The sequence below is a fragment of the Bos indicus x Bos taurus genome, chromosome 15, assembly GCF_003369695.1.
Source record: "Bos indicus x Bos taurus breed Angus x Brahman F1 hybrid chromosome 15, Bos_hybrid_MaternalHap_v2.0, whole genome shotgun sequence".
Taxonomy (NCBI): domain Eukaryota; kingdom Metazoa; phylum Chordata; class Mammalia; order Artiodactyla; family Bovidae; genus Bos; species Bos indicus x Bos taurus.
Window position 1 is genome coordinate 36,881,953 of NC_040090.1, and position 72,089 is coordinate 36,954,041.

At 38.1% G+C, this 72,089-nt stretch overlaps 3 protein-coding genes and 1 pseudogene across 3 annotated transcripts; all 4 read left to right on the top strand.

Annotated features, from left to right (window-relative positions):
* Positions 1 to 7,450: 7,450 nt before the first annotated feature.
* On the top strand, positions 7,451 to 8,410 carry LOC113905008 (olfactory receptor 56A3-like). The gene has a single exon (XM_027562051.1). The coding sequence runs from the start codon at positions 7,451 to 7,453 to the stop codon at positions 8,408 to 8,410; it is 960 nt and encodes a 319-aa protein (XP_027417852.1).
* Positions 8,411 to 24,309: 15,899 nt separating this feature from the next.
* On the top strand, positions 24,310 to 25,257 carry LOC113904825 (olfactory receptor 56A3-like). Its single transcript, XM_027561915.1, has one exon. The coding sequence runs from the start codon at positions 24,310 to 24,312 to the stop codon at positions 25,255 to 25,257; it is 948 nt and encodes a 315-aa protein (XP_027417716.1).
* Positions 25,258 to 47,582: 22,325 nt separating this feature from the next.
* Positions 47,583 to 48,530, top strand: LOC113904826 (olfactory receptor 56A3-like). The gene has a single exon (XM_027561916.1). The coding sequence runs from the start codon at positions 47,583 to 47,585 to the stop codon at positions 48,528 to 48,530; it is 948 nt and encodes a 315-aa protein (XP_027417717.1).
* Positions 48,531 to 70,498: 21,968 nt separating this feature from the next.
* On the top strand, positions 70,499 to 71,439 carry LOC113904827 (annotated as a pseudogene).
* The last annotated feature ends 650 nt before the right edge of the window (positions 71,440 to 72,089 follow it).

A 72,089-nucleotide genomic window follows, 5' to 3' on the forward strand; every position in this document is an offset into this window, starting at 1 on the left:
GAAAAAAATGCAAGTCACATTAAAATTATTCAATAAATGTTGGTAGAAAGACTCATTCTTTTTGCTAACTCTCTTTTACCCCTCCTTAACAAAGAATAAAACTGAGCCTCTTAGTATCTTTCTGATGTTATATAGCAAGTAAGACTCTCCAGTGGAAAGGGTCTAAAAAGGAACAGCTTGCCAATTATACAAGGCATTTCTTTAAAGGGAAACCCTCTGTTAGCTTTTTAACTCACTGGTCCTTAGCAAGATTGGCTTGACATCTTGCAATTTCCAGATGTCAGATAATGATATCCAAAAACTCTCAAAAAACACTAAATTAACCTTGCTTTTATGAGTGTCAATGATAAATGTTTTTAAAATCACATAAACTGCAATTTATGTAAGGAAGAGCCTTAAGTGAAGGACATGATGATTACAAAATAGTTTTGGAAATGCAAGTGGTCATTTGTTTTCCTGGAACTGACTTTAACTCTCAATAACTGGAGAGTTATTGGCATGAAAAGTGCTCTCACTCCTAACAATCCAAAGGATAAAAAGGAGCCTATGTCACTTAAATATTATTAAATTAAGTAAATCTTGGTTATCAATCAAATGAAAAATTTGGACTGATTTGGGAATGTCCAACTTTAAAAGCTACCTGTATGACTTGTAAAAATTGACTGGAAGAGGTGGTGCATGAAAGGGTAAAGTCCAAGAGATAGGTGGTAGTTCAAAAGTGATGACCCTGCCTTATAGTTAGAAACACATATAACTTCTGGTGAAACCACTGTTTATTAAGATGCTATGAGCAAATAAAACTACAAAAAAGAAAATAAGCACAAAGCAGCAAGTGTAAGTGAAAGTGCTCCAAATGGTAGGCACAAATCTGAGATCAAACTGCTTCTGATATAGACAATTCTGTGGAAGAGGTGCCAAGGTGAGAGGCAGTGGTTATTTCAAGTTTTATGTTGACTAATGGCTTTCCAATACAAAAGATACTAGGGAGCCAAATTTTATAGTATTAGTAATAACAATGACAGTGTAATAACAGTCAAGTGCTCCTAACATGCTCACATTTATTCCTCACAACAAGTATGCAAATTAGGAATATATAACAGATGATTTAAGGGACTTCTCACATGAAAGAGCTGGAAGCTGAATTTTCTTCTATCTAACCTTCAGCCCAGGACCCTTGGTCACAGGACCAGGAGCTAATTAGAAAAATTCAGTAACAGAAGATGAACCACCCTTTTGAACAGCCACACACTAATTGCAGTATATTGCTAAGTAATCAATTAGATAAAGAAATTATCTTTTTTACATTAAAAGTGTCACAAGAGTAGGGCTTCTTGAAAACTCCACTCAAGTAGAACTATTTTTCACACACATGAAAAGATTAGGGAATGGATCTGAGTGTTTTACAGTCAGTAGAAACTGTCAACATAGAAATGCACAGGATTACATTTAAGCACAAGACATATTTTTATTGAAAGTCAATTCAGTTGCTAAATTGTGTCCGACTCTTTACGACCCTATGGACTGCAGCATTCAAGGCTTCGTTGTCCTTCACCAACTCCCGGAACTTGCTCAAACTCATGTCCATAGAGTCAGTGATGCCATCCAACCATCTCATCCTCTGTCATCCCCTTCTCCTACCACCTTCAATCTTGCCCAGCATCAGGGTCTTTTCAAATGAGACAGTTCTTCACATCAGGTGGCCAAAGTATTGGAGTTTCAGCTTCAGCATCAGTCCTGAATATTCAGGACTTATTTCCTTTAGGATTGACTAGTTTGATCTTCTTGCAGTCCAAGGGATGCTCAAGAGTCTTCTCCAACACCACAGTCTAAAAGCATCAATTCTTCAGTGCTCAGCTTTCCTTATAGTCCAACTCTCACATCCATACATGACTACTGGAAAAACCATAGCTTTGAATAGATGGACCTTTGTCGGCAAAGTAATCTCTCTGCTTTTTAATATGCTGTCTAGGTTGGTCATAGCTTTTCTTCCAAAGAGCAAGCATCTTTTAATTTCATGGCTGCAATCACCATCTACAGTGATTTTGGAACCCAAAAAAATAAAGTCTCTCACTGTTTCCAATGTTTCCCCACTTATTTGCCATGAAGTGATGGGACCAGATGCCATGATCTTAGTTTTCTGAATGTTGAGTTTTAAGCCAGCTTTTTCACTCTCCTCTTTCACTTTCATCAAGAGGCTCTTTAGTTCTTCCTCACTTTCTGCCATAAGAGTGGTGTCATCTACATATATGAGGTTATTGATATTTCTCTTGGCAATCTTGATTCCAGCTTGTGCTTCATCCAGCCTGGCATTTTGCATGACGTACTCTGCATATAAGTTAAATAAGCCGGGTGACAATATACAGCCTTGATGTACACCTTTCCCGATTCAGAACCAGTTCATTTTTCCATTTTTGCTTATAACTGTTGCTTCCTGATCTGCATATGGATTTCCCAGGAGGTAAATAAGGTGGTCTGGAATTCTCTTCTCTTTAAGAATTTTCCGTAATTTGTTTTGATCCATACAGTCAATAGCTTTGGCATAGTCAATAAAGCAGAAGTAGATGTTTTTCTGGAATTCTCTTGCATTTTTGATGATCCAGCAGATGTTGGCAACTTGATCTCTGGTTCCTCTGTTTTTTCTAAAGCCAACTTGAACATCTGGAAGTTCACAGTTCACTTACTGTTGAAGCCTGGCTTGGAGAATTGAGATATTACTTTGCTAGCATGTGAGATGAGTGCAATTGTGCGATAGTTTGAACATTCTTTGAAATTTCCCTTCTTTGGGATTGGAATGAAAACTGACCTTTTCCAGTTCTGTGGCCACTGCTGAGTTTTCCATATTTGCTGCATATTGAGTGCAGCACTTTCACAGCATCATCTTATAGGATTTGAAATAGAGAAATTGGAATTCCATCACTTCCACTAGCTTTGTTCATAGTGATGCTTCCGAAGGTCCACTTGACTTCACATTCCCGGATGTCTGGCCCTCGGTGAGTGATCACACCATCATGGTTATCTGTGTTGTGAAGATCTTTTTTGTATAGTTTTTCTGTGTATTCTTGCCACCTCTTCTTAATATCTTCTGCTTCTGTTAGGTCCATACCAATTCTTGTCCTTTATTGTGCCCATCTTTGCATGAAATGTTCCCTTAGTATCTCTAATTTTCTTGAAGAGATCTCTAGTCTATTGTTTTCCAATTTCTTTGCACTGATCACTGCGGAAGGCTTTCTTTTCTCTCCTTGCTCTTCTTTGGAACTCTGCATTCACATGGGTGCATCTTTCCTTTTCTCCTTTGCCTTTCACTTCTCTTCTTTTCTCAGGTATTTGTGAGGTCTCCTCAGACAACCATTTTGCCTTTTTGCATTTCTTTTTCTTGGGGATGGTCTTGATCACTGACTCCTGTACAATGTCACAAACCTCCATCCATAGTTCAGGCACTCTGTCTATCAGATCTAATCCTTTGAATCTATTTGTCACTTCTACTGCATAATCATAAGGGATTTGATTTAGGTCACAGTTGAATGTTCTTTGTTTTTCCCTACTTTCTTCAATATAAGTCTGAATTTTTCAATAAGGAGTTCATGATCTGCACTACAGACAGCTCCCCATCTTGTTTTTGCTGACTGTATAGACAGAAGATATCTCCATCTTTGGCTGCAAAGAATATAATCAATCTGATTTGGGTATTGACCATCTGGTTATGTCCATGTGTGAGTCTTCTCTTGTATTGTTGGAATATACATTTCTGAAAAATAAAAAAGAAAAAGACTTTTTTGATAAAAATATATTTCTGATAAAAAAGATATTTTTATCAATACATTTCTGAAAAATCAGAACTTGATACTCATTGATATCAAAGCTATTTGCCTTGACCCTTTTAGCCCTAGAGTTTTGTGTTCTAAAATTAATCATGCTTTATTTCCTAAGTATCCCATTTTATCCATTTAACTGATCCAGGAAAATTAACTCTGAGACTCTTGCTATGCTTTGGGGGCATTATTGACTCTGCTTAGGGAAAACAGATCTTAAAGAACTGAGAGTAAATCTTTCTCCCAGTGGGATAAGAAGATGCTGGGCTCTTGATTCTCTGAAAGGCCAACAAGACAGTCTTTCCCTGGGGAAGTAGAAACTCAAGTATAAACTCTCCTTTCTGAAAGCCAGAGTGTAGAAGAGCCAGACAGAGACAGAACTCCCTGGCAGAGATCACTGTCTCCATCCAGAAAGTCTGCTCCAGCAGAAAATGAAGTCACCACTGTGATGGTGGACCCCTCGCTAAAGCAGGGACTGCACTGGTAATAAAACTGGGTTTGCAGTTGGAAGACCTGTAGGTTTTAGGAAAGGTGTTTGAGGACAGGACTTGAAGGGACACGAGAAAGAGAAGTGGCATGGAGCCAGATGAAGATGATGACGCCAAAGCTGAGCCCAGAGTCTGTGTGTGCTGGGGAGAGGTTTGGTCCTTGTGGGAGTTCATGGATTTGCACCAGAGTATCATGTTGGAGAGAGCTTGACAATCCTTGGTTGAACTCTTCTGAGAACATGAGGGAGAATGCAGATTTGAAAGGGGAAAAACATTTCCTATCACACTCCCTTAATTATCATTACTTAGGAATCTTCACTAGTTTGCCTTTTACTCCCTTTCTCATTTCATAAAACTACCTGATCCACTTTCTGTTCTCTCCTTTATTTCTCTGACTCCTTTCGTCTTCTTTCTTCGCTATCCAATCTATTTTGCTGTAATTTCAGAATTTTCTTTTTGCATCTTCTCTCTACCATCTATATTTTTGGGCACATATGCTTCTGTTCTCCCCCACTTCTTCTACTCTCTCTCTCTTCAATTCATTTGGACTAGAGTCACTTCAGCATGCACAGCTTTCTCCAGACCCACATAGATCCCCAGGGGAAGCAAGCTTAGAGTACCATTTCCACTCAATGCTCTTCTCACTCTCATCATTATGATTTATTACTCCTTATCCCTCTTTCTTGCTTTACTCACGTTCCTTTGAAAAAATGTGACAACAGACTCAATACTTTTTTAATATTAATGAAAATTCCTATATCTTCTATTTATTTTAATTTAGTACCCAAAAATAACTGATAAAAGTCTCTGCACAGGTGTGGCTCTGTAGACCAAGAACAATAATCTTACAGGACAAATCATTAAGAAGGTTTCCCTGGTGTAATGGCCTAAGAGATCACAGTTGCTGCTCCAAGGAACCCATCTACAGGCTTGTTGGAACAACAAAATGAGCAGTGAAGTCTATTAACCTATGCAGTGTAACCTAACAATTGGGGGAAAACAGGGATGAATGATATGAATACAGAGAGTTAAGGAGGAGAGGCATGAGGGCACAGTAGAGAAGAGATACTCTTCAAAATAGAGGCTAAGAAGCTTCGAGTTAATGTGCAACACGGAAGATGGACTTCTAGTTCTAGTGGTCTGACACTCATGGATTCTTCTGATTAAAATAGTCATACCCACCATTATGATCATCTTTTCATCTCTGGTGTTGGAAGTTAGACCATGTTATCTATGTGTCTACATTTAGTTATATCTTGATATATCTAGGTGTATTTTATTTTTTTTAATCCCATTTGATTTAGTGGACCTCTTGGTTCTGGTTATTGATATATTTCATCATTTCTGAAAGGCTCAAAGCTCTATCCCTTTCTTTTCTTCAATCTGGAACTTGGATTTTATTTGTTAGACCTTCTTACTCTATCCTCAATTCCTCTTACACTTTCTTCAGCATTTTTAAACCCATGGACTGTAGCCCACCAGGTTCCTCTGTCCATTGGATTTTCTAGGGAAGAATCCTGGAGTGGGTTGCCATTTCCTTCTTCAGGGGATCTTCCAGACCCAGGAATCGAACCTGGGTCTCCTGTATTGCAGGCAGATTCCTGCATTGCTGGCGGATCCTTTACTGACTGAGCTACAAGGGAAGCCCCATCTTTTAGTTCACTAATTATGTTTCAAATTGTGGCTTATATGCTATTAAGCTTATCTCTTAAATTTTTTAATTATTGTATTTTTATTTCTAGGAGGTATAACTGGTATTATTTTAAACATTATCTTTGCTTATATTTTCAAGTCTATCTCTCATTTCTTTTTTTAAAGAGCCATTGGAAAAAATGTTTCAATATTAATATCAAATAATGACTATCTCAAGATTTTGTAGGTTGAATTCTATGATCTATTGTTTTCTGGGGTTTTACTCCTAATCTTTTTTCTTTTCAATAATTTTTTTACTGCAAACAATTTCTTCAGAAGTCTATATTGAAATTCTTTGAGGCCTGAGATAAAAATTTGTTCCTCAAAAAGGATTTTGATTTGATCCTGTTGTTTTCTGATGCCACCGCCCATAACCCAGAATAACTTTAAATATCTTTTGAGCCAAAGAGCTGGTGTGAACTCAGGATGCAAAGTCACATAGGACCAGCTTGTACATCAAAATTTACGAGAAGATTTTTCCCAAGTAATGAGATTTGAAGTAGTTTATTTCCTTAGAAGTTCCCAGTGCAGATGTGGAATGGAGATGAAGGTGGGGACTTATTTCTAGTGCACAACACCATTCAGTAGTGCTGTAAAGTCCTACCATATAGAAGATCACATAATAAATAGATTCTCACCCTGCTTGAACCTGGATTTTATCTTCTGTCCCTGAGCTCTATTATGTAAGAAAGCTGGTGCTGATGTTCATGAAATGCCACCAGTGTCCTCAGGTTGAAAGCCAACATTGATGTTTCGTTTCAATGTCTGAATTTCACTTGGTCCTTAATCTGATAAATCTTTCTTTTCTGTCTGTTCAAGGATCCATTAAAGGCATTTAAATACACATACAAACACAAGTATTTATGGGTATAGGTATAAGTAAGAATATCGGTGTGGGTATGGATGATGGGTATTGATAGAGATTTGACTTAGACATAATATTAAAAATGTTTTTATTAATTTTCATCAGGGAGTTTCTCTATGTACCCAGTCTATCATACCTCTGCATACTCTCAATTTTTACTCCCTTAAAAACTTGATTGTGGATGCCATCTACACTTTAGAATGCATTTATACACAATTTAAACTTTAAACTATAATGTTTTCTCAGCCTTTGATTTTATCTGATACTTAACTAATTTCTGATCCATTAAACATCAACGGAGGAAACAGACTTGTGTGAGTGCCCTCCAACATTCACATAAGAGAAAATGGAAGATGATACATAGATGAAAGAACCATAGGAAACATTTATTTATATATTCAATGAAAATTTATTAGCCACTTCTGTGTGTCAAAAATGTTCTAGACACAAGGAATGGGAGTGAAAGAGGTGGCTTGTGTCTATATCTTCAAGGATCTTATAAGTTAAATCCACACTCGTGAGAGTCTGTGGTAGAATTAACACCTTCTCTCTTCTTCAGCTACCTAAAGACATCTTCCTCCCTGAAGTCACTGCCAATGCTGCCTTATAGCAACAGCTCCCTCTCTACTGAAGCCTCTGAGTTCCTCCTGAACTGTTTTGTCAGGTCCCCCAGCTGGCAGCACTGGCTGTCCCTGCCCCTTAGCCTCCTCTTCCTCCTGGCCATGGGGGCCAACACCACCCTCCTGATCACCATCCAGCTGGAGGCCTCTCTGCATGAGCCCATGTACTACCTGCTCAGCCTGCTCTCCCTGCTGGACATGGTGCTCTGCCTCACTGTCATCCCCAAGGTCCTGGCCATCTTCTGGTTTGATCTCAGGACCATCAGCTTTTCTGCCTGCTTCCTCCAAATGTTCATCATGAATAACTTCCTGTCCATGGAATCATGCACGTTCTTAGTCATGGCCTATGACCGCTATGTGGCCATCTGCAAGCCTCTGCACTACCCATCTATCATCACAAACCAATTTGTGTCAAGAGCTCTTGTCTTCATCTTGGCCCGAAACACATTTCTTACTGCACCTATTCCCATCCTCTCTGCACGGCTCCATTATTGTGGAAGAAATATAATTGAGAACTGTATCTGCGCCAACCTCTCCGTGTCCAAGCTCTCTTGTGGTAACATCACCCTTAACAAAATCTACCAATTATTTTTAGCCTGGACTCTGCTGGGCTCTGACCTCATCCTCATCTTCCTCTCCTATATCTTCATCCTCCGAGCTGTCCTTAGACTCAATACAAGAGAGACAGCTGCTAAAGCTCTGAGCACCTGTGGCTCTCACTTTATCCTTATCCTCTTCTTCAGCACCATCCTGCTGGTTTTTGTTTTTACCCATTTGGCCAAGAAAAAGGTTTCACCTGATATTCCTGTCTTACTTAATGTCCTCCACCATGTCATTCCTGCAGCTCTCAACCCCATTGTCTATGGTGTTCGAACTCAGGAAATTAAGCAGGGGATTTGGAAATTATTGAGGAAGGGTAGTGACAGCAGAAAGTAATTATATTCTTGCTGCTCTCCACGAAGAATACTCAAAATCACAATTGAAAAGCAAGGACTGAGATGTAGAAATAAAGTTCTAATCTTCTTCCTGTTCTTGCCTAGTGATATGAACTGTGCAGTTTCCTCTTACTCAGAGGCACATCCTAGTTCTTATCATTCCATGGTATCCTGGCAGAGACAAAGAATAAAGATGTATAATCTCTCATCATGCTAGCCAGACCTGGGGTCATGAATTTGACCCCTAATTTGACCTAATTGTCTGCTTCTAATTATCTCCCAAGTAGAACTAGTGGAGATGAAAAAAATCTATGCTCACTTAAAAATGTGTGGCTAAAGCAAAAAAGCTCTTAAAGACTGTGCTTTGACTTTGGAAGAGTAAATATAAGATTAAAAAGCAACTGCTTAAAAGTGTTTAAAATAGCTGTTACATTTTAACATTTTTCTTTAGGCATTCAAAAATATTTATAAAAGTTATTTTATATTCAACATAGTATTAGAAAATGGAAAACTAACTAAATAAATCTCGGCCTGTTGTTCAAAAGCACGTGACCTACTGAAAAAGACAAAAACATGTAAAATTAGTTGTACTGTAGTGTCACAAGAGTTTGATTTAAACACATGAATAAGGCACTTTGGTAGCCCAGAAGAGAGAGACATTTATTTCTCTAGGTGGAATTCATTTACCTCCCTGATGTCCTCTTTTAATCCACACCATCTAAATTGCCTCCCAGGCACTTTCTCAAAAACATAAACTACATCCTGCCTTTGGGACTTCTTACTTTTTGTTGCTCTGTCCACATAGGTCTTTCCCTTGAGTCCATTCAGTTTCCTTGACCATGATATTTAAAATAGTATCCACTAAGAAAAAAAAACAAACGTGCCAAGTCTGGTGTCATCTGATCCTTAATGTTTGTTCTTGATTCACCTTGTCACTCTGATATGGCCACAGTGGCTATTGTATTTTTTTTTTAACTTTACAATATTGTATTGGTTTTGCCATACATCAACATGAATCTGCCACGGGGGTACACGTGTTCCTCATCCTGAACCCCCCTCCCACCTCCCTCCCCATACCATCCCTCTGAGTCATCCCAGTGCACCAGCCCCAAGCTTCCTATATCATGCATCGAACCTGGACTGGCGATTTGTTTCATATATGATATTATACATGTTTCAATGTCATTCTCCCAAATCATCCCACCCTCTCCCTCTCCCACAGAGTCCAAAAAACAGTTTTATACATGTTTCTCTTTTGCTGTCTTGCATATAGAGTTATCGTTATCATCTTTCTAAATTCCATATATATACGTTAGTATACTGTATTGGTATTTTTCTTTCTGACTTACTTCACTCTGTATAATAGGCTTCAGTTTTATCCACCTCATTAGAACTGATTCACATGTATACCTGTGGTGGATTCATTTTTATATTTGGCAAAACTAATACAATTATGTAAAGTTTAAAAATAAAATAAAATTAAACAACAACAACAAAAAAAATAAAAGAAAAGAAAACGAGGTTAAATATATATATATATATATGTCAAGATGAAGAAACACTTATTTGGAAAGAAATAACATTAGTAAAAATGAGTTACTATAATCATGTGCTGGTTATATGTAAATTATAAATGGCGTCTGATTTCTTTTTTTAACCAAAGTTATTAAAATGTCCAAATCTGAAAAAAAAAAAAAGAACTGATTCAAATGTATTCTTTTTAATGGCTGAGTAATACTCCATTGTGTATATGTACCACAGCTTTCTTATCCATTCATCTGCTGATGGACATCTAGGTTGCTTCCATGTCTTGGCTATTATAAACAGTGCTGCGATGAACATTGGGGTACTCATGTCTCTCTCAGTTCTGGTTTCCTGGGTTTCTGGTATGCCCAGAAGTGGGATTGCTGTGTCATAAGGCAGTTCTATTTCCAGTTTTTTTAAGGAATCTCCACACTATTCTCCATAATGGCTGTACTAGTTTGCATTCCCACCAACAGTGTAAGAGGGTTCCCTTTTCTCCACACTCTCTCCAGCATTTATTGTTTGTAGACTTTTGGATCGCAGCCATTCTGACTGGCATGAAATGGTACCTCATTGTGGTTTTGATTTGTATTTCTCTGATAATGAATGACGTTGACCATCTTTTCATGTGTTTGTTAGCCATCTCTATGTCTTCTTTGGAGAAATGTCTGTTTAGTTCTTTGGCCCATGTTTTGATTGGGTCATTTATTTTTCTGGAATTGAGTTGAAAGAGTTGCTTGTATATTTTTGAGATAAGTCCTTTGTCAGTTGCTTCATTTGCTATTATTTTCTCCCATTCTGAAGGCTGCCTTTTCACCTTGCTTATAGTTTCCTTTGTTGTGCAGAAGCTTTTAAGTTTAATTAGGTCCCATTTGTTTATTTTTGCTTTTATTTCCAATATTCTGGGAGGTGGGTCATAGAGGATCCTGCTGTGATGTATGTCGGAGAGTGTTTTGCCTATGTTCTCCTCTAGGAGTTTTATAGTTTCTGGTCTTACATTGAGATCTTTAATCCATTTTGAGTTTATTTTTGTGTATGGTGTTAGAAAGTGGTCTAGTTTCATTCTTTTACAAGTGGTTGACCAGTTTTCCCAGCATCACTTGTTAAAGAGATTGTCTTTTCTCCATTGTATATTCTTGCCTCCTTTGTCAAAGATAAGGTGTCCATAGGTGCATGGATTTATCTCTGGGCTTTCTGTTTTGTTCCATTGATCTATATTTCTGTCTTTGTGCCAGTACCATACTGTCTTGATAACTGTGGCTTTGTAGGAAGTCAGGTTGATTCCTCCAGTTCCATTCTTCTTTCTCAAGATTGCTTTGGCTATTCAAGATTTTTTGTATTTCCATACAAATTGTGAAATTATTTGTTCTAGCTCTGTGAAGAATACCGTTGGTAGCTTGATAGGGATTGCATTGAATCTATAGATTGCTTTGGGTAGCATACTCATTTTCACTATATTGATTCTTCCGATACATGAACATGGTATATTTCTCCATCTATTAGTGTCCTCTTTGATTTCTTTCACCAGTGTTAATGTACTGGAGACTTTTGGAAGTTTTAAAATAAAGGCATACCAAAATGCCCCATTCGAATCAGTAGAAAAGCATCAGAAAAAACTAAATCAGGAGACATTTAGCAAAATAACTGATTTTCAAAAGTATCAAGATCATGAAAGATAAGGAAAGAGTGAAGAAGTTTTTATAGATGGAAGAGATAAAGCAGAAACAACAACTAAATGCAATGTGATACTGGAAATAAGATCCTGGAAAAGAAAAAGGACAGTGGGGAAACTATTGAAGTTAGAATAACATGTGGAGTTTAGTTAATAGTATTGTACTGGAGTGAATTTCTTGGTTTTAATAAGTGTACTACAGTTATATAAAACAGTATATTAGGGAAAATTGGATGAGGGGTAAAAGGGAACACTCATACTATTTCTGCAATTTTCTATAAGCCAAAAATTAGTTTAAATTAAAATATTAAAACAAAAAAAAATAAAATAGTATCCAACAATATTCCCCCCAAACACAAACAATTTTCTAATCCCTTGTCTGTTTAGCATTTATCACTAAACATTTATCACTATTCTGCATAGCATTTATCACTATCTAGTGACCACAAATTTTGCCAATTTATTTGTTTTTTAAGTCTACATTCACTAGTTTATTTCTTTAAAAAAGTTTATTTAATTAATCTCAAAAATATACAAGCAACTCCTGCAGCTCAATTCCAGAAAAACAAATGACCCACTCAAAAAATGGGCCAAAGAACTAAACAGACATTTCTCCAAAGAAGACATAGAGATGGCTAACAAACACATGAAAAGATGATCAACGTCACTCATTAGCAGAGAAATGCAAATCAAAACCACAATGAGGTGCCATTTCATGCCAGTCAGAATGGCTGTGATCCAAAAGTCTACAAGCAATAAATGCTGGAGAGGGTGTGGAGAAAAGGGAACCCTCTTACACGGTTGGTGGGAATGCAAACTAGTACAGCCACTATGGAGAACAGTGTGGAGATTCCTTAAAATACTGGAAATAGAACTGCCTTATGACACAGCCATCCCACTGCTGGGCATACACACCCAGGAAACCAGAATTGAAAGAGACACATGTACCTCAATGTTCATCGCAGCACTGTTTATAATAGCCAAGACATGGAAGCAACCTAGATGTCCATCAGCAGACGAATGGATAAGAAAGCTGTGGTACATATACACAATGGAATATTGCCCAGCCATTAAAAAGAATGCATTTGAATCAGACTGAAGCCCATTATACAGAGTGAAGTAAGTCAGAAAGAAAAATACCAATACAGTATACTAATGCATATATATGGAATTTAGAAAGATGGTAACAATAACCCTATATGCGAGACAACAAAAGAGACACAGATGGTATAGAACAGTCTTTTGGACTCTGGGGGAGAAGGCATGGGTGGGATGATTTGAGAAACTCGCATTGAAACATGTATATTATCATATGTGAAACAGACAGCCAGTCCAGGTTCAATGCATAAGACAAGGTGCTCAGGGCCAGTGCACTGGGATGAACCTGAGGGATGGGATGGGGAGGGAGGTGGCAAGAGGGTTCAGGATGGGGAACATATGTACACCCATGGCGGATTCATGTCAGTGTATGGAAAACCCACTACAATATTGTAAATTAATTAGCCTCCAATTAAAATAGATAAATTTTTTTAAAGTTTCTTTAGTCAGAAGAAAATGATGTCAAATGTAAACATGGATCTACACAAGTGAACAAAGAGCATCAAAATTTGTTACTACATGTGTAAATAGATTAGATTTTTTATTATATAAATGTATGTTTAAATAATTGTGATTTTAAACAAAAACAATAACAATAGAGTTTTGTAAAATATATACAAGTAATACTGCAAATAAGAAAGGGAGAAATGAAAGCATATTATTGTAAGGTTCTTCTGTTATATTCAAAATGATATACTATCACCTGAAGGCAGACTGCCATTAGTTAGAAATGGGTAGGATAATCTCTAAACTAACCTCCAAAATTAAATTGCTTTAACTCACTTGAACACAAAAAGGATAGAATAAACTTTTTTTGAATATTCAGTCGGGAAGAAGGAGCAGAGAACAAATTCAAAATGATAGATTTAAACCCAACCAAACAAAAAAGTCCAACCATAGCCGTAGTCACATTAATTATAAATAAGTAGACCAAACACCCAATTAAACTTCAGAGTTTATCAGATTGGGTTACAAAAAGGAAGACCCAATTAAATGCTGCTTACATGAAATACACTTCAAATGTAAACACAAGTTGGCTAAAAGTAAAGAAATGGAAATATATTCTATACCAACCCTAATGAAAATAAAAATTGAATGGTTATATTAATACCCAGAAAATATAGTTCCAAAGCCAAAAACAATAGAATACACATCATTTCAAGTGTACACTGAACATTTATAACAGTTAACCTTATTCTAGGCCATAAAATGACTCCCATATAGTTAAAATAATTCAGGCTGTACAAGGTGTGTTCTCTGATCACAATGAAATTAAGTTAATACCAATAACAAAGCAATATCTGAAAAAATAACAAAATGTATGAAAACTAAACAATACACTCTTAATTCATGAGAAGAAATCAAAGTGGGAAAAAAGAGATGATTTTTTTCTTTTTTTTTTTAATTTTATTTTATTTTTAAACATTACAGATTGTGTTAGTTTTGCCAAATATCAAAATGAATCCGCCACAGGTATACATGTGTTCCCCATCCTGAACCCTCCTCCCTCCTCCCTCCCCATACCATCCCTCTGGGTCGTCCCAGTGCACTAGCCCAAATGGAGTATTACTCAGACATTAAAAAGAATACATTTGAATCAGTTCTAATGAGGTGGATGAAACTGGAACCTATTATACAGAGTGAAGTAAGCCAGAAAGAAAAACACCGATACAGTATACTAACGCATATATATGGAATTTAGAAAGATGCTAACGATAACCCTGTGTACGAGACAGCAAAAGAGACACTGATGTATAGAACAGTCTTATGGACTCTGTTGCAGAGGTAGAGGGTGGGAAGATTTGGAGAATGGCATTGAAACATGTATAATATCATGTATGAAACGAGTTGCCAGTCCAGGTTCGATGCACGAAAAGAGATGATTTTTAACCAAAAAATTTAAAATACAACATATCAAAATCTTTGAAATGCCACTAAAGTCATACTTGGAGAGATATACATCATGCTATACATAGCACTAAATGTGTACTTTAGAAATACAAAGTTTCTAAATGTAAGACTGCATACCATAGAATTCCCAGGGGAAAACATAATCAGAACACTCTGACATACATCACAACAATAGTTTTTTGGATTGTCTCCTAAAGTAAAAGAAATAAAAGCAAAGATAAACAAATATGCTTTTGCACAGCAAAAGAAATCATCAATAAAATTAAACAACTCCCTGAATGGGAGAAAATATTTGAAATGATATGATAAAAAAGTAATTAATATCTAATATATATAAACAACTCATAAAACTCAACATCAAAAAAAAACCTGAATTTTAAAAATGGGCAGAAGAACTGAATAGACAATTTTCCAAAGAGGAAATGCAAATGGTCAACAAGAACATGAAAAGATGCTTCATACAGCTATCATAGGGGAAATGCAAATCATAAACCACAGTGATTAAATATCACTTCACACCTCCGAAAATGACTATCATCAAAAAGAACACAAATTACCAATGCTGGCAAAGATGTGGAGGAAAGGAATCTATGTACCCTGTTGGAGGGAATGTAAATGTGTGAAGTCACGGTGGAGAACGGTATGGAGGTGTCTGAAACACTAAAACAAACAGAACTACTGTGTGATCCAGCAATTCCACCCCCAGGTATATGTCTGAAAAAAAAAAAGGAAAACACTAATTCAAGAAGATACATGCACCCCAATGTTCACAGTAGCATTATTCACAATAGCTAAGATATGGAGGAGAAGGCAATGTCACCCCACTCCAGTACTCTTGCCTGGAAAATCCCATGGATGGAGGACCCTGGTAGGCTGCAGTCTGTGGGGTTGCTAAGAGTCAGACACGACTGAGAGATTTCACTTTAACTTTTCACTTTCGTGCATTGGAGAAGGAAATGGCAACCCACTCCAGTGTTCTTGCCTGGAGAATCCCAGGGACGGGGGAGGCTGGTGGGCTGCCGTCTCTGGGGTCGCACAGAGTCGGACACGACTGAAGCGACTTAGCAGTAGCAGCAAAATATGGAAGCAATCCAAGTGTCCATCAACAGAAAATGAATAAAGAAGATGATGGACACTCAAGTGTCCTTCAACAGATAAATGCATAAAGAAGATGTGTGTGTGTGTGTGTGTGTGTGCTGTGCTATGCTAAGTCATTTTAGTCATGTCCAACTTTTTGTGACCCCATTGACAGTAGCCCACAGGCTCCTGTGTCCATGGGATTCTCCAGGAAGAATACTGGAGTACACTGCCATGCGCTCCTCCAGGGTTCTTCCTGACCCAGGAATCAAGCCAAGGTCTTTTGCAGCTCCTGCGTTGCCAGCAGAATCTTTACTACTAGTGCAACCTGGAAAGATATACATGTGTGTGCGTGTGTGTGTGTGTATGTGTGTGTGATATACATACATATATATATATATATATATATATATATTGCTGTTGCCCAAAAATACTGGAGTGTCTGGAGTGGGTAGCCTATGCCTTCTCTTGGGGATCTTCCCAACCCAGGAATCAAACAGTGGTCTCCTGCATTGCAGATACTTTACCAGCTGAGCTACCAAGGAAGTCCTATATCTATCTATCTATCTATATACACACATATATATATGTAGTTGTTGTTCACTCACTAAATCATATCTGACTCCTTGCAACCCCATGGACTGCAGCACACCAGGCCTCCCTGTCCTTGACTATATCACTGTCTATATCTATATGTACCCTGGCATACTACTCAGCTATAAAAAAGAATGAAAATTTCCAATTTGAAGCAACATGAGTGCATTTGGAGGATATCATGTTTAGTGAGATAAGTTAGAGAAAGAAAAATGCTGTATGATATCACTTCTATATGGAATGTAAAAAGTATAGCAAACTATTGAATATCACAAAGAAACAGACTCACTGATATAGAGAACTAACTACTGGTTGCCAGTGGGGAGGATCAAGATAAGAGTAGGGGATTAAAAGGTACAATCTACTATATATAAAATAAATAAGCTACAAGGATGTATTGTACAACACATAAAATATAGTCGTTATTTTATAATAACTATATAATATAAAAATTAAAAATTCTGAGTCACTATATTGTACACCCATGGGAAATGCGCTGTACATCATTGATACCTTAATTAAATAAAGATATATATACAAATGTAATATTATTCACTATTAAAAAAGTATGAAATTTTATCATTTGCAACAACATGCATGGACTTAGAGGGTATTATGCTTGGTGAAATGAGTCAGAGAAAGAAGAAAAACACTGTATAATATCATTTATATATGAAAACTAAAAAATAAAAGGAACTGGTGATTATAACAAAAAGGAAACAGACCAACCAACATAGAGAACAAACTAGTGGTTACCAGTGAGGAGAGGGAAAGGAGGAGGGGAAATATGGAAGAGAATTAAGAGATACAAACTTCTATGTACAAAACAAATAAGCTACAAGGACATATTTTACAGCACAGTTAATATACCCAATATTTTATTATAACTATAAATGGACTATAACTTCTGAAATTTGTGAATCATTTACTGTATAACTGAAACTTACATAGAATTGTAAATCAACTATACTTGGAAAGAACAAAAATTTTAAAATAATATGTCTGTATGTCATAAATGAAAAAACATTCCTACCTACACATTCTTTCTAGATCCATAAAGAGAGGTGTACAGGATGTAGATAGTAGCAGGATATTTGGTAAGTTAATTGCTCATCATGTGAGTGTTGTTTATTTACATCAAAAAGGATAATGAGTACAATGGAAATTGAACCACAGTGAAAAATAATGAAGTCAACTCACACAGAGCAGCAGATGCTTTAAATTTTATATTGGAGCGTAGTTGATTGGCAATGTTCTGTTAGTTTCATGTGTACAGCAAAGTGATTCAGTTATCTGAATTCAGTTATCATATACATGTATCTATTCTTTTTCAAATTCCTTCCTATTTAGATTATTACAGAACTGAGAAGGAAATGTTACTGTCATATTAACCCTCTGAAAAACACAAGGTATTTTCTCAGTAATATGTTCTTCAAATTTGTCTTGCAATTTTATAAATAACATGATAAACATCATCATAAGGTAACATCTATCCATTTAGAAGCATAATTTTGGATGTCCTTATCTATTAAGCATGTGCAGGATTCCCATGAGAACTTCTGAGTGAGTTTATAGGGTCAATGGAATACATCAAATATGAATATGCAAATACATATAAACAGATAGGGATGTAGGTAAGACCTATATGCAGGAGACAGACTAACTGCCAACAGAGCACATGCCAATGTGGGGCTAGATTCCCAGAGGTCTTTTCTCCAACAGAGAAAGCAAATAATTTCTTCTACCATCTCCCGACTTTCCTGTCTCAGAATGACCTTAAGTCCCAAAGGGAGCAGCTATGGAGGAGTTCCCAGAGGGCAGAATCTCTGAGGGCCCAAGAGGTATACCTACCTCAGGTATTTGGGAACTATACAAGGCTCCGATATCAAATGGAGTCAGACCCCATGCTTACATCTTCAGTGAGTCTGCATGAAGAAAGATATACCAGCATTAACCAGAAGATAGGAAAGACCTATCTCTTCACTGGAGGTCTGTGCTCCTTTCCATTCCTGGGATGGTACTGCTGAAGTAATCTGAAAACAGGTAGTAGACACTGCTTCCTGTGTCAGGAGAGTAGGGGCAGGTGAAAGCTCTGCTCTGAGACCTTGTTCTCTCTTTTGCCCTTCTCTTCTTTGATTTTTTTTTTTTTTTTTTTTTTTGCTTGGTGATGATAGGGATGCAGAGGAGGTGAAGTTTGTCCATGGGACACTAACGGGTGGTAGGGAGCTTGAAAGTGCATCATCTGGACCACACTTATGAAAATTGGGAGTATGGACACTGGGCACAAAGTATTCATGCAAAAGTACTGGAATAATGGGATAGGAATTAAATTTATTCTGTATAACTTAAGATGGTGAAAACAGAAATCACAATTGAGAGTCAGGGGGGTATCAGAAAGTAGCTCCTCAGATGTCAGTTCAATCTAAATAATATCTAAAATTACAGCTGCCAAAACAAGAAAACAATGCCCAAAGATCTAAGAGGTATCTGCCGCTGGATATCGACAATAATGTCTGTAACTACATTTCAGAGACACATCTTACAGGTCTGTCTGAGTTCTGTGTAGTTACATGAATGTTAACAACCTTAACACTTCATCAAACAGGGCTCCAATAGTGTTATCTGTGGCCTCTCCTACAGCTTGGGGAAAAGTTTGGGTGGCTTCATATCCACTTTAGACTTGGACATTCTACTTTCCCTGCTTCTTTCTACCCCTGGCTGGAACCAGTAACCATTAGCTCCAGGTTCTCAGCTCTAGTGCTCTTATTGGTAAGTTCTAATGGCAAACTCTCAAAGAGAATAAGAGCAGAAATTAATGCTTCTTTATATTTAAGGCTGAGTGGGTTTTTCAATGTTTCTTGAATGACATATGCATTGAAGAACGCATAAGAACAAATACTCCAGAGAAAATAAAGGTCAGAGACTGGAAAAAAGAGACAAATTAATCTTACTTCTTTATTAGAAATTTTATCCTACTTCTAGAAATAATAATTCCAAATCTCTTGAGGAAAAAAAATAAATCATGCATCTTTCTTCAGGTTCCCCATGGACACTCATGTCTGAATCACCAGTTGTTGCAGTTAGCTGTACCCTCTTAAGGCTATTTCAACATTTTTTCTGCTTCCATGCATGGATTTCTTGATTCTTTAAGGGAGCACTTTGAAATCTCTACCTAAAAAAAAACTTCCTAAAGATAGTGAGATTTGGGGCTGTGACTTGTAAAACTTAAATGTAAAACTGTTTCAGAGGAAGAAAGGAGAAAGGATCAGTTAACAAAATCTGAAAGATGGAGGTGGTATTTAGAGGAGACATTTGGAACTGGGCAGCCTGGAGTTCTACATTGTGTTGTACAAGCAGAGTTAACAGGAGCTCAGTCATTGTGACAGTGGTATGCTTGTTAGATTTTTCTTTTTGCCTCAAACTTATAAGTGAATGAGTGTATTCTAAGAGAAAGAGGCAGAGAAAGGCAGAGTTGATTGAATGTAGCGCCCAGAACATGTAGAAGGTCCTTTGGTTACAACTCAACATGTACAGATATGATAGTTGGACCATAAAGAAGGCTGAGGGCCAAAGAATTGATGCTTTTGAACTGTGTTGCTGGAGAAGACTCTTGAGAGTCCCTTAGACAAGAAAGTGATCAGACCAGTCAATACTAAAGGAAATCAACTCTGAATATTCATTGAGAAAACTGATGCTGAAACTGAAGCTCCAATACTTTGGCCACCTGATGCAAAGAGCTAATTCATTGGAAACGACTCTGATCCTGGGAAGGATTGAGAGCAGGAGGAGGAGGGGGCAACAGAGGATGAGATGGTTTGATGGCATCATTGACTCAATGAACATGAGTTTGAGCAAATTCTGAGAGATAGTGAAGGACAGGAAAGCCTAGCATGTAACAGTCCATGGTGTCACAAAGAGTTGGACACGACTGAGCTATTAAACAACAACAACACTGGAAGTTATGTTTATAAGGACGTTCCTCTTAAGGACATCCTATACTTCCAGTATCTCTCTTTCCCTGTGGGCAACTCCATCAGGCAAAGCCTTGAACTGCCAGACAAGATGAACTAAGTAGAAGTGAAGAGAGTGTAGTTATGAAATTTTTTTCAAAAAAGAGAATATGGCTATGGAAATTGTTTTAGAATCTTTATTGAATCCTTAGGCATTTTCCACTTAGAGGACAAACTCAGGAAACCAATAACAAGAGTCACAGTATGATACTAATTAAGAACGAAATGGGACTCCATGAGCAGTGGGAAGCAGGAGTCAGAGTTGCAACTGAAAGGAAAAAGAAGATGCCAGACAGCTGGGAAAGTGCCCTTAAGATTAGGGAGAGAGACTGAAAATATGAAAATAATATAGCCAATAAGATATGCATTTCTACCTCACTGTAGTGACACAGGACACAGCTGTATGCATATATTCGACAGCTTTGGATCTAACTTTTGTTTCATCTATATCTAAACCCTAGCAGTTAAGCTGCAGAAAAGACACCTAATACTGCTGAAAACTTTGTCCTTTGAAAAGGTAAATTACTAAGATAGTCAACTTGACACACTTACTTCAGAGTATGGCTACTATTATATGACATATGTGTACACTTCATCCCCAAATTGTTAACATCACTCCTAATGTATTCTGTTAATAGCAAGAGAAAAAAAATTGGAAGATCATTTAATTTCTTCTATGTATCAGGGGGGAAGGCCATGCCTGGCAAACTCCGAGTGGACAGGACCATTTTTAAGGGGAAGCAGAGGACCAGGAAGAGCGAAGAGAGGAGTCCTGGGAAGGGACACCCCTCCGCCCTCCTCTGGAAACCAGCCCTGGTCACTAACAGGGACTCTGGGAGGAGCCAGCTTAGTAGGATTGGAATTGCATTTGGAGACTAGAATTCATAACTGGAAACAAAAACACTATCTGAACCACTACAGAAGCAAAGGTAGGTTTCTAATAGTATGAAAGTACTTTTCATTTCTGGCTTCACAGTGTGATTAAAATGCCCTTTCCCTTGCCACCCTGCCCCCACTCCAAATGTCCTTCCCCTGTATCGCTTCTGTTTTCAGAACTATTAATTGTATCATGAGTGAAGTTTGCTTATATTTCCATAACGTTGATAAGGCCTGTACATTATCATAGAATCCCTTATTAGGGCCAGAGGGAATCTAGAAAGTATTTGAATCTAAAGCATTAGATTAGGATTAGACAGGAATAGGACTAGCCTAATACTGTGAAGATGGTTATGATTTTGAGAATCAGTCCCCTCCTTTGTAATGTGGTGATAATAAAACATATCTACAGGAGGGTAAAGAATTAAATGAGATGAATTCCTAAATATTTGAGCACAGTTCCCAGCAAGTGGTAAGAGTTCAACAGCTAAACAATATGTACTATTATATTATGTTAGTGAACCAACCTAGTGAGAAAAAAGAGGGAATTTCATAAACTTCTGATAAAAACTTTCTAAACCCACATGATAACACTATATGAGACTGTGCAAACAGATTTAAATGCAATGCTCTGAAGGTCTCCAGAAAGTCCTGACTTGCACATTGTTCCAAGTTACAGACTTCTTTTGACTCTCTGGTTCGATTCCTGGGTCAGGAAGATCTGCTGGAGAAGGGATGGGCTATCCACTTCAGTATTCTTGGGCTTCCCTTGTGGCTCAGCTGGTAAAGAATCTGCCTGCAATGTGGGAGACCTGGGTTCAATCCCTGGGCTGGGAAGATATCCTGAAGAAGGGAAAGGCTACGCACTCCAATATCCTGGCCTGGAGAATACCATGGACTATACAGTCCATGGGCTCACAAAGAGTTGGACATGACAGAGCGACTTTCACTTTCACAATTCAAGGAGAGGAGAAGCTTAAAATCATTTATCTGTAATGTAAATGAAGGTACACATCACTTTACTCAATTCTTTCTCCAACCTAGTCCCCATGCCCATTAGTCTGCCCTTTCCTACTCTCTCCTGATAGTTTGCACAAGACCCTGTCTTTGCTTATAGCACTTATTATCTGTTGTCCCCAGAATGGCTTTAGTTTTCCCTGCTTCAGAGTAGGGATGGTTTCTAATTCAATTCTGTGACCTTAGTATCACACTAGTTACCCTAGTATTTCCATGCCAAGGAGAAACTAAATGATGAGACAACAATGGCAACTTTGAACTAGCCTGGAGGGAAGAGGGAATGTATATCTGGATTATTGTATCAAAAAAAGGGAAATCAGAGATGGAAAGAATCTAAAGGTGAATCTCGCCATCCTCACACTAATGCAATCAGAAGAATCAAGTTTCATCCTGTTTACTATTAAGTATCAGTCCAGCAGAACTGGGTGGAATTGCTCATTCTCCCTTTAACGTTGTTTCTTCCAGGAGTTAGGAATCCACCTAATATGAAGACCTAAGAAATAGAGTGAACAAAAGGCAATTTTAGGAACAATCCATAGGTACCAAATTAAAATGACTTTTTACAAAAATGTAAATTCACTAACGTTATTTTCAGTGTATAATTTTTTTTTAATAAATACATCTGAAAGTTCAGATTACGGTGGCTGGAGGTCTACAGTCATTTATCTGAGTCCCTAGTTTGTCCCCTGCTACTTATTTGAATGTGTTGTTCCAGTTAAATTGTAGATATTATAGTCTATGTGAAAAGCAAAAAAGGGAATGTTAGTTTCTCAGTCATGTCTGAATCTTTGAGATCCCTGGACTGTAGCCCAGGAGCCCAAGGCTCCTTTTCCATGGAATTCTCCAGGCAAGAATACTGGAATGGGTAGACAGTCCCTTCACCAGAGGACCTTCCGGACCCAGGAATCAAACCTGGGTCTCCCTTATTGCAGCAGATTCTTTATTTTTTGAGCTACCTGGGAAACCCATAGTATATGTAATCATTTTAAAGTAATGAAGAAGAAATATGAATGCAAATTTAAATACTTGTTATAAAGTAGCTTTCTAAGTAATTTTCCCCTTCTCTTTAGTTTCTGTAAAAATTTAGCAATTCTATTAAAAATAGAGAGCAAAGGGGTTTCCCTGGTAGCTTAGTGGTAAAGAATCTGCCTGCCAATGCAGGAGACGTGGGCTTGATCCTGATTCAGGAAGATCCTACATGCCATGGAACAACTGAGCCTGTGTGCCACAACTACTCAGTTTGTGCTCTAGAGCTCAGGAACCACAACTACTGAGACCACATGCCACTACTACTGAAGCTGACGTTCCCTAGAGCCCGTGCTCCACGATAAGAGAAGCCACCACAATGAGAAACCCATGCCCCGCAACGAGAGTAGTCCCTGCTGGCTGCAACTAGAGAAAAGCCCATGCAGCAACAAGAACCAGCACAGCCAAAAAGAAATAAAGAAAATAGTTTTTAGAAGAATGAAGTAAGTCAGAAAGTGAAAAATCAATATCATATATTAATTCATACACATGGAATATGGGAAAACGGTACAGATGAACCATTTCCAGGACGGGAATAGAGACAAAATGTAGAGAACAGACTTTGAAATAAGAGTGGTGTGGGGGAGAGGAATTGGTAATTTGGGACTGACATACCCTAACATGTGTGAAATAGATAGCTAGTGGGAACCCACAATATCGCACAGGGATCTCAGCACAGTGCTCTGTAATGATTTGGAAGAGTGGTATGGGTGGGTAGAGTCGAAGGAGGGCTCAAAATGGAGGGCATATATGTTTACATAGGGATGATTAATTCTCTTGTACAGTAGAAACTAACACAATAGTGTGAAACAACTATACCCCAATAAAAATTAAAAATTAAACACTGAACAAATCAAACATTTACAAAGAAATCATATCATCTCATTCTTCTGTATTGTTTAAAGTAATGTGACTCTTCCCAGCAGGGCACAAAAGATGCACATGTAAATTCACTAGGCTTGGATAAATTGCCAGGATCCACAAGTCCCTTAAATAAAGCAATTTCTTCTGTCGCAATATATCTTGAATTAGTAACTAATTTTACCCTAAAATTATAGCTCACCAAAAGGAAGCTGCAGAACTATATGACAAAATATGACAGCACACCAAAATGGCAGCATCTCCACTGAGTTTTCAGACTTCCTTCTGAACTGTTTTGTCAGGTCCCCCAGCTGGCAGCACTGGCTGTCCCTGCCCCTTAGCTTCCTCTTGCTCCTGGCCCTTGGTGCCAACATCACCCTCCTGATCACCATCTGGCTGGAGACCTCTCTGCATAAGCCCATGTACTACCTGCTCAGCCTGCTCTCCTCACTGGACACAGTGGTCTGTCTCACTGTCATCCCCAAGGTCCTGGCCATCTTTTGGTTTGACCTCAGGTCCATCAGCTTCTTTGCCTGCTTCTTTCAGATGTTCATCATGAATAGTTTCTTTGCCATGGAGTCCTGCACATTCATGGTCATGGCCTACGACCGCTATGTGGCCATCTGCCATCCATTGAGGTACCCATCCATCATCACTAACCAATTTATAACCAAGGCAGCCATTTTCATTTTGTCCAGAAGTGTCTTTTTGACACTGCCCATCCCCATTCTCTCAGGACGTCTGCATTACTGTGGGAGAAACGTCATTGAAAACTGCATCTGTGCCAATATGTCTGTCTCCAGGCTCTCCTGTAATGATATTACCATCAATCGTCTCTACCAATTTGCTGGAGGCTGGACTCTGCTGGGATCTGACCTCCTCCTCATCTTCCTCTCCTACACCTTCATACTGAGGGCTGTGCTGAGACTCAAGGCACAGGGAGCTGTGGCCAAGGCCCTAAGCACATGTGGCTCCCACTTCATCCTGATCCTCTTCTTCAGCACCATCCTTCTGGTTTTTGTCTTCACGCTTGTGGTAGAAAAGAAAATGTCCTCTGACGTGCCTGTCTTGCTCAATGTCCTCCACCATGTCATCCCCGCAGCCCTCAACCCCATTGTCTATGGGGTGCGAACCCAGGAGATCAAGCAAGTAATCCAGAAGTTACTGAAGAAAGGATGGTGACAAGAACAACTGGATCTCTTCTTTCCTAAAATCGGATGGTATTTGAATGGATTACTCAATCAATAATTGAATCAATGAGTGGACTGAAGTTCAACATTGATGAATTTTAATCTCAAACTGTGTAAACTGTTTTTGTGTTCCCTTTAATAAAGCTTCAGTTTTATTTAGAGTTCCTCTTTCTCTCACACTTCAAAAGGAATTTCCTTTAAAAAGTTAAAAAGAAAAAAAAAAGGAATCCCCTTGACCCATTTGTCTCCTTTTCCCATACTTCTTATCCTATTTTGTCCAAAATACTAAGATTCCTTATGCAAGTTTTAAAGTGAGAGATTTATGTTCCTGAACAGACAACTGTTAATATATCATACACTTCTTATCTTGGGGATGCAACTGTGTCTATTTGGTGGGCTGTGTTGTGTAATTTGTAATGTGTTCTTATTCTTATTTCCACCGAAGGGAGTATATTGGAGACTAAGATAGTGGTAGTAGTGTCAGTCACACAGTCGTGTCTGACTCTTTGTGACACTATGGACTGTAGCCCACCAGCCTCCTCTGTCCATGGGATTCTCCAGGCAAGAATCTCTTAGAGTGGGTTGCCATTCCCTTCTTTAGGGGAATCCTCCCACCCACAGATTGAAACTGCTTCTCCTGAATTTCAGGCAGATACTTTACTAGCTGAGCCACCAGGGAAGCCCAAAGATTACAGGAATTGAAACTTCAATTCTGAATGCTGGAAAGTTGCTAATATTCTGTAATTGTCTTTTTCTCTAAACTTTCAATGATATCACAGGCATTATCTAACTCACTGTCTCTCTGCCTCTCTTTTCTTCTTTTCACTTCTTTTCTCTATCCATGTGCATTAGAAAAAGGCAGGTTTTTTCCCTGAATGCTCATGTGTGTAACAAGTATCATAAAGCTTTAGTAGATTTAAGGGACTATCAAATGTATGACCCAAAGTGTCTGTGCATTGGACACATATCTTTTGGATCCAGGGTTCCATGGTGAATGATATGCAAACACATGGTATGCTAATGAGTTAAAGAATTTAAGCAACATAATATACGATTCAGTAACAATCCTCAAATATACAATAGACTATATGAACGTTATTTCTTGTTAATTTTAGTTTCTAAGTACACTTGGGTTCTGCAGATTCCATTAGCTATTAAAGTACAAAAGTAAATAGAATGCTCGAATTGCTTTCAGGCTTCCCTGGTGGCTCAGTCAGTAAAGAAACTGCCTGCAAAGAAGGAGATGTAGGTTCAATCTCTGGGTCAGGAAGATTGCCTGGAGAAGGAAATGGCAACCCACCCCAGTATTCTTGCCTGGGAAATCCCATGGACAGAGGAGCCTGGCAGGCTGCAGTCCTTGGGGTTGCAAGAGTTGGACACAACTGAGCCACTAAACCACTGCCACCACTGCTTTCAGGAGCCCAAAGTTGGTTTAGAAAGTGTGTGTGTTAGTCATCCAGTCATGTCCAACTCTTTGCAACCCCATGGACTGAAGGCCACCAGGCTCCTCTGCCCATGGGATTCTCCAGGCAAGAATACTGGAGTGGGTTGCTATGGTCTTTTCCAAAAGTTGGATTAAGAAGAATATAAATAATGAGAGGGTAACAGGCAGGAAGGCTGGGGTCCCCAAGTGGAGGAAATAGACTGCAAATGTCAGACTTTTTTCCCTCTCTCTTAAGAGGCAGGAGGAAACAAACTACAAAAGTCACATTTTTTTTTCTTCTCTATACAAAATAAAAAGGAGGTTTCTTTTAAAACTCTGTCTTACCATGACATCTGGTTCTGCCTGAACTGAACTTTTCTCAAACCTTGAGTTAACCAATGTGTTTTTCTTATGTAAATGTTTTTCTTAAACTATTTTAATGAACTGTGTATTTACTTTAGAATCTGCCTTTCTTCAAGTCGGTTCCACCTAAGACTGAGGACTGATAATGGCTCAACAAACCAGTATGTTTTACTCATGGAAATGTTCTCTTAAGCTGTGTTAAAGAAACTTGTATTTGCTTGGAAACCTGCCTTTCTTCAAGATTCATGTCAATTGTTTTACGGCCTGGGATGACTCACCTTATGCCAATGCTACCCCAAAATGCATGTTGTGGGTGAGGGGCCTAGTGAAACTCTCGCATTTTGAGACATTCCCTTTCTCTAATTAGCAGCTTGCTAATAGGTGTATAACTTCTTGCTATAAACTAGTAAGGGGGCACTCTTTCTGCCCCCTTCTGATGTCTATGTCAGAAGCTTTCTCTATCTCTTTTTTTTTTTTTTTTTTAATAATTTAATACATTTTATTTTTTTTTCTAATTTTATTTTATTTTTAAACTTAACATAATTGTATTAGTTTTGCCAAATATCAAAATGAATCTATCTCTTTTATACTTTAATAAAAGTCTACTACACAAAAGCTCTAAACAATCAAGCCTCGTCATGGCCCCAGGTGGAATTTCTCTCCTCCAGAGGCCAAGAATCCTGGTTCTTGTTCATGGCTCATCAACCTTTCAATGATAATTTCAAAAATATATTATTCTCATATGAAGAAGTTGAAGAATTAAATAATGTGTCTCTACGGGCACTAAGATGCTGAGAAACATAGGAAAGCACCAGATGGAGTTAGAAGGTATGAGTTGCAAGCCTTGCACAACCACACACACATACAAATTAGTTTCCTGGAAACAAGTGAGTTGGTGTTATTGTTTCATGTTCCTCTGTTACCTGAAAATAGTGAACAATTTGTGTAGAAGATCCCTTCTACACGTAAGATCTGTGCCTCAGTGACAACATACAAGTGTGTTATTTTCACTGTGAAAGGAAAAATCTACCAAAAGTTCAGTACTATTCTCAACATCTGGTTCTTTCAGTCTTTACTGAAAGCATCTGGAACACATCTCTTGCCTTACTTAAGCTTTCATCCTGCAAAGATCTATCCATTTCTTTTTCTTCTTCCACTCACGGTGAAAAAGAATAAATATATTACTATTTAATTTCTCTATTCCTGTATAACACTATGAACTACTATTTGAAAAATAAGCATGTACTCACATAAAGAGAAATAAGTAAAAGTGTATATTAATATTTTATTGAGAAAATGCACTTCTCAAAAGTAAAAAGCAATCTATTCAGATTGCTTGGTTCACACCATAAATAACGGTTTTCTTTATTACTTGAAGAGTCTCCCAAAAAGCTTATTCACTTAAAGATTTCAATATAAAAAAATTGTCTTGGCTTAAAACTGCATAAAATTGTATAACTGGATACCAATGTAAAGGTCTTAAAAATATAGGTATAAGAGCCATCTTTCATAAATATAATGTAAGTTTTTATCTTTTATGAATGAAACTGTTATAAACAAGCAGGTCAAGAGTTTGTGTGAATATATGTTGTAAATTTTCCTTGGTAAATGTTAGAAGTAGATTGCAAGATTGTAGAGTATGGGTATGCTTAAATTTCTAGCAGAATATCACGGTTTGAACAGTGCTTACCCTATTTTACTTTCCTTCCAGCAGTAAGAATTCCAGTTCTTTCTTCCTCCACATCCATGCCAACACTTGGTGTCATCTTTTTAAATGTCAGCCATTCTTATAGCTGTGCAGTGGCATCTCATTATAATTTTAATTTGCATTGCTTCAATTGGCCATTTAAATGGCTCTTTTTGAAAAAAAATTATTCATTCTTTTATTTTTGTAACTGAGTTACTTATTTTATAGTTAAGTGATAGCATTATATATTCTAGAAAACAGTACTTTGCAGAAATATGCATCATGAAAACTTCTCACAATCTGCGTCTTGCTTGCATTCTCATTTTTCCATTTTCATTTTTTAAAGAGAAGTTATTTTACATTTTGATGAAATAGAACATCATTATTAAGTCCTTTGAGGCATACTCATTTTGTCCTAATTAAGAAATACTGACCTGTCTTAAGCTTATAAATATTTTTTCCAACAACTTCTAATAACTTTTAATTTTTGATTTTAAGTATAAGTCTATAGTCTAAGGTTTGTTTGTGGTATTGGATAATCACTAGAGGTTGTTGTTATTGTTGTTTTGCAAGTAGAAATACAGTTGGAAGTTTCCAGCAGCATTTGCTGAAAACACTATCATTTCTCCCATTGAATTACTTTGGGTCCTTAGTCAAAATGCAACATTTGTTCATGTATAGGTCTATTTTTGGACCCTCTATTCTTTTCCATGACACCAGTCCATTACACATTATACTTACTTACACAGAAAACACAATGTCTTGATTACTTTATCACATTTTATGTAATGAAATGAGATAATGTGAGTGCTCCAAAGTTGTTCCTTCTTAAAATTGCCTTTATATCCCTTTCATTTTCATATAAATTTTAGAAGCAGTTTGTCAATTTCTCCAGAAAAGATTGCTGGGATTTTAATTAGGATGACATTGAATCTACAGATCAGTTCAATGAGAATTAATGTCCTGAAAGGCTTCCCTGGTGGATCTGCCTGCTAATGCGAGAGACATGGTTCTATCCCTGGATTGGGAAGATCCCCTGGAGAAGGAAATGGCAACCCACTCTAGTATTCTTGCCTGTACTCTAGTATTCTTGCCTGGAGAATCCCATGGACACAGGACCCTGGAAGGCCACAGTCCATGGGATTACAAGTGTCAGACATGACTTAGCTGCTAAACTACCACCACCAACATCCTGATAATATTACCCCTTCTGCTGCTGCTGCTAAGTTGCTTCAGTCACGTCCGACTCTGTGCAACCCCATAGACGGCAGCCCATCAGGCTCCCCCGTCCCTGGGATTTTCCAGGCAAGAACACTGGAGTGGGTTGCCATTTCCTTCTCCAATGCATGAAAGGGAAAAGTGAAAGTCAAGTCGCTCAGTCGTGTCCAAGCTTAGCGACCTCATGGACTGCAGCCTACCAGGCTCCTCCGTCCATTGGATTTTCCAGGCAAGAGTACTGGAGCGGGGTGCCATTGCCTTCTCCAATTACCCCTTCAAACATGTGTAAATAGCACATATTTACATTTTTTACATTTTCTTAATTTATCTCAACAATACTTCTCATTCCCATGTATAGATCTTTCACATATTTTTAAAAAGTATTTCTACATACTTTAATACTATTTTCAACATTTTCCAGTTCATTTTCCAATGGCTTATTTCTAATATATGAAAATATTTATTTTTATCTGTTGATCTTATATTCTGAGATATTGACAAATTAGTTTGTGCAGTTTTAAAAATTGAATTTGTAAGACTTTCCACATACTTGATATGGTTTTCTTTAAATAAAGACAATTTTGCTCCTTTATTCTTCCCAAACTGTGTTTTTTTATTCCTTTAATTTATTGCACTGCTTAGGAAATCCAGTACAATGTTAACTGAAAATGCTGAGTGAGAGTGGACATCCTTATCTTTTTTCTTACGCTGAGAAAAACATCATTAAGTACTATCTCATCTCTTCAGCATCAATTTGAAAAAGTTTCCTTCTTATCCTTTTTTCTTTAGTATTATTATGAATGATACCAAATTTTGTTAAATATTTTTCTGACTTGATTGAGATAGTTATATATTTTTCAGTCTATATTGTTGATATAAATAACAAGGTCAATTTATATTTTATTATTAAGTCAACCTACAACAGATGAATGGATAAAGAACATGTGGTGTATATATCTGTGTGTGTGTGTGCGTGTGTGTGTATGTATATATATATATATGTGTGTGTGTGTGTGTGTATATTTATATATGGCAACAACACTGGATGAACTTGTAGGGCATTATGCTTGGAGAAATAAGTCAGACTGAGCAAGATAAATATTGTGGCTATCAAGTCTATGTGAAATCTCAAAAATAAAACAAGCTAGTAAATATAACAAACAAACTCATTTATAGATAACAAACTATAAATAGAGTAAAACTTTTATTTTAAAAATTGATAATTCCTATGTGAATCACCTAAAACCTAAAACAACCATAAAAAAATTTTAAATAAGTTTTTAAGCCATAACTAAAAAAAAATTCTTGCTCTATTTTTTCTAGACCCTCAAAGAAATGTGTGGAAGTGCAAGTCACTCAGTCCTGTCCAACTCTTTGCGACCCCCTGGACTATACAGTCCATGGAATTCACTACACCAAAATTCTAGAATGGGTAGCCTTTCCCTTCTCCAGGGGATTTTCCCAAACCCAGGGATCAAACCCAGGTCTCCCACAATGCAGGCAGATTCTTTACCAGCTGAGCCACAAGGGAAGCCTTGAAGAAAAGAAATGTGTGCAAGGATATAAACAGTAGTAGTATTTGTGTGTGTGTGTTCAGGCACTATTTTGTGTCCAACTCTGCAACCCCATGGACTGTAGCCCACCAGGCTCCTCTATTCATGGGGTTTTCAGGGCAAGAATATCAGAGCTGTTTTCCATATCCTTCTCCTGGGGATCTCCTGAACAAGGGATCGAATCCATATGTCCCATCTGAGTCTCTTGCATTGACAGGCAGATTCTTTTACTACTTGGTAACAATTATTACCAAAAAAGCTGAAGTTGAACCATTCTATGAAGACCTACAACACCTTCTAGAACTAACACCAGAGAAATATGTTCTTTTCATTATAGGGGACTAGAATTCAAAAATAGGAAGTCAAGAGATGCCTGGAATAACAGGCAAGTTTGACCTTTGAGTACAAAATGTAGCAGGGCAAAGGCTAACAGAGTTTTGCCAAGAGAATGCGCTGGTCATAGCAAACACCCTCTTCCAACAACACAAGAGAAGACTCTACACATGGACATCACCAGACGGTCAATATTGATATCAGATTGTTTATATTCTTTGCAACTGAAGATGGAGAAGTTCTATATAGTCAGCAAAAGCAAAACCAGGAGCTGACTGTGGCACAGATCATTAACTTTTTATTGAAAATTTCAGACGTAAATTGAAGAAAGTAGGAAAAATCATTAGACCATTCAGGTACGATCTGAATCAAATACCTTATGATTATACAGTGGAAGTGACAAATAGATTCAAGGATTAGATCTGATAGACAGAATGCCTGAAGAACTATGAATGGAGGTTCATGACATTGTACAGGAGGCAGTAATCAAGACCATCCCCAAGAAAAAGAAATGCAAAAAGACAAAATGATTGCCTGAGGAGACATTACAAATAACAGAGAAAAGAAGAGACGCTAAAGGCAAAGGAGGAAAGGAAATATATACCCATCTGAATACAGAGTTCCAAAGAATAGCAAGGAGAGATAAGAAAGCCTTCCTCAGTGATCAATGCAAAGAAATAGAGGAAAACAATAGAATGGGAAAAACTAGAGATCTCTACAAGAAAATTAGAGATACCAAGAGAGTATTTCATGCAAATATGGGCCCAATAAAGGACAGAAATGGTGTGGACCAACAGAAGCAGAAGATATTAGGAAGAGCTGGCAAAAATACCCAGAAGAACTATACAAAAAAGATCTTCATGACAGATAACCATGATGGTGTGATCATTCACCTAGAGCCAGACATCCTGGAGTGCAAAGTTCTGTGGGCCTTAGGAAGCATTACTACGAACAAAGCTAGTGGAGGTGATGGAATTCCAACTGACCTATTTCATATCTTAAAAGATATTGCTGCTAAAGTGGTACACTCAATATGCCAGCAAATTTGGAAAACTCGGCAGTGGCCACAGGACTGGGAAAGGTCAGTTTTCATTCCAATCCCAAAGAAAGACAATGCCAAAGAATGCTCAAACTACCACACAATTGCACCATTTCACACGCTAAAAAGTAATGCTCGAAATGCTCCAAGCTAGGCTTCAAAAGTACATGAACCAAGAACTTCCAGATGTTCAAGCTGGGTTTAGAAAAGGCAGAAAACCAGAGATTAAATTGCCAACATCCATTGGTTCATAGAAAAATCTAAGGAATTCCAGAAAAACATCTACTTCTGCTTCATTGACTACACTAAATCCTTTGACTGTGTGGATATCAACAAACTGGAAAATTCTTCAAGAGGTGGGATTACCAGACCACCTTACCTACCTCCTGAGAAATCTGCATGCAGGTCAAGAAGCAACAGTTAGAACCAAACATGGAACAATGGACGGGTTCCAAATTGGGAAAGGAGTACATCAAGGCTGTACATTGTCACCCTGCTTGTTTAACTTACGTGCAGAGTACATCATGCGAAATGCCAGGCTGGATGAAGCACAAGCTGAAATCAAGATTGCTAGGAGAAATATCAATAACCTCAGATACGCAGATGACACCATCCTTATGGCAGAAAGTGAAGAGGAACTAAAGAGCCTCTTGATGAAAGTGAAAGAGGAGAGTTAAAAAGCTGGCTTAAAACAACATTCACAAAACTAAGATCATGGCATCTGGTCCCATTACTTCATGGCAAATAGATGGGGAAGCAATGGAAACCATGAGAGACTTTATTTTGGGGGACTCCAAAATCACTGCAGATGGTGATTGCAGCCATGAAATTAAAAGACACTTGCTCCTTGAAAGAAAAGTTATGACCAACCTAGACAGCATATTAAAAAGCAGAGACATTACTTTGCTGACAAAGGTCCATCTAGTCAAAGCTATGATTTTTCCAGTAATCATGTATGGATGTGAGAGTTGGACTATAAAGAAAGCTGAGTGCTGAATAATTGATGCTTTTGAACTGTGGTGTTGGAGAAGACTCTTGTGAGTCCTTTGGACTGCAAGGAGATCAAACTAGTCCAACCTAAAGGAAATCGTTCCTGAATATTCATTGGAAAGACTGATGCTGAAACTGAATCTCCAATACTTTGGCCACCTAATGTGAAGAACTGACTCATTTGAAAAGACCTTGATGCTGGGAAAGACTGAAAGCAGAAGGAGAAGGGGACAACAGTGGATGAGATGGTTGGATGGCATCACCAACTCGATGGCCATAAGTTTGAGTAAGCTCCAGGAGTTGGTGATGGACAGGGAAGCCTGGCATGTTGCAGTCCAAGGGGTTGCAAAGTGTCAAACATGACGAAGCAACTGATTTGAATAATTATTACAGATCACATGGGTGTGAGCCAAAGGGGGTAATGGGGCACAATGGAAACTGAGCCCCACTCAAAAAATAATGAAGTCAACTCACCCAAAGCAAGATTTAGTGTGAGGAAAATTAAAACTAACATCATATTTATAACACAATGACTTTCATGAAAATTCAATATCCAACTGTCTTCCTTACACAAATATATAGCTAAATAAGCATACTGGAAATTAATTAGTAGCACATATTTTAAATGCTAGAGATTTCACTTTTTGGAAGGGAAGAGAACTAGGAAGAATGTTGAGATATGAAAAAAAAAGTGAAATAAAAATGAAACAAAAGAAGGACCTGAAGAAAAATGGATGTTGCTTGTATAACTTGAAAAGTATGAATAAGTGATATGAGGTTAAAAATGAATAAAAAATAAAGGAACAAATCATCTTTCCTACCATATAAACCCATTTTAAAAAATTTGAAGCAGGGAGGAGCCAAGATGGCGGAGGAGTAGGACGGGGAGAACACTTTCTCCCCCACAAATTCATCAAAAGAGCATTTAAACGTCGAGTAAATTCCACAAAACAACTTCTGAATGCCGGCAGAGGACATCAGGCACCCAGAAAAGCAACCCAACTCTTCGAAAGGAGGTAGGAAAAAATATTAAAAACAAAAAAAAAAGAGACAAAAGAGGGAGGGACGGAGTTCCGTCCCGGGAAGGGAATCTTAAAAAGAGAGAAGTTTCCAAACATCAGGAAACCTTCTCACTGCCGAATCTGTGCCGAGCATTGGAAGCACAGAGGGCAACATAACAGGGAGAAAATATAAATCAACAATTTAAAACTCGCAGATTGCGAGCCCTACGGTAACTCCCCCAGCAGAGAAGCAGCGCAGACGCCTGCATCCGCCATTAGCGAATCGGGGCTGGGCAGGGAGGCGCGGCGCGGGCTGCATCGCTGAGAGTATCGCTGGCCTGAATACCCTGAGCGCTATCTGAGCGAAATAATTTGGGCTAGCAAACCAGACTGTGGGATACCTACCACGCGAAAAGCCAGCCCTAACCTAAGACCGCCAGGCCCGCGCACGGAACAAAGGACTGAACAGAGATAGCCGGCTGCAGATCTTCCCCCTCCGGAGACAGGCAGCCAGAGCCGGAAGGGGGCAATCGCAGCCCCAGAGAGACATTATCTATAAAATTGTAAGCAGGCTTCTTTGCTAACTAAAACTTCTTGGGGGTCTGGATGGTCAACATCTGCCTGAGAAGGTGCGCCGGTTTTACATCCAGATAACCGAGTGGCGGGGAGGCGATAAGTCGCAGCATTGGCGCTCGCCTGGGAAGAGCAAATTGGCGCTCGGACCTGGGAAGAGTACAAAACGCAGGCCCAAATGAGTCTGCGCCTCTGAGGACTACCCGAGTGCCTGAACCTGAGCGGCTTGGACCTGGGAGGTGCATGCAGCCCAGGGCCAGCCTCGGATTGTTCCCGGCGGAACAACCTAGAGTCCGAGCAGTGTGGACAGGGAGGCTACACGCGCCGTGAGCGGGGGCAGACCCAGGGTGGCTGAGGCACTGTGAGCCCACGCCAGTGTTATTTGTTTGCACCCTCCCTCCCTCCCTCCCCACAGCGCGACTGAACAAGTAAGCCTAAAAAAAAAAAAAAAAAAAAGTGTCCTCCACCGTGCCCTTTGAGTCAGGGCGGAAACCAGATACTGAAGAGACTAGCAAACAGAAGAAGATATAACAGAGGGAAACGCCTTGGAAGCTACAGGCAATAGGTCAAAACCCTGTGGTTACTACGGACTACATAGGAAGGGGCCTATAGATCTTGAGAAATATAAATCTGACCAAGGAACTAGCCAAAAATGAACTGAACCCACAACACCCACAAAAAAAGAAACAAAAAAGTCCTAGATATATTTTTATTATTTTTACGATCATTCTTTCTTTTTTTTTTTTAATTAAAAAAAAAAATTTTAAGTCCTCTATTGTTCCTTTAATTTTCACTTTTATAACCTATTACTTCGCAAAAAAAAAAAAAAAAGACCCTATTTTTTTCTTCTTCAGCAAACTTCATATATATATATTTTATAATTTTTTGACCTTGTTGTTTTTTTTTGTTGTTGTTGGTTTTTGTTTTTTTCTTCTTTTCTTTAACATTGTATTTTTGAAATTCCAAACTCTACTCTAGATTTTTAATTTTCGCTTTTTGGTATATGTTATCAATTTTGTACCTATAGTTTTTTTTTTATATAATTTCTGTGATTTTTTTTTTTTTCTTCTTCTTCTCTGTTTCTTTCTCTTCTTCTTTTATATAACATTGTATATCTGAAATTCCAAACTTTACTCTAGATTTTCAATTTAGGCTTTTTGGTATTTGATATCAATTTTGTACCTGTATTTTCTTTATAATTTTTGTGACATTGTTCGTATTTGTTTGTTTGTTTTCTCTCTTTATTTTTCTTCTTTTTTTTTTTTTTTTTTTTAACATTGTATTTTTGAAATTCCAAACTCTACTCTAGATTTTTAATCTTTGCTTTCGGGTATTAGTTATCAATTTTGTACCTGTACTTTCTTTATAATTTTCACGACCTTGTTTGTTTTTGTTTGTTCATTTTTTCTCTCTTTCTTTTCCTTCTTCTTTTCTTTAACATCGTATTTTTGAAATTCCAAACTCTACTCTAGATTTTTAATTTTCGCTCTCTGGTATTAGTTATCAATTTTGTACCTGTACTTTCTTTATAATTTTCACGACCTTGTTTGTTTTTGTTTGTTCGTTCTTTCTCTCTTTCTTTTCCTTCTTCTTTTCTTTAACATCGTATTTTTGAAATTCCAAACTCTACTCTAGATTTTTAATTTTCGCTTTTATGTATTTGTTACCAATTTTGTACCTTTAAGGACCCAATCTTCAGGACCCATTTTTCACTAGGGAGTGAGATTACTGGCTTGACTGCTCTCTCTCCCTTTGGACCCTCCTTTTTCTCCACCAGGTCGCCTGTGTCTCCTCCCTAACCCCTCTCTACTCTACCCAACTCTGTGAATTTCTGTGTGTTCCAGACGGTGGAGAACACTTAGGGAACTGATTACTGGCTGGATCTGTCTCGCTCCTTTTCATTCCCCCCTTTTATCCTTCTGGCCACCTCTGTTACCTTCCTCCTTCTTCTCTTCTCTGTATAACCCCGTGAACATCTCTGAGTGGTCCAGTTGTGGAGTGCACATAAGGAAGTGACTACTGGCTAGCCCACTCTCTCCACTATTGATTCACCTCATCTCATTTGGGTCACCTCTAACTCCCTCCTCCCTCTTCTCTTCTCCATGTAACCCTGTGAACCTCTCTGAGTGACCCTCACTGTAGAGAAACTTATCATCTTTAATGTAGATGTTTTATCAATGGTGCTGTATAGAAGGAGAAGTTTTGAAACTACTGTAAAAATAAGACCGATAATCGGAAGCAGGAGACTTAAGTCCAAACCCTGACTCCAGGGAACTCCTGACTCCAAGGAACATTCATTGACAGGAGCTCATCAAATGCCTCCATACCGACACTGAAACCAAGCACCACACAAGGGCCAATAAGTTCCAGGGCAAGACATACCAAGCAAATTCTCCAGCAACAAAGGAACACAGTCCTGAGCTTCAAGATACAGGCTGCCCAAAGTCACCCCAAAACTATAGACATCTCATAACTCATTACTGGACATTTCATTGCACTCCAGAGAGAAGAAATACAGCTCCACCCACCAGAACACCGACACAAGCTTCCCTAACCAGGAAACCTTGACAAGCCACCTGTACAAACCCACACACAGTGAGGAAACGCCATAATAAAGAGAACTCCACAAACTGCCAGAATACAGAAAGGACACCCCAAACTCAGCAATTTAAACAAGATGAAGAGACAGAGGAATACTCAGCAGATAAAGGAACAGGATAAATGCCCACCAAACCAAACAAAAGAGGAAGAGATAGGGAATCTACCTGATAAAGAATTCCGAATAATGATAGTGAAATTGATCCAAAATCTTGAAACTAAAATGGAATCTCAGATAAATAGCCTGGAGATAAGGATTGAGAAGATGCAAGAAAGGTTTAACAAGGACCTAGAAGAAATAAAAAAGAGTCAATATATAATGAATAATGCAATAAGTGAAATTAAAAACACTCTGGAGGCAACAAATAGTAGAATAACAGAGGCAGAAGACAGGATTAGTGAATTAGAAGATAGAATGGTAGAAATAAATGAATCAGAGAGGATAAAAGAAAAACGAATTAAAAGAAATGAGGACAATCTCAGAGACCTCCAGGACAATATTAAACGCTACAACATTCGAATCATAGGGGTTCCAGAAGAAGAAGACAAAAAGAAAGACCATGAGAAAATACTTGAGGAGATAATAGTGGAAAACTTCCCTAAAATGGGGAAGGAAATAATCACCCAAGTCCAAGAAACCCAGAGAGTACCAAACAGGATAAACCCAAGGAGAAACACCCCAAGACACATATTAATCAAATTAACAAAGATCAAACACAAAGAACAAATATTAAAAGCAGCAAGGGAAAAACAACAAATAACACACAAGGGAATTCCCATAAGGATAACAGCTGATCTTTCAATAGAAACTCTTCAAGCCAGGAGGGAATGGCAAGACATACTTAAAATGATGAAAGAAAATAACCTACAGCCCAGATTATTGTACCCAGCAAGGATCTCATTCAAGTATGAAGGAGAAATCAAAAGCTTTTCAGACAAGCAAAAGCTGAGAGAATTCTGCACCACCAAACCAGCTCTCCAACAAATACTAAAGGATATTCTTTAGACAGGAAACACAAAAACGGTGTATAAACTCGAACCCCAAACAATCAAGTAAATGGCAACGGGAACATACTTATCAGTAATTACCTTAAATGTAAATGGGTTGAATGCCCCAACCAAAAGACAAAGACTGGCTGAATGGATACAAAAACAAGACCCCTACATATGTTGTCTACAAGAGACCCACCTCAAAACAGGGGACACATACAGACTGAAAGTGAAGGGCTGGAAAAAGATTTTCCATGCAAATAGGGACCAAAAGAAAGCAGGAGTAGCAATACTCATATCAGATAAAATAGACTTTAAAACAAAGGCGGTGAAAAGAGACAAAGAAGGTCACTACATAATGATCAAAGGATCAATCCAAGAAGAAGATATAACAATTATAAACATATATGCACCCAACATGGGAGCACCACAGTACGTAAGACAAATGCTAACAAGTATGAAAGGAGAAATTAACAATAACACAATAATAGTGGGAGACTTTAATACCCCACTCACACCTATGGATAGATCAACTAAACAGAAAATTAACAAGGAAACACAAACTTTAAACGATACAATAGACCAGTTAGACCTAATTGATATCTATAGGACATTTCATCCCAAAACAATGAATTTCACCTTTTTCTCAAGCGCACATGGAACCTTCTCCAGGATAGATCACATCCTGGGCCATAAAGCTAGCCTTGGTAAATTCAAAAAAATAGAAATCATTCCAAGCATTTTTTCTGACCACAATGCAGTAAGATTAGATCTCAATTACAGGAGAAAAACTATTAAAAATTCCAACATATGGAGGCTGAACAACACGCTGCTGAATAACCAACAAATCACAGAAGAAATCAAAAAAGAAATCAAAATTTGCATAGAAACGAATGAAAATGAAAACACAACAACCCAAAACCTGTGGGACACGGTAAAAGCAGTCCTAAGGGGAAAGTTCATAGCAATACAGGCACACCTCAAGAAACAAGAAAAAAGTCAAATAAATAACCTAACTCTACACCTAAAGCAACTAGAAAAGGAAGAAATGAAGAACCCCAGGGTTAGTAGAAGGAAAGAAATCTTAAAAATTAGAGCAGAAATAAATGCAAAAGAAACAAAAGAGACCATAGCAAAAATCAACAAAACCAAAAGCTGGTTCTTTGAACGGATAAATAAAATTGACAAACCATTAGCCAGACTCATCAAGAAACAAAGGGAGAAAAATCAAATCAACAAAATTAGAAACGAAAATGGAGAGATCACAACAGACAACACAGAAATACAAAGGATCATAAGAGACTACTATCAACAATTATATGCCAATAAAATGGACAACGTGGAAGAAATGGACAAATTCTTAGAAAAGTACAACTTTCCAAAACTCGACCAGGAAGAAATAGAAAATCTTAACAGACCCATCACAAGCATGGAAATTGAAACTGTAATCAAAAATCTTCCAGCAAACAAAAGCCCCGGTCCAGACGGCTTCACAGCTGAATTCTACCAAAAATTTAGAGAAGAGCTAACACCTATCCTGCTCAAACTCTTCCAGAAAATTGCAGAGGAAGGTAAACTTCCAAACTCATTCTATGAGGCCACCATCACCCTAATACCAAAACCTGACAAAGATCCCACAAAAAAAGAAAACTACAGGCCAATATCACTGATGAACATAGATGCAAAAATCCTTAACAAAATTCTAGCAATCAGAATCCAACAACACATTAAAAAGATCATACACCATGATCAAGTGGGCTTTATCCCAGGGATGCAAGGATTCTTCAATATCCGCAAATCAATCAATGTAATACACCACATTAACAAATTGAAAAATAAAAACCATATGATTATCTCAATAGATGCAGAGAAAGCCTTTGACAAAATTCAACATCCATTTATGATAAAAACTCTCCAGAAAGCAGGAATAGAAGGAACATACCTCAACATAATAAAAGCTATATATGACAAACCCACTGCAAACATTATCCTCAATGGTGAAAAATTGAAAGCATTTCCTCTAAAGTCAGGAACAAGACAAGGGTGCCCACTTTCACCATTACTATTCAACATAGTTTTGGAAGTTTTGGCCACAGCAATCAGAGCAGAAAAAGAAATAAAAGGAATCCAAATTGGAAAAGAAGAAGTAAAACTCTCACTATTTGCAGATGACATGATCCTCTACATAGAAAACCCTAAAGAGTCCACCAGAAAATTACTAGAAATAATCAATGACTACAGTAAAGTTGCAGGATATAAAATCAACACACAGAAATCCCTTGCATTCCTATACACTAATAATGAGAAAACAGAAAGAGAAATTAAGGAAACAATTCCATTCACCATTGCAACGGAAAGAATAAAATACTTAGGAATATATCTACCTAAAGAAACTAAAGACCTATATATAGAAAACTATAAAACACTGGTGAAAGAAATCAAAGAGGACACTAATAGATGGAGAAATATACCATGTTCATGGATTGGAAGAATCAATATAGTGAAAATGAGTATACAACCCAAAGCAATTTATAGATTCAACGCAATCCCTATCAAGCTACCAACAGTATTCTTCACAGAGCTAGAACAAATAATTTCACAATTTGTATGGAAATACAAAAAACCTCGAATAGCCAAAGCGATCTTGAGAAAGAAGAATGGAACTGGAGGAATCAACTTACCTGACTTCAGGCTCTACTACAAAGCCACAGTTATCAAGACAGTATGGTACTGGCACAAAGACAGAAATATTGATCAATGGAATAAAATAGAAAGCCCAGAGATAAATCCACGCACATATGGACACCTTATCTTCGACAAAGGAGGCAAGAATATACAATGGATTAAAGACAATCTCTTTAACAAGTGGTGCTGGGAAATCTGGTCAACCACTTGTAAAAGAATGAAACTGGACCACTTTCTAACACCATACACAAAAATAAACTCAAAATGGATTAAAGATCTAAACGTAAGACCAGAAACTATAAAACTCCTAGAGGAGAACGTAGGCAAAACACTCTCCGACATACATCACAGCAGGATCCTCTATGACCCACATCCCAGAATATTGGAAATAAAAGCAAAAATAAACAAATGGGACCTAATTAACCTTAAAAGCTTCTGCACATCAAAGGAAACTATTAGCAAGGTGAAAAGACAGCCTTCAGAATGGGAGAAAATAATAGCAAATGAAGCAACCGACAAACAACTAATCTCAAAAATATACAAGCAACTCCTACAGCTCAACTCCAGAAAAATAAACGACCCAATCAAAAAATGGGCCAAAGAACTAAATAGACATTTCTCCAAAAAAGACATACAGATGGCTAACAAACACATGAAAAGATGCTCAACATCACTCATTATCAGAGAAATGCAAATCAAAACCACTATGAGGTACCATTTCACACCAGTCAGAATGGCTGCGATCCAAAAGTCTACAAATAATAAATGCTGGAGAGGGTGTGGAGAAAAGGGAACCCTCTTACACTGTTGGTGGGAATGCAAACTAGTACAGCCACTATGGAGAACAGTGTGGAGATTCCTTAAAAAACTGGAAATAGAACTGCCTTATGATCCAGCAATCCCACTGCTGGGCATACACACTGAGGAAACCAGAAGGGAAAGAGACACGTGTACCCCAATGTTCATCGCAGCACTGTTTATAATAGCCAAGACGTGGAAGCAACCTAGATGTCCATCAGCAGATGAATGGATAAGAAAGCTGTGGTACATATACACAATGGAGTATTACTCAGCCATTAAAAAGAATACATTTGAATCAGTTCTAATGAGGTGGATGAAACTGGAGCCTATTATACAGAGTGAAGTAAGCCAGAAGGAAAAACATAAATACAGTATACTAACGCATATATATGGAATTTAGAAAGATGGTAACAATAACCCGGTGTACGAGACAGCAAAAGAGACACTGATGTATAGAACAGTCTTATGGACTCTGTGGGAGAGGGAGAGGGTGGGAAGATGTGGGAGAATGGCAGTGAAACATGTAAAATATCATGTAGGAAACGAGTTGCCAGTCCAGGTTCGAGGCATGATGCTGGATGCTTGGGGCTGGTGCACTGGGACGGCCCAGAGGGATGGTATGGGGAGGGAGGAGGGAGGAGGGTTCGGGATGGGGAACACATGTATACCTGTGGCAGATTCATTTTGATATTTGGCAAAACTAATACAATTATGTAAAGTTTAAAAATAAAATAAAATTGGAAGAATAAAAAAAAAAAAAAATAAAGGTAAAGAAGAAGAAAAAAAAAAAAAAATTTGAAGCAGCAAAAATTACTGTTGCTTTTCTTTCTGAAAAATACATTATATTTTCTCAATAATATTTTCTTCACTTCCTCTTGCACTTTTATCATTATTATGCCATGATAAAAGTGATGATATATTAACATCAATTCATTCAATAACACAATTTTGTATGTCACTATCTATTAAGCATGTTCAGGAATTCCATGAGAGTTTCTGAGTGAGTTTACAGGATCGATAGAAGACAGCAAAAGTGTATATACAAACACAAATGGACATGTAAGGATGTATGTAAGACACTCATATTTAGGAGACTGACTAACTGCCAATAGAGACATGGCCGTGTAGGACTGGATTCCCAGAGGTCCTTTCTTTTACAGAGAAAGAAAATAATTACTTCTCTCATCTGCCTGCCTTCCTTTCCCAGAATGGCCTTAAGGGCCAAAGGGAGCAGGGATGGAGGAGTTCCCAGAGGGCAAAGTCCCTAAAGCTCCAGAGGTATACCAACCCCAGGAACTTGGGAACTATCCAAGGCTTCAGTATCAGTGGAACCAGAACCCATGCTTAACATCATCCGTGAGTCTGAGTGAAGAAAGATATACCAGCATTAACCAGAAGACAGGAAAGACTCATCTCTTCATCGGGGGTCTGTGTTCGTTTCCATTCCTGGGATAGTGCTGCTGAAGTAGTCTGAAAACCGGTAGTTGATACTGCCTCCTGTGTCAGGTGAGTAAGTGCAAGTGAAAGCTCTGCTCTGGAACCTTGTTCTCTCCTTTACCCTTCTTTCCTATGATTTTTTTGCTTGGTGATGACAGAGATGCAGAGGAGGTGAAGTTTGTCCATAGGAGACGTGTGGTGGGGAGCTTGAAAGTACATCATCTGGACCCCACTTATGAAAATTTCAAACATTTCAACAAGGAGTATGGACACTGGGCACAAAGTATTCATGCAAAAGTACTGGAATCATGAGATAGGAATTAAATTTATTCTATATAACTTAAGAAGGTGAGAACAGAGATCACAGTTGGGGGTCAGAGGGTGTCAGAAAGTAGCTCCTCAGATGTCAGTTCAATCTAAGTAATATCTAAAAACTGCAGCTTCCAAAACCAGAAAATGATGCCCAAAGATCAAAGAAGTATCTGCCACTGGATATCATCAATAATGTCTGTAACTGCATTTCAAGGAGATGTCTTAAAGGTCTGTCTGAATTCTGTGGAGTTAGGTGAACCCTAACAACCTTAACACTTAAATATATAAAATAATATGGCAAGTAAGATATGCATTTCTACCTCGCTGTGATGACACAGGACACAGCTGTATGCATATATTCAATGGCTTTGGGCCTGACGTTTGTTTCTTTCACATCCAAACCCTAGCGGTTAAACTAAGGAAAAGACATATAACACCACTGAAAGAATTTTTCCATTTGAAGACATAAAGTATTAAGATAGTCAACTTGACCCACTTTCTTCAGAGTATGGTTACTATTATATGACATGATATGTGTACAATTCATCCCCAAATTGTCAATATCACTACTAATGTATTGTTATTAGCAAGAGGAAAAAAATTGGAAGATCATTTAATCTCATCTAAGTATCAGGTGGAAAGGCCATGCCTGGCATGTCCCAGCTAGACAGGACCCTTTGTCTGGGGAAGCAGAGGACCAAGAGGAGTGAAGAGAGAAGACTGGGAGAGACACCCCTCCTCCTTCCTCTGAGACTCAGCCCTCGTCACTAACAGGAAGTCTCTGGTGAGGAGAATCTGGGAGCTGAGGAGGACTGAAACTGCATTCGGGGGTTAGAATTCATAACTGGAAACAAGAACACGACTTGAAACAGTACAGAATCAAAAGTTGGTTTCTATTGACATGAAAATACTGTTTAGTTCTGGATTCACAGTTTGAAAGCTGTGAACCCCATCCCAAAGCTATTTCTTGTCTATCAGTTCTGTTTTCAGAACTACTGATTGTATCATTGGTGATTTTTGATTACTCTTTTATAGTATTGATGAGGTAAGTACATTATCATGGAATTGTTTTTTAGGGTCAGAGAGAAACTGGAAGTTGAATCTAACACACTTGATTAGAATTAGATAGGAATAGTATTAGCCTAATACTGGGTAGATGGTTAAGATTTTGAGAATCATTTCCCTTGTTTGTAATGTGATGATAATAAAACATATTTCACAAAAGAGTGAAAGAGAAAATGAGATGAAGTCCTAGATATTGGAGCACCATTCTCAGCAAGTGACAAGAGTTCAACAACTAAACAGTATGAAAATTTACATTATGTTAGCAAGCCTAGTGACAAATCAAGAGAGAATTTAAAAAACTCCTGGCAAAAAGTTTGTAAATCCACATGATAACTCTTTATATGAGACTCTATTTATGAAGACAGATTTGACTACAATGGACTGCATGATTTGAAGGCCACCAGAAAGTCCTAACCTATACATTTTGCCAAGTTACAGACTTCTTTTGATTCTCTGTCACAATTCAGGTGGAGGAGAACCTTAGAATTCTTCATCTGCAATGTAAATGAGGGTGGGTGCTAAACTGTTTCAGTTTTATCCAACTCTTTGTGACCCCATGGACTGTAGCCCACCAGGCTCCTCTGTTCATGGGGATTCTCCAGGCAAGAACACTGGATTGGGTTGCTATGCCCTCCTCCAGAAGATCTTCCCAACCCAGGGATCAAACCCAGGTATCCTGCAGTGCAGGTGGATTCTTTACCATCTGAGCCACCAGGGAAGCCCAAGAATACTGAAGTAACCTATATCTCTTCTCCAAGCAGCCCTCCCCTACTCTCTCATAATAGTTTATGCAAGACCATGTCATTGCTCATAGCACTTATTAGTATTATTGTTGTCCCAGAATGGTTTTAGTTCTCCCTACTTCAGAATAGAGATGGTTTCTAATTCACTTTGGTGACCCTAGTATCTAACAGCACCAAGGAGAAACTTTAAATGATGAGACAACAATGGCAACATTGAACTAGCCTGGAGGAAAGAGGGAATGTGTGCCTGGATTACTGCACTGAAGATGAAAAATGGAAACAGAAAGGAGATGGAAGGATTTTAAAGGTAGATCTCATCACCCTTACACTAATGCAATCAGAAGAATCAAGTTTCCTCCTGCTTGCTATTAGGTATTAGTCCAGCAGAGTTGGGTGGAATTGCTCTTCTCCTTTTAAAGTTGTTTCTTCCAGAATTTAGGAATCCTACTAATATGAAAACCTAAGAAATAGAGTAAACAAAAAGAAATTTTTACGAATAGCCCAAATCAAAATGACTTTTTAGAAAAATGTAAATTCACAAACATTATTTGCAGTGCCTAATTTTTAAAATCTATAATTAAAGCATAATAAATACAGCTGAAAAGTCAAGTTATGGTAGCTAGTGGTCTACAGTCATTTATCTGAGTCTCTAAGTTGTGTCAGGTTCTGCTGTTTATTAGCATGTACTGTTCAAATTAAATTGTAGATACTGTAGTTCAGGTATTCATTTTTAAATAGTGAAGAAACATGAGTATGAATTTAGAGACTCATCTGTTATAAAGAAGCTTCCTAAGTAGTTTTCTCCTCTTAATTTCTATAAAGATTTAACAGCTCTATTAAAAATACAGAATGAAGTGAGTCAGAAAAAGAAAAACAAATATCATATATTAATACATATATGTGAAACTTGGTGAAACAGTAGAGCTGAACCTATTTGCATGGAACGGATAAAGATCTAGTCAGAGAGAACAGATATGTGGATACAAGAGTGCTATGGGTGGATGAACTGGGAGATTGGGATTGCAATATATACTCTACCACGTGTAAAATAGCTAGCTAGTGGGAACCTGCAGTATAGTACAGGGAGCTCAGCTCAGTGCTCTGTGATGACTTAGGTAAGACGGCAGTAGAGGTGGTGAGAGGGAAGGAGATTCAAGAGGGAGAAGATATATGTGTACATACAGCTGATTCATTTTATTGTACAGAAGAAACTAACAAAATATTATAAGCAAATATATACTCTATTAAAATATTATAAATAAACCTTGAACAAATCAAACACTACAAAGAAATCATAGCACCTCAGCCTTCTGAATTGTTTAAAGTAATGTGAATATCACATAAGATATACACAAAAATTCACTTAGTGATGGATAATCTGCCAGGACGCATAAGTCACTTAAGTAAAGCAATTTGTTCTGTCTCTACGTATCTTGAACCAGTAGCTAATTTTTATTCCAATTTTACAGATCACTAAAAGGAAGGTGCAGGAATATTTGACAAAATATGACAGCACACCAAAATGGCAGCACCTCCACTGAGTTTTCAGACTTCTATCTGAACTGTTTTGTCAGGTCCCCCAGCTGGCAGCACTGGCTGTCCCTGCCCCTTAGCCTCCTCTTCCTCCTGGCCATGGGTGCCAACACCATCCTCCTGATCACCATCCGGCTGGAGGCCTCTCTGCACGAGCCCATGTACTACCTGCTCAGCCTCCTCTCCCTGCTAGACATGGCGCTCTGCCTCACCGTCATCCCCAAGGTCCTGGCCATCTTTTGGTTTGACCTCAGGTCCATCAGCTTCTTTGCTTGCTTCCTTCAGATGTTCACCATGAATAGTATCTTTGCCATGGAGTCCTGCACATTCATGGTCATGGCCTATGACCGCTATGTGGCCATTTGCCATCCTCTACGATACCTGTCCATCATTACTGACCAATTTGTAGTCAAAGCAGCCATTTTTATTTTGGCCAGAAGCATCTTTTTGACAGTACCCATCCCCATTCTTTCAGGATGTCTCCATTATTGTCTGGAAAATGTCATTGAGAACTGCCTCTGTGCCAATATGTCTGTCTCCAAGCTCTCCTGTGGTGATATTATCATCAATCGTCTCTACCAATTTGCTTGTGGATGGACTCTGCTGGGATTTGACCTCATCCTCATCTTCCTCTCCTACACCCTCATACTAAGGGCTGTTCTGAAACTCAAGTCAGAGGGAGCTGTGGCCAAGGCCTTAAGCACATGTGGCTCCCACTTCATCCTGATCCTCTTCTTTAGCACTGTCCTTCTGGTTTTTGTCTTCACTCTTGTGGTAGAAAAAAAAGTGTCCTCTGACGTGCCAGTCTTGCTCAATATCCTCCACCACGTCATCCCTCCAGCCCTCAACCCCATTGTCTATGGGGTGCGAACCCAGGAGATCAAGCAAGGAATCCAGAGATTACTGAAGAAAGGTTGGTAACTAGGACAAGTGGATCTTTGCATTCCTAAAATAGGATGGCTTTGAGTCAATAGTGGATGAGTGGATTGAAGTTTGGATCTATGAATTTTAATCTCAAACTGTACAAATTGTCTTTGTTTTCTCTTTTAATAAAGCTTTAGTTTCTTTTAGAGTTTCTCTTTCTCTCACTCCTCAAAACTGAATCTTCATGATCATTTCTCCCCTTTCCCACACTTTTTATCCAAATGTGCAAAATAATAAATGTCCTTAAGCAGATTCTAAAGGGAGAGATTTATGTTCCTGAATAAAGTGAAAGTGTTAGTCACTCAGTCATGTCCCACTCTTTGCAGCTACATGGACTATAGCCTGCCAAGCTCCTCTATCCGTGGGATTCTCCAGGCAAAAATACTGGAGTGGGTAGCCATTCCCTCCTTCAGGGGCTCTACCTGACCCAGGGATTGAACCCAGGTCTCTGGCATTGCATGCAGATTCTTTACCTGAGCCACCAGGGAAGTCCTGAAAAAAAAACTTTTAATATGCCATATATTTCATATTCTTGTGTAAACAATTGTGGGTGTTTTGTGGGCTATATTATATAATTTGTAATGTGTTCTTATTCTTATTTCCACTAAATATTACATATTAGAGACAAAGACATAGGAGCTGAAACTTTAACCCTGAATAGTGGAAGGTTACTATTGGTCTCTGTGTGCTTATTCAGTCACTTCAGTCATCCAACTCTTTCCAACCCCATGGACTGTAGCCCACAGGCTTTTCTGTCCATGGAATTATCCTGGCAAGAATACTGGAGTAGGTTGCCACTTCCTACTCTAACTGGTATGTATATGGGTCTTTTTCTCTCCGTCTCCAACCATATCACAAGCTTCCTTCTCACTGCCTTACTGTCTCTCCTCTTCTCTTCTCCAGGAGTGTGCATTGCAAAAGGGCACAGTTTGTTTGTTTTTTTTCTGAATGCTCTTGTGTGTAACAACTATCATAAAGTTTTAGCAGATTTAAGAGACTACTAAATTTTTTCCCCAAAGTGTCTGCGCTTTGGACATGCATCTCTTGAATCCAAAAGATATGCAAAGACAGCTATGTGAATGATATGCAAACACAGCTATGTGAATGAGTTAAAGAATTGTTAAGTAATATAATATATGATTCAGTAATAGTACTTGCAGATATAACAAATTATATAGAAATTATTTCTTATTAATTTTACAGTTTCTAAACACATTTGTGTCCTGGGAATTCTGTTAACTATTAAGATACAAAAATAAATCAAACATTAGTATTGCTTTTGGGAGTTCAAAGTTGGACTAGGAAGAATGCAAATAATAATTCCAGAAATATATTCTTCTCAAATGAAAAGGCTGAGAAATGGAATCATGTGCTTCTATGGGCATTAAGGTGCTGGACAATATAGGAAAGCATCAGACAGAGTTAGAAGGTCTGAGTTGTAAGCTTTGCACAACAACACACACACAAAAATTAATTTTCTGGGAACAAGTGAGTTAGTCTCACTGTGTTTCATGTTACTCTATTACTTGAAAATAGTGAATAATTTGTTTAGAAGATCCTTTCTACATATAAGATTTGTGCCTCAGTGACAACATGCAAGTGTGTGATATCATTTTTACCATGGAAGGAAAATCTCACAAAGTTTAGCACTATCCCCAAAGTCTGATTCTTTCAATCACCACTGAAAGCATCAGAATACATCTCTTGACCTACTTAAACTTTCATCCTACAAACATCTATTGATTTCTTTTTCTTCTTACTCTCATAATGAAAAAGAAAAAAATTACTATTTGATTTCTTTGCTCCTCTTTAGCACCAGGAGCAAATATTTTAAAAACAAGCATGCACTTACATAAGAAGCAATAAGTATAAGCATATATCAGTATTTTATTGGTGAAAATGGATTCTCAAAAGTAGAAAGCAATCTGTAAAGATACTACTTGGTTCATACTATAGATAACCTTTTTCATTATTACTTGAAGATCTCCTACAAAACCCATTCACTAAAAGATTTCAATATTAAAAAATGTCATGGTTTAAAAAAAAAAATGTCATGGTTTAAAATTGTATAACTGGCTACCAAGGTGAAAGTTTTACAAATATAGATATAATATCATCTAACTTAAATATAAGATTTTACCTATTATGAATGAAACTGTTATGAACATGTAAGTCCAGACTTTTGTGTGGATATATGTTTTATGTCTCCTTAGTGTTACAAGTACATTGCAAAGATTGTATATGATTAAGGGTATGATTAAATTTCTAGCAGATTGCCAAACTGCTTTGAATATCTTTGTTCCATTTTACTTTCCCACCAACTGTGAGAAACCAGTTCTTACTTCCTCCACATCCGTGCCAACACTTGGTGTTGTCAGTCTCTTTAAAATTCAACCCTTCTAGTAGTTGTGCAGTAGCATCTCTTTGTTGTTGTTCAGTAGCCCCATCCTGTCTGACTCTTTGAGACCCCATGGACTGCAGCACATGAGGCTTCCCTGTCCTTCACCACCTCCTGGAGTTTGCTCAAAAATCTACTTTTTGTGTTGTTCTAGTTGGCTGTTTAAATGGTTTGTTTTGAAAACAGTCTATTGAAGTCTTTTATTTTTAAATTGGGTTATTTATTTTATACATACATAATAGCATTATAAATTCTAGAAAAGAATACTAGAATATTCATATTTTTATACAATATAAATTCTAGAAATATCCATCATGAAAATTTCTCACAACCTATGGTTTGCTTGCTTTCTCATTTCCCCATGTTTTATTTTTTAAAGAGCTGTTGTTTTAAATTTTGATGAAATATAACATCATTATTAGGTCTTTCAGAGAAGGCAATGGCAACCTACTCCAGTACTCTTGCCTGGAAAATCCCATGGACGGAGGAGCCTGGTGGGCTGCAGTCCATGGGGTCGCTCAGAGTCAGACCCGATTGAGCAGCTTCACTTTCACTTTTCACTTTCATGCATTGGAGAAGGAAATGGCAACCCACTCCAGTGTTCTTGCCTGAAGAATCCCAGGGATGGGGGTGCCTGGTGGGCTACACAGAGTTGGACACAACTGAAGCGACTTAGCAGCAGCAGCAGCATTAAGTCTTTTGATGCACTTTTTGTCTAATTAAGAAATATGACCAGTCTTGGGGCTTCCCAGTGGTAAGGAATCCATCCATCAATGCAGGAGATGCAAGATCCCGGGGTCAGAAGATCTCCTGGAGAAGGAAATGACAACAGCTCCGATATTCTTGCCTGGGAAATTCCATGGACAGAGGAACCTGGCAGCAGGCTACAGTCCACAGAGTCGCAAAGAGTCAGACATGACTGAGCACGCACACGCGATCTATCTTAAGTTTATAAAGACTTCTCCAACAGTTTCTAATAATTTTTACTTTAAGATTTTAGGTGTAAGTCTATAGCCTAAGGTTTGTATGTGGTATTGGATAATGACTTCTGCTTTTTTTTTTCTTCAAATGGAAATACATTGTTCCAGCAGCGTTTGCTGAAAAGACTATAATTTCTCCCCTTGAATTACCTTAGGCTCTTAGTCAAAAGGCAATATTCATTAATGAATAGGTCTATTTCTGGACCCGCAATTCTTTTCCATTATTCCAGTCTATGTATACTTACGTGGAAAGCATAATGTCTTGATTACTTTGCCACATTTTATGTAATGAAATGAGATAGTGTGAGTGCTCCGAAGTTGTTCCTTGCTAAAATTGTCCTTACTCTTTTATGTCCTTTTTGTTTTCATACAAATTTTAGAAAAAACTTTCAAATTTCTACAAAAATGCTGCTATGATTTTTGTTTAGGATTACATTGAATCTACAGATCAGTTTGATCTGATAGATAGAGTGCCTGATGAACTATGGAATGAGGTTCGTGACATTGTACAGGAGACAGGGATCAAGACCATTCCCATAGAAAAGAAATGCAAAAAAGCAAAATGGCTGTCTGGGGAGGCCTTACAAATAGCTGTGAAAAGAAGAGAAGCAAAAAGCAAAGGAGAAAAGGAAAGATATAAACATCTGAATGCAGAGTTCCAAAGAATAGCAAGAAGAGATAAGAAAGCCTTCTTCAGCAATCAATGCAAAGAAATAGAGGAAAACAAAAGAATGGGAAAGACTAGGGATCTCTTCAGGAAAATCAGAGCTAACAAAGGAACATTTCATGCAAAGAAGAGCTCGATAAAGGACAGAAATGATATGGACCTAACAGAAGCAGAAGATATTAAGAAGAGATGGCAAGAATACACACAAGAACTGTACAAAAAAGAGCTTCACGACCCAGATAATCACGATGGTGTGATCACTCACCTAGAGCCAGACATCCTGGAATGTGAAGTCAAGTGGGCCTTAGAAAGCATCACTACGAACAAAGCTAGTGGAGGTGATGGGGTTCCAGTTGAGCTATTCCAAATCCTGAAAATGATGCTGTGAAAGTGCTGCACTCAATATGCCAACAAATTTGGAAAACTCAGCAGTGGCCACAGGACTAGAAAAAGTCAGTTTTCATTCCAATCCCAAAGAAAGGCAATGCCAAAGAATGCTCAAACTACCACACAATTGCACTCATCTCACACGCTAATAAAGTAATGCTCAAATTTCTCCAAGCCAGGCTTCAGCAATATGTGAACCGTGAACTTCCTGATGTTCAAGCTGGTTTTAGAAAAGGCAGAGGAACCAGAGATCAAATTGCCAACATCCGCTGGATCGTGGAAAAAGCAAGAGAGTTCCAGAAAAACATCTATTTCTGCTTTATTGACTATGCCAAAGCCTTTGACTGTGTGGATCACAATAAACTGTGGGAAATTCTTCAAGAGATGGGAATACCAGATCACCTGATCTGCCTCTTGAGAAATTTGTATGCAGGTCAGGAAGCAACAGTTAGAACTGGACATAGAACAACATACTGGTTGCAAATAGGAAAAAGAGTTCGTCAAGGCTGTATGTTGTCACCCTGTTTATTTAACTTATATGCAGAGTACATCATGAGAAATGCTGGACTGGAAGAAACACAAGCTGGAATCAAGATTGCCAGGAGAAATATCAATATCCTCAGATATGCAGATGACACCACCCTTACGGCAGAAACTGAAGAGGAACTCAAAAGCCTCTTGATGAAAGTGAAAGTGGAGAGTGAAAAAGTTGGCTTAAAGCTCAACATTCAGAAAACGAAGGTCATGGCATCCGGTCCCACCAGTTCATGGGAAATAGATGAAGAAACAGTGGAAACAGTGTCAGACTTTATTTTTCTGGGCTCCAAAATCACTGCAGATGGTGACTGCAGCCATGAAATTAAAAGACACTTACTCCTTGGAAGGAAAGTTATGACCAACCTAGATAGCATATTCAAAAGCAGAGACATTACTTTGCCAATAAATGTTCGTCTAGTCAAGGCTATGGTCTTTCCTGTGGTCATGTATGGATGTGAGAGTTGGACTGTGAAGAAGGCTGAGCGCCGAAGAATTGATGCTTTTGAACTGTGGTGTAGGAAAAGACTCTTGAGAGTCCCTTGGACTGCAAGAAGATCCAACCAGTCCATTCTGAAGGAGATCAGCCCTGGGATTTATTTGGAAGGAATGATGCTAAAGCTGAAACTCCAGTACTTTGGCCACCTCATACAAACAGTTGACTCATTGGAAAAGACTATGATGCTGGGAGGGATTGGGGGCAGGAGGAGAAGGGGACGACAGAGGATGAGATGGCTGGATGGCATCACTGACTCGATGGACGTGAGTCTGAGTGAACTCCGGGAGTTGGGAGGCCTGGTGTGCTGTGATTCATGGGGTGGCAAAGAGTCGGACAGGACTGAGTGACTGATCTGATCTGATCTGAATGTCCTGAAAATATTGCACCTTCAAACTCATGCAAATATATTTACATTTTTTAAGGGTTTCCAGGTGCCAAGAGTGCTAAAGAACCTGCCTGTCAATGCAGAAGACATACAGACAGGGGTTCGATCCCTGGGGTGGGCATGGCAACGCACTCCAGTATTTTGCCTGGAGAATCCCAAGGACAGAGGAGCCTGGTGAGCTACAGTCCACAGGGTTGACATGAACTGGACATGATGAAGCTACTTAGAACTCATGAATTCATATTTTTTATATTTTCTTAATTTATAGCAGCAATACTTTTAGTCCTGTACAGATCTCACATATATTTTTTAAAACTTTTCCTAAGAATTATACTGTAATACTATTTTCAATTTTTCAAGTTCATTTTCCAATGGTTTGCTTCTAGTACATAAAAATATTGATTTTTATCTGTTGATCTTGCATTCTGAGATTTTTGCAGTTTTAAAAATTGAATTTGAAAGACTTTCCACATACTTGATATGGTCTTCTTTAAATAAGACAATTTTGCTTCATTATTCCCAAACCATATGCTTTTTTCCTTTCATTTATTGCACTGCTTAGGAAATCCAGTACAATGTAAGCTGCAAAGGGTGTACACACAGCACACACATTATGAAAGGATATTGAATTTTGTTAAATGTTCTTCTGATTTAATTAAGATAGTTATATATTTTCCCTCTACTTTGTTGATATAAATAACTAGATCAATTTATATTTTATTGTTCAGTTCATTTCAGTTGCTCAGTCGTGTCCGACTCTTTGCCACCCCATGAATCACAGCACGCCAGGCCTCCCTGTCCATCACCAACTCCCGGATTTCACTCAAACTCACATCCATCAAGTCAGTGATGCCATCCAGCCATCTCATCCTCTGTCGTCCCCTTTTCCTCCTGCCCCCAATCCCTCCCAGCATCAGAGTCTTTTCCAATGAGTCAACTCTTTGCATGAGGTGGCCAAAGTACTGGAGTTTCGGCTTTAGCATCATTCCTTCCAAAGAACACCCAGGACTGATCTCCTTTAGGATGGACTGGTTGGATCTCCTTGCAGTCCAAGGGATTCTCAAGAGTCTTCTCCAACACCACAGTTCAAAAGCATCAATTCTTCGGCACTCAGCTTTCTTTGCAGTCCAACTCTCACATCCACACATGACCACTGGAAAAACCATAGCCTTGACTAGACAGACCTTTGTTGACAAAGTAATGTCTCTGCTTTTGAATATGCTATCTAGGTTGGTCATAACTTTCCTTCCAAGGAGTAAGCGTCTTTTAACTTCATGGCTGCAGTCACCAACTGCAGTGATTTTGGAGCCCAAAAAAATAAAGTCTGACACTGTTTCCTCTGTTTCCCCATCTATTTCCCATGAAGTTAGATCAACCAAAAACAGATGACTGGATAAAGAAGATGTGATATATAGATAGATAGATAGATGGCAACAAAATTGAATGGACTTGATAAGGTATTATGCATAGACAAATAACTGAGATAGAGCAAGACAAACATCATGTGATATCATGTGTATGTGAAACCTAAAAAGTAAAACTAGTGAATATAACAAGATAGCAACAGACCCATAGATATAGATAACAAACTGAAACAGAGTATAACATTTAAAAATTGTGAATCACTAAGTGGATCACCTAAAACTTACATATTATTGCAAATCAACTATAGGTCCATTAAAAAAAATTTTTAAGTATGTTTATAAGCCATAACTAAAAAAAAACTTCCAGCACTTATGTTTTTTTAAGATACGTGCAGTGAGGTGTGTGTGTGTTTGAATGCTCAGTGGTGGCTGATTCTTTGTGAGCCCATGGACTGCTCTTCTGTCCATGGAATTTCCAGGCAAGAATGCTAGAAAGGGTTGCCATTTCCCCCTCCAGGGTATCTTCCCAACCCAAGAATCAAACCTGATCTCCTGAGTCTGTTGCATTGGCGGGCAGATTCTTTACCACTGAGCCACCTGAGTTCAGTTCAGTTCAGTTCAGTTGCTCAGTTGTGTCTGACTCTTTGTGATCCCATGAACCATAGCACACCAGGCCTCCCTGTCCATAACCAACTCCTGGAGTGTACCCAAACTCATGTCCATGGAGTCAGTGATGCCATCTAACCATCTCATCCTCTGTTGTCTGCTTCTCCTCCTGCCCTCAATCTTTCCCAGCATCAAGGTATTTTCAAATGATTCAGCTCTTCATTCACATCAGGTGGCCAAAGTATTCAAGTTTCAGGTTCAACATCAGTCCTTCCAATGAAAACCCAGGACTGATCTCCTTTAAGACAGACTGGTTGGATCTCCTTGCAGTCCAAGGGACTCTCAAGAGTCTTCTCCAACACCATAGTTCAAAAGCATCAATTCTTTGGCACTCAGCTTTCTTTATAGTCCAACTCTCACATCCATACATGACCACAGGAAAAACCATAGCCTTGACTAGATGGACCTTCGTTGACAATGTAATCTCTCTGCTTTTTAATATGCTGTCTAGGTTGGTCATAACTTTCCTTCCAAGGAGTAAGCATCTTTTAATTTCATGGCTGCAGTCACCATCTGCAATGATTTTGGAGCCCAGAAAAATAAAATCAGCCACTGTTTCCAATGTTTCCCTATCTATTTGCCATGAAGTGATGGGACCAGATGCCGTGATCTTTGTTTTCTGAACGTTGAGCTTTAAGCCAACTTTTTCACTCTCCACTTTCACCTTTGTCAAGAGGCTCTTTAGTTCTTCACTTTCTGCCATAAAGGTGGTGTCATCTGCATATCTGAGGTTATTGATATTTCTCCCAGTAATCTTGATTCCAGCCTGTGCTTCTTCCAGCCCAGTGTTTCTCATGATATACTCTGCATATAAGTTAAATAAGCAGGGTGACAATATACAGGCTTGACGTACTCCTTTCCCTATTTGGAACCAGTCTGTTGTTCTATGTCCAGTTTTAACTGTTGCTTCCTGACCTGCATACAGATTTCTCAAGAGGCAGGTCAGGTGGTTATCCCATCTCTTTCAGAATATTTCGCAGTTTATTGTGACCCGCACAGTCAAAGGCTTTGGCATAGTCAGTAAGGCAGAAACAGATGTTTTTTTCTGGAACTCTCTTGCTTTTTCCATGATCCAGCAGATGTTGGCAATTTGATCTCTGGTTCCTCCGCCCTTTCTAAAACCATCTCGAACATCTACAAGTTCACGGTTCACGTATTGCTGAAGCCTGGCTTGGAGAATTTTGAGCATTACTTTACTAGGGTGTGAGATGAGTGCAATTGTGCAGTAGTTTGAGCATTCTTTGGCATTGCCTTTCTTTGGGATTGGAATGAAAACTGACCTTTTCCAGTCCGGTGGCCATTGCTGAGTTTTCCAAATTTGCTGACATATTGAGTGCAGCACTTTCACAGCACTTTCACAGGCAGCTGCATAGCCCAGGAGTGGTGGAGAGGAGATACCCCATTGAGCCACCCGGGAAGCCCTAAATAAACATACCTGAGATTAATTATCAAGACATATTTTAAGTAAAATGGAGATTTCACTTTTCAGAAGGGAAAAGAAATAGGATGTTGAGATATGCAGAAGAAAGTGAAATAAAAATAAAACAAAAGAAGTACCTTAAGGAAATGGATGATGCTTGCTTCCATAATTTGAAAAGCAGGAATAATATAGGTGAGGTTAAAAATGAAAATAAAAATAAAAGAGCAAATCATGCTTCCTAATAACCAGCTGTATACAAATACCGTTTAAGAATATTTTATGCACCAAAGATTATTGTTGTATTTTCTCTCTGAAAAATACATTGTTTTTTCTAGATAATATTTTCTTAATTTTCTTTTGCATTTTTATCAGTATTATGCCATGATAAATTTACATCAATCCATTCAATAGCATGATTTTGGAAGTCCTTGTATATTAAACATATTTCAGGAATTCCATGAGAACTTCTGAGTGAGTTTATAGAATCTATGGAAAGTGCCAGAAGTGTATATGCAAAATGGCATGAACATGTAAGGATGAATGTTAAGACCCATAGCCTGGAAACTATCTACAGAGCACATATCAATGGATGTTTGGATTCCAATTCCCAGAGGTCCTCTCTTTTACAGAGAAAGAAAACCATCGCTTCTCCTATCTTCCTGCCTTCCTGTTCCAAAATGGCCTTTTTGTCCAAAGGGAGCAGCTATGGAGAAGCTCCCAGAGGGCAGAGTCCCTGAGCTCTAGAGTTATAGCTAGCCCGGGTACTTGGGAAATATTAAAGGTTCCAATATCAGTGGAACCAGACTGTATTTTCACATCTGTAAGTGAGTCTGGGTGAATAGTGCTGAGAGGCAACTATTCCAAGATTAAAACCAGAAGAAAGGAGAGACCTACTTCTTCAGTTCAGATATGTGTTCTTTTCCATTCCTGAGTCAGTACTGCTGAAGTAATCTGAAAATAGGGTATTGGATAAACATCTTGTCTCAGGTGAGTAGGCACAGGTGAAAGCCTGTCATTTAGGAACTTGTTCTATCCTTTGTTCTCCTTTTATCTCCTCTGGTATTTTGTTTGGTGGTTACAGAGATGCAGAAAAACTGGAGTTTGTGAATGGAAGATTAATGAGTGGTGTGGGGAAGAGCTAGAAAGTGCATCATTAGAGCCCAACTATGAAAAATTGGAGATTTAAGCAAAAATATGGAGACTGGAGGCAAAGTGTTTGCCACAAATACTGGAATCATGGTGTAGGAATTAAATCCATTGTATATAACTTGACACATTGAAGACAGAGTCCACAACTGGGGAATGAGTTGGAGGTTGTCAAAAACAAGTTCAGATTTTCATCAATCTAAATAATTTTGAAAAGCTATGGGCTTATGTTTAGATCTTTAATCCATTTTGAGTTTATTTTTGTGTATGGTGTTAGAAAGTGTTCTAGTTTCATTCTTTTACAAGTGGTTGACCAGTTTTCCCAGCATCACTTGTTAGAGAGATTGTCTTTAATCCATTATATATTCTTGCCTCTTTTGTCAAAGATAAGGTGTCCATAGGTGCATGGGTTTATCTCTGGGTTTTCTCTTTTGTTCCATTGATCTATATTTCTGTCTTTGTGCCAGTACCATACTGTCTTGATGACTGTGGCTTTGTAGTACAGCCTGAAATCAGGCAGGTTGATTCCTCCAGTTCCATTCTTCTTTCTCAAGATTGCTTTGGCTATTCAAGATTTTTTGTCTTTCCATACAAATTGCGAAATTATTTGCTCTAGCTCTGTGAAAAATACCATTGGTAGCTTGAAAGGGATTGCATTGAATCTATAGATTGCTTTGGGTAGTATACTCATTTTCACTACATTGATTCTTCCGATCCATGAACATGGTATATTTCTCCATCTATTGGTGTCCTCTTTGATTTCTTTCATCAGTGTTTTATAGTTTTCTATATATAGGCCTTTAGTTTCTTTAGGTAGATATATTCCTAAGTATTATTCTTTCCGTTGCAATGGTGAATGGAATTGTTTCCTTAATTTCTCTTTCTATTTTCTCATTATTAGTGTATAGGAATGCAAGAGATTTTGGTGTGTTGGTTTTTTTTATTTTATTTTATTTTTAAACTTTACAATATTGTATTCGTTTTGCCAAATATTGAAATGAATCTGCCACAGGTATACATGTGTTCCCCATCCTGAACCCTCCTCCCTCCTCCCTCCCCATACCAGCCCTCTGGGTCGTCCCAGTGCACCAGCCCCAAGCATCCAGTATCGTGCATTGAACCTGGACTGGTGACTTGTTTCGTATATGATATTATACATGTTTCAATGCCATTCTCCCAAATCATCCCACCCTCTCCCTCTCCCACGGAGTCCAAAAGACTGTTCTATACATCAGTGTCTCTTTTGCTGTCTCGTACACAGGGTTATTGTTACCATCATTCTAAATTCCATATATATGCGTTAGTATACTATATTGGTGTTTTTCTTTCTGGCTTACTTCACTCTGTATAATAGGCTCCAGTTTCATCCATCTCATTAGAACTGATTCAAATGTATTCCTTTTAATGGCTGAGTAATATTCCATTGTGTATTGTACCACAGCTTTCTTATCCATTCATCTGCTGATGGACATCTAGGTTGCTTCCATGTCCTGGCTATTATAAACAGTGCTGTGATGAACACTGGGGTACACGTGTCTCTTTCCCTTCTGGTTTCCTCAGTGTGTATGCCCAGCAGTGGGATTGCTGGATCATAAGGCAGTTCTATTTCCAGTTTTTTAAGGAATCTCCACACTGTTCTCCATAGTGGCTGTACTAGTTTGCATTCCCACCAACAGTGTAAGAGGGTTCCCATTTCTCCACACCCTCTCCAGCATTTATTGCTTGTAGACTTTTGGATCGCAGCAATTCTGACTGGTGTGAAATGGTACCTCATAGTGGTTTTGATTTGCATTTCTCTGATAATGAGTGATATTGAGCATCTTTTCATGTGTTTGTTAGCCACCTGTCTGTCTTCTTTGGAGAAATGTTTATTTAGTTCTTTGGCCCATTTTTTGATTGGGTCATTTATTTTTCTGGAATTGAGCTGTAGGAGTTGCTTGTATATTTTTGAGATTAGTTGTTTGTCAGTTGCTTCCATTGCTATTATTTTCTCCCATTCTGAAGGCTGTCTTTTCACCTTGCTTATAGTTTCCTTCATTGTGCAGAAGCTTTTAAGTTTAATTAGGTCCCATTTGTTTATTTTTGCTTTTATTTCCAATATTCTGGGAGGTGGGTCATAGAGGATCCTGCTGTGATGTATGTCGGAGAGTGTTTTGCCTATGTTCTCCTCTAGGAGTTTTATAGTTTTATAGTTTTATAGTTTCTGGTCTTACGTTGAGATCTTTAATCCATTTTGAGTTTATTTTTGTGTATGGTGTTAGAAAGTGCTCTAGTTTCATTCTTTTACAAGTGGTTGACCAGATTTCCCAGCACCACTTGTTAAAGAGATTGTCTTTAATCCATTGTATATTCTTGCCTCCTTTGTCAAAGATAAGGTGTCCATATGTGCGTGGATTTATCTCTGGGCTTTCTATTTTTTTTTTCCATTGATCTATATTTCTGTCTTTGTGCCAGTACCATACTGTCTTGATGACTGTGGCTTTGTAGTAGAGCCTGAAGTCAGGCAGGTTGATTCCTCCAGTTCCATTCTTCTTTCTCAAGATAGCTTTGGCTATTCGAGTTTTTTTGTATTTCCATACAAATTGTGAAATTATTTCTTCTAGCTCTGTGAAGAATACTTTTGGTAGCTTGATAGGGATTGCATTGAATCTATAAATTGCTTTGGGTAGTATACTCATTTTCACTATATTGATTTTTCCAATCCATGAACATGGTATATTTCTCCATCTAAGTGTCCTCTTTGATTTCTTTCACCAGTGTTTTACAGTTTTCTATATATAGGTCTTTAGTTTCTTTACATAGATATATTCCTAAGTATTTTATTCTTTCCGTTGCAATGGTGAATGGAATTGTTTCCTTAATTTCTCTTTCTGTTTTCTCATTATTAGTGTATAGGAATGCAAGGGATTTCTGTGTGTTGATTTTATATCCTGCAACTTTACTATATTCATTGATTAGTTCTAGTAATTTTCTGGTGGAGTCTTTAGGGTTTTCTATGTAGAGGATCATGTCGTCTGCAAACAGTGAGAGTTTTACTTCTTCTTTTCCAATTTGGATTCCTTTTATTTCTTTTTCTGCTCTGATTGCTGTGGCCAAAACTTCCAAAACTATGTTGAATACTAATGGTGAAAGTGGGCACCCTTGTCTTGCTCCTGACTTTAGAGGAAATGCTTTCAATTTTTCACCATTGAGGATAATGTTTGCTGTGGGTTTGTCATCTATAGCTTTTATTATGTTGAGGTATGTTCCTTCTATTCCTGCTTTCTGGAGAGTTTTTATCATAAATGGATGTTGGATTTTATCAAAGGCTTTCTCTGCATCTATTGAGATAATCATATGGTTTTTATTTTTCAATTTGTTAATGTGGTGTATTACATTGATTGATTTGCGGATATTGAAGAATCCTTGCATCCCTGGGATAAAGCCCACTTGGTCATGGTGTATGATCTTTTTAATGTGTTGTTGGATTCTGATTGCTAGAATTTTGTTAAGGATTTTTGCATCTATGTTCATCAGTGATATTGGCCTGTAGTTTTCTTTTTTGTGGCATCTTTGTCAGGTTTTGGTATTAGGGTGATGGCGGCTTCACAGAATGAGTTTGGAAGTTTACCTTCCTCTGCAATTTTCTGGAAGAGTTTGAGCAGGATAGGTGTCAGCTCTTCTCTAAATTTTTGGTAGAATTCAGCTATGAAGCCGTCTGGACCTGGGCTTTTATTTGCTGGAAGATTTCTGATTACAGTTTCAATTTCCGTGCTTGTGATGGGTCTGTTAAGATTTTCTATTTCTTCCTGTTCCAGTTTTGGAAAGTTGTACTTTTCTAAGAATTTGTCCATTTCTTCCACATTGTCCATTTTATTGGCATATAATTGCTGATAGTAGTCTTTAATGATCCTTTATATTTCTGTGTTGTCTGTTGTGATCTCTCCATTTTCATTTCTAATTTTATTGATTTGATTTTTCTCCCTTTGTTTCTTTCTTTTTTTTTTTTTCTGCTTTTTTTTTTTTAATTTTATTTTATTTTTAAACTTTACATAATTGTATTAGTTTTGCCAAATATCAAAATGAATCAGCCACAGGTATACATGTGTTCCCCATCCTGAACCCTCCTCCCTCCTCCCTCCCCATACCATCCCTCTGGGTCGTCCCAGTGCACTAGCCCCAAGCATCCAGTATCGTGCATTGAACCTGGACTGGCAACTCATTTCTTACATGATATACATGTTTCAATGCCATTCTCCCAAATCTTCCCACCCTCTCCCTCTCCCACAGAGTCCATAAGACTGATCTATACATCAGTGTCTCTTTTGCTGTCTAATACACCGGGTTATTGTTACCATCTTTCTAAATTCCATATATATGCGTTAGTATACTGTATTTATGTTTTTCCTTCTGGCTTACTTCACTCTGTATAATAGGCTCCAGTTTCATCCACCTCATTAGAACTGATTCAAATGTATTCTTTTTAATGGCTGAGTAATACTCCATTGTGTATATGTACCATGGCTTTCTTATCCATTCATCTGCTGATAGACATCTAGGTTGCTTCCATGTCCTGGCTATTATAAACAGTGCTGCGATGAACATTGGGGTACACGTGTCTCTTTCCCTTCTGGTTTCCTCAGTGTGTATGCCCAGCAGTGGGATTGCTGGATCATAAGGCAGTTCTATTTCCAGTTTTTTAAGGAATCTCCACACTGTTCTCCATAGTGGCTGTACTAGTTTGCATTCCCACCAGCAGTGTAAGAGGGTTCCCTTTTCTCCACACCCTCTCCAGCATTTATTATTTGTAGACTTTTGGATTGCAGCAATTCTGACTGGTGTGAAATGGTACCTCATAGTGGTTTTGATTTGCATTTCTCTGATAATGAGTGATGTTGAGCATCTTTTCATGTGTTTGTTAGCCATCTGTATGTCATCTTTGGAGAAATGTCTATTTAGTTCTTTGGCCCATTTTTTGATTGGGTCGTTTATTTTTCTGGAGTTGAGCTGTAGGAGTTGTTTGTATATTTTTGAGATTAGTTGTTTGTCGGTTGCTTCATTTGCTGTTATTTTCTCCCATTCTGAAGGCTGTCTTTTCACCTTGCTAATAGTTTCCTTTGATGTGCAGAAGCTTTTAAGGTTAATTAGGTCCCATTTGTTTATTTTTGCTTTTATTTCCAATATTCTGGGAGGTGGGTCATAGAGGATCCTGCTGTGATGTATGTCGGAGAGTGTTTTGCCTATGTTCTCCTCTAGGAGTTTTATAGTTTTATAGTTTTATAGTTTCTGGTCTTACGTTGAGATCTTTAATCCATTTTGAGTTTATTTTTGTGTATGGTGTTAGAAAGTGCTCTAGTTTCATTCTTTTACAAGTGGTTGACCAGATTTCCCAGCACCACTTGTTAAAGAGATTGTCTTTAATCCATTGTATATTCTTGCCTCCTTTGTCAAAGATAAGGTGTCCATATGTGCGTGGATTTATCTCTGGGCTTTCTATTTTATTCCATTGATCAATATTTCTGTCTTTGTGCCAGTACCATACTGTCTTGATAACTGTGGCTTTGTAGTAGAGCCTGAAGTCAGGTAGATTGATTCCTCCAGTTCCATTCTTCTTTCTCAAGATCGCTTTGGCTATTCGAGGTTTTTTGTATTTCCACACAAATTGTGAAATTATTTGTTCTAGCTCTGTGAAGAATACTGTTGGTAGCTTGATAGGGATTGCGTTGAATCTATAAATTGCTTTGGGTAGTATACTCATTTTCAGTATATTGATTCTTCCAATCCATGAACATGGTATATTTCTCCACCTATTAGTGTCCTCTTTGATTTCTTTCACCAGTGTTTTATAGGTTTCTATATATAGGTCTTTAGTTTCTTTACGTAGATATATTCCTAAGTATTTTATTCTTTCCGTTGCAATGGTAAATGGAATTGTTTCCTTAATTTCTCTTTCTGTTTTCTCATTATTAGTGTATAGGAATGCAAGGGATTTCTGTGTGTTGATTTTATATCCTGCAACTTTACTATATTCATTGATTAGTTCTAGTAATTTTCTGGTGGAATCTTTAGGGTTTTCTATGTAGAGGATCATGTCATCTGCAAATAGTGAGAGTTTTACTTCTTCTTTTCCAATTTGGACTCCTTTTATTTCTTTTTCTGCTCTGATTGCTGTGGCCAAAACTTCCAAAACTATGTTGAATACTAATGGTGAAAGTGGGCACCCTTGTCTTGTTCATGACTTTAAAGGAAATGCTTTCAATTTTTCACCATTGAGGATAATGTTTGCTGTGGGTTTGTCATCTATAGCTTTTATTATGTTGAGGTATGTTCCTTCTATTCCTGCTTTCTGGAGAGTTTTTATCATAAATGGATGTTGGATTTTATCAAAGGCTTTCTCTGCATCTATTGAGATAATCATATGGTTTTTATTTTTCAATTTGTTAATGTGGTGTATTACATTGATTGATTTGCGGATATTGAAGAATCCTTGCATCCCTGGATAAAGCCCACTTGATCATGGTGTATGATCTTTTTAATGTGTTGTTGGATTCTGATTGCTAGAATTTTGTTTAGGATTTTTGCATCTATGTTCATCAGTGATATTGGCCTGTAGTTTTCTTTTTTTGTGGGATTTTTGTCAGGTTTTGGTATTAGGGTGATGGTGGCCTCATAGAATGAGTTTGGAAGTTTACCTTCCTCTGCAATTTTCTGGAAGAGTTTGAGCAGGATAGGTGTTAGCTCTTCTCTAAATTTTTGGTAGAATTCAGCTATGAAGCCGTCTGAACCGGGGCTTTTGTTTGCTGGAAGATTTTTTATTACAGTTTCAATTTCCGTGCTTGTGATGGGTCTGTTAAGATTTTCTATTTCTTCCTGTTCCAGTTTTGGAAAGTTGTACTTTTCTAAGAATTTGTCCATTTCTTCCACGTTGTCCATTTTATTGGCATATAATTGTTGATAGTAGTCTCTTATGATCCTTTGTATTTCTGTGTTGTCTGTTGTGATCTCTCCATTCCCTTTGTTTCTTGATGAGTCTGGCTAATGGTTTGTTGATTTTATTTATCCTTTCAAAGAACCAGCTTTTGGCTTTGTTGATTTTTGCTATGGTCTCCTTTGTTTCTTTTGCATTTATTTCTGCCCTAATTTTTAAGATTTCTTTCCTTCTACTAACCCTGGGGTTCTTCATTTCTTCCTTTTCTAGTTGCTTTAAGTGTAGAGTTAGGTTATTTATTTGACTTTTTTCTTGTTTCTTGAGGTGTGCCTGTATTGCTATGAACTTTCCCCTTAGCATTGCTTTTACAGTGTCCCATAGGTTTTGGGTTCTTGTGTTTTCATTTTCATTCATTTCTATGCATATTTTGATTTCTTTTTTGATTTCTTCTGTGATTTGTTGGTTATTCAGCAGCGTGTTGTTCAGCCTCCATATGTTGGAATTTTTAATAGTTTTTCTCCTGTAATTGAGATCTAATCTTACTGCATTGTGGTCAGAAAAGATGCTTGGAATGATTTCAATTTTTTTGAATTTACCAAGGCTAGATTTATGGCCCAGGATGTGATCTATCCTGGAGAAGGTTCCGTGTGCACTTGAGAAAAAGGTGAAATTCATTGTTTTGGGGTGAAATGTCCTATAGATATCAATTAGGTCTAACTGGTCTATTGTATCATTTAAAGTTTGTGTTTCCTTGTTAATTTTCTTTTTAGTTGACCTATTCATAGGTGTGAGTGAGGTATTAAAGTCTCTAAATTAACTAATGTCTTGGAATAGCTAACAAATAGGACCTAGTAGAACAATTCAGCTGTGTTCAGTCTGAAGTCTGGAAATCTAGAAACCTGACAAGAGAGAATCTATGCATAAATACTTGATTAATCATAGGGGAGAAAGATACTCTATATAGTGACAGACCAGAAAACAAGGGTGTGTATGAGAAGGAGTAGAGGGAGAATAACATACCTCAGTTCAATCCAAAGAATTTCTAGGGACTTCCCTGGTGATACAGTGGTTAAGATTCCATGCTTTTCCTGCAGGGGTATAGTTTCAATCCCTAATCGGGGAACTAAAATGAGGGAACTAAGATCCTGCTGCTTGAGGGTTGAGTGGTAAAAAAGAATTTATAAAAGCTAAAATGCTAATACTAGAAAATCTAGTAACTTCTTTTCTGTCTCTAGATCCAGCCCATAAGTTTAAAAGACAGACTGATGGTAGTATTTCACATTTATCCAAATAATATGGAGTTGGGCAATCCTTTTCATCCCTTGCAAATTTCAAAGTCTGTGCTTCCAGTGTGCTGTGACATAGTTCCATCCTGGAATCTACACTTGAGTTAGTTTCCTGCATTGGTCTCCAGCTTCAGCTGGCTTCCTCAGCCTGACCCTGATGGAGACAAGAAATTATTAGCTCTGGGGTCTCAATCCTATTCTTGCCATAGGCTATCTCTGAATGCAGAGGAAAAATTGAAGAAGAAAGGGAAAATGTATATGCATATTTAAGTAATCCAAGTACTTTAGTCCTATAGTTGAGTAGATAGATACTCAGTGCTTATTGAATAAAGTATTGGTTGAAGGGAAAGAAGAGAAAGAATGAGAGGGAAAAAAAGGCAATAAATCTTTTAAAAGAAAGAATAGAAAATAAATGGGCAATTCCTCATTTCTGCTCTCTAGAAATTCTATTGTAGTGCTAGAAATAATCTTTCCAAAACTATCCAGGAATTTTTAAAATACTGCATTTCTTATAGGTTTCCTTATGGGTCCTTGTTCCCTGTGTCTGAGATGTTTTCATGTGACTGGATCCTCCAGAAATCAGGCACGAGTATTTAATGCGGTTTAACTATGGCGAGATTTGGGATTGTGCTAAGAATAAAAAGCAAAGGAAGAGCTAAAACACAAAATTCAGTACAAAATGACAAGTCCTGTTTGAAGGAAAGTGTGTCAGAATTTGACGTGGAAATTTGCATGTGTTGTGACAAAATTAACTGGTATAAATGCAACTCTTGCTTTGTGTACTATCTCAGAGGCACAGATGAGACCATTTTAAAACCACTTTGAAATTTACCAAGACCGTGTAAGCATTGCTATTCTTAAAAACTGAAAAAGAACTGAGATTTAATGTAAACTCCCAATGGATCTTGAAATTACTTTTGCCCCAGAGAGAGGGACAGTTCCTGGCAGACCCTACTAAGACAGACCTCCCTTGATGTTAAATCAGAACATAAAAAGGAATGAAGAGAAGAGTTGGGGAAGAGGAGGACAAAGTCCAGTATCTTTGCTAACCCAGAACTTTCCCAGGGCCAATTGGTAGGAAGATTGAAGCCTAACAAAAAACAAAGTGAACAGGATTGGAAGTGTGGGATCAAGGACATGCATAGGTGGAAACTAATATGTGTTTTTAACAGTTACATCAAATTAGGTATTTTTGATTGAAAAATCTTTTCAGCTTTGGGTTCATATTCCTATTAAAAATCCACTCCTATCTACTGAGCTCTCATTCCAAAATTAATTACTACTGTATTCAACTTTCAAAAATTGTATTCCTAGAGGAATAGTTGCTCTCTTTTGACGACGTTGAGGAACCAAATACATTATCATAGCATTATAGGCGGAGAAGGCAATGGCAACCCACTCCAGTACTCTTGCCTGGAAAATCTCATGGAGGGAGGAAACTGATGGGCTGCAGTCCATGGGATCGCGAAGAGTCGGACACGACTGAGCGACTTCACTTTCACTTTTCACTTTCATGCATTGGAGAAGAAATGGCAACCCACTCCAGTGTTCCTGCCTGGAGAATCCCAGGGGCGGCAGAGCCTGGTGGGCTGCAGTCGATGGGGTCACACAGAGTCGGACATGACTGAAGCAACTTAGTGGCAGCAGCAGCGGCAGCATTATAGGGCTCATTATAATAGGAATCCTGACTGTCCAACCAATGTTCTTTAACTAATTAGATGTAGTACAGCTAAGAACTGGGTTGAAAATCAAGTGGAAATTTGCATCTAGATGGCACTGAAACATGTATAATATGATATAAAAAAATGAATTGCCAGTCCAGATTCAATGCAGGATACAGGATGCTTGGGGCTGGTGCACTGGAATGACCCAGAGGGATGGTACGGGGAAGGAGGTGGGACGGGGGTTCAGGATGGGGAACACGTGTACACCGCAGCGGATTCATGTTGATATATGGCAAAACCAATACAATACTGTAAAGTAATTAGCCTCCAATTAAAATAAATTAAGTTAGAAAAAGAAAAAAGAAAAAAAAGTTTTCCTGTGTGGTCTTGGTATTTTCTCAACCTTTCTGCCTCTCCTTCCCCCTCATTTGTAAAGTTACATAAGACATACCTCCTGGGTCATTTTAATAATTGAGAAATGCTCCTAATATAGAGAGAAGGGTTTGATCCTGGGCTTTCCAGTTTGGCTCAGTGGTAGAGAATCCCACCTGCCAATACAAGAGACTCGGGAGACACAGGATCCCCTGGAGGAGGAAATGGCAACCCTCTCCAGTATTCTTGTCTGGAGAATCTCATGGACAGAGGAGCATGGCAGACTACAATTCACCGGATCACAAAGAGTCAGACACGTCTGAGCACACACACACACACACACATGCAAGCTCCTAATGTATTTTAGCACAATGTCTAGTAAGTATTCAAAGTCCACTTGATTCACCACAAACAATATTTGCATTTTACCAGCTAGTTAAACAGATGTAAAACAGTGAAGTTGATATATTGATGAAACAATTTATACCCATAGGATGACACTGGAGCAGAATATCTTTGTAGACAGATAGAGGGACTATATACAACATGACTTTAAAGACTCCAGAAATGCTAATATCAGACATTTTGTAGGCATTTCTCACTGCAACAAGCAGCTCATTTTTTGCAGCTTCCTTTGAACTTGCCTTTAAAATTCAGCAGGAGAGTAGTCCTGGGAACACTTTACTTTCATGTAAGTTTAGTCCTCATCTATTCTCAAAATATTCTGCACATTACTCTGTTATTATCTTATCATTTCATCTTATAACTGACAATCTCAAGGGAATTTTCACCTGAGAACAAGGATAATACTTAATCTTTTTGTTCCCTCTCTATAAAGAGCTTTAAAAAAAAAAAAAAAAAAGCTAAATTAGAAGAAAGGAGTGGCAACACAGGATGGTGTATGGTATGAATTTAGGAGAGATTATCTGGTCAATTGGGCAGAGATTCAGAGAGGAATCACTAAAGACCTCCACACTGCTAAAATCAGAGGACCTGATCTGTAACAATCCTCAGTTGCAAGAAAATATCTTATAGCTAACTGTTCATAACTCATTCTACTTTATAAGATATTTTCATTGAAAAAATAGAACTATTTCATAAGTGAGGAGACACAAAAATTGCAGAAGACTGAAATGAATTTATTTTCTGTGTGCAACATGAAAAATTTTCATTTAAAGCAAAATAATCTGCTAGAAACCTTAAGTTTGCCCCTGAACTTTTCTCCCATTGTTAGTACAATCGTAACTTTTTAGATCATAAAAGGAAGTCTGTAGAAACAAAATCCACAAGATGACATCTCACAGAAATGGCTCCACTAGGGTTTCAAACTTCCTCCTTAATTGCTTTGTCAAGTCTCCCAACTGGCAGCTCTGGCTGTCCATGCCCCTCAGCATCCTTTTTCTTCTGGCCATGGGGGCCAATGCCACCCTCCTGGTCACCATCCGGCTGGAGGCCTCTCTGCATGAGCCCATGTACTACCTGCTCAGCCTCCTCTCCCTGCTGGACATGGCGCTCTGCCTCACCGTCATCCCCAAGGTCCCGGCCATATTCTGGTTTGACCTCAGGTCCATCAGCTTTGTTGCCAGTTTTGTTCAGATGTATATCATGAATTGCTTTCTTACCATGGAGTCCTGCACATTCATGGTTATGGCCTACGACCGCTATGTGGCCATCTGCCATCAACTGAGATACCCATCCATCATCACTGAGCAATTTATAGCCAAGGTGGCCATTTTTATCTTAGCCAGAAATGCACTTATAACTATGTATGTTTCCATCCTCTCTGCTTGACTCCATTATTATGGGAGAAATGTCATTGAGAACTGCATCTGTGCCAATATGTCTGTCTCCAGACTCTCCTGTGATGATGTCACTATCAATCATCTCCTCCAATTTGCTGGAGACTGGACTCTGCTGGGATCTGACCTCATCCTCATCTTCCTCTCCTACACCCTCATACTAAGGGCTGTTCTGAGACTCAAGGCAGAAGGAGCTGTTGTAAAGACCTTAAGCACATGTGGCTCCCACTTTATCCTGATCCTCTTCTTCAGCACCATTCTCCTGGTCTTTGTCCCCACCCATGTGGCAAAGAAGAAAGCATCCCCTGATTGCCAGTGTTGCTCAATGTCCTCCATCATGTCATCCCTGCAGCCCTCAACCCCATTGTCTATGGGGTGCAAACCCAGGAGATCAAGCAAGGAATCCATAGGTTACTGAAGAAAGGATGGTAATTAGGACAACTGGATCTCTGCATTCCTAAAATAGGAATCAGTTAATAAATCAACTAATAAATTAGTTGATGGGAAATTTGGTTGAAATCCATAGCTCACAGACATAAGTTCAAGCAGAGAATAAATTTAATTCTGAAACAATTTTCTTGACTTTATTCACTTTTTCAAACTTCAGTGCTTCCCCCAAAAAGTCTGGCATTTCTGGGACTTTTTAATTTTTTTTTCAAATCTTTGCTATTTTTTTATCTAAAATGTGAGAACTCTGGAGGATGAATTCTATAGTGGAGAAATAAATCCCAGTTAATATTGAACTTACTATTTCAGTACATGTAATCTTTTATTATTTATTTTTTAATGTATTTATTTTAATTGGAGGATAACTACAATATTGTGATAGTTTTTGCCATACATCAATATGTATCAGCCGTAGGTATACATGTGTCCCTTCCACCCTGAAAACCCCTCCCTCATCCCTCCCCACCCTACTCCTCTAGGTTGTCACAGAGCACTGGCTTTGGGTAGCCTGCTTCATGTACATGTAATTTTTAATATGTAATTGTGGACATAAATATCCTTGCATGTAGCATATTATTATTACTATTTTTGTTATTATTAGCTCAGCTGCATAATGCAATTGTGAAAAGTTCACA

What these genes read in the sequence shown, in the direction of transcription:
- LOC113904826 (XM_027561916.1), top strand. Translation starts at nt 47,583, where the DNA reads ATGACAGCACACCAAAATGGCAGCACCTCCACTGAGTTTTCAGACTTC.
- LOC113904825 (XM_027561915.1), top strand. Translation starts at nt 24,310, where the DNA reads ATGACAGCACACCAAAATGGCAGCATCTCCACTGAGTTTTCAGACTTC.
- LOC113905008 (XM_027562051.1), top strand. Translation starts at nt 7,451, where the DNA reads ATGCTGCCTTATAGCAACAGCTCCCTCTCTACTGAAGCCTCTGAGTTC.